The 62,232-nt window shown below is 33.5% G+C and overlaps 1 protein-coding gene across 1 annotated transcript; it reads left to right on the top strand.

The window, feature by feature from the left end:
• Positions 1-12,894: 12,894 nt before the first annotated feature.
• POLK (DNA polymerase kappa) lies at positions 12,895-58,451 on the top strand. The gene is made up of 15 exons (XM_069492842.1): positions 12,895-12,933; positions 18,630-18,801; positions 22,629-22,748; positions 34,307-34,459; positions 36,481-36,612; positions 39,243-39,396; positions 42,743-42,982; positions 44,212-44,336; positions 45,444-45,610; positions 47,688-47,720; positions 50,842-50,938; positions 54,503-54,674; positions 56,549-57,508; positions 58,104-58,146; positions 58,367-58,451. Exons 2-15 carry the CDS (start codon positions 18,667-18,669, stop codon positions 58,449-58,451), a joined length of 2,616 nt encoding a protein of 871 aa, XP_069348943.1. The 5' UTR covers positions 12,895-12,933; positions 18,630-18,666.
• Positions 58,452-62,232: the final 3,781 nt, after the last annotated feature.

Raw genomic sequence — 62,232 nt, forward strand, 5'->3', positions numbered from 1 at the left:
TTTTTATGGCTGAATCATATTCTATGTGTATGTGTACATTTTCTTTATCCATCCATTGATGGGCACTTGGGTTGATTATTACATATTTTGGCTATTGTGAATAAACATGGGAGTGCAGATATCTCTTCAACATATTGATTTCCTTTCTTTTGGATATATGACCAGTAGTGGAATTGCTGGATCATATGGTAGTTCTATTTTTAGTATTTTGAGGAACTGCCATATAGTTTTCCATAGTGCCTGTACTAATTTACATTCTCATGAATGGTGGACAAAGTTCCCCCTTTCTCCACGTCCTCACCAGCATCTGTTATTTTTCGTCTTTTTGATAAAAGCCATTTTAACTGGAATGAGATGGTATCACATTGTGGTTTCGATTTGCATTTCTCAGATGATTAGTGATGTTGAGCATTTTTTCCATATACCTGCTGGCCATATGTATGTCTTCTTTTGAGAAATGTTTGTTGAGATATTTTGTCCCTTTGGTAATCAGATTATTTATTATTTGTTATTGAGTTGTTTGAGCTTCTTATGTATTCTGGTTATTAATCCCTCATCAGCTGGATAATTTGCAAATATTTTCTCCCATTCTGTGGATTATCTTTTCACTTTGTTAATTGTTTCCTTTGCTGTGCAGAAGCTTTTTTGCTTGATGTAATCTCAGTTATCTATTTTTGCTTTGGTTGCCTGTGCTTTTGAGGTCTTACACAAGATACCTTTGCCCAGACCAATGTCCTGAAGCATTTCTCCAGTGTTTTCTTCTAGTAGGTTTCATAGTTTCAGGGCTTAGATTCAAGACTTTAATTCATTTTTATTTGATTTTTGTATATGGTAAGAAATATGGGTCTACTGTAAATGGGACTGCTTTCTTAATTTCTTTTTCAGATAGTTTGCTATTATTGGTGTATATAAATGCTACCAATTTTTGTATGTTGATTTTGTATCCTGCAACTTTACTGAATCCAATTATCACTAACAGAATTTTGGTGGAGTTTTTAAGGTTTTCTAAACATAAGATCATGTCATCTGTGAACAAGGATAATCTGACTTCTTCCTTGCTAAATCAGATCTTCTTTATTTCTTTCTCTTTTCTAATTGCTGTGGCCAGGACTTCCAGAATTATGTTGAATACAAGTGGTGAAGTGGGCATTCTTGTCTTCGTCCAGATTTTAGAGGAGAGGCTTTCAGTTATTCCCCATTCAGTGTGATGTTGGATGTGGGTTTGTCATATATGGCCTGTGTTATTTTGAGGTATGTTCCTTCTATACCCAGTTTGTTGAAAGTTTTTACCGTAAACAGATATTGGATTTTATCTAATGGACTTTTTTGGCATCTATTGAAATGATAAGACTTTTTTATTCTTGGTTCTGTTAATGTGATTTATCATGTTTATTGATTTGTGTATGTTGAACCATCCTTGCATCACTGGGATGAATCCCACTTGATTATGGCAAATGATCTTATTAATGTGTTGTTGAATTTGATTTGCAAGTATTTTGTTGGAAGATTTTTGCATCTATGTTCATCAATGATATTGACTTGTAGTTTTCTTTTTTTGTTTTGTTTTTGTATTAGGGTAACGCTGACCTCATAGAATGAATTTAGAAGTATTCTCTCTGCTTCAAATTTTTTTGAAGAATTTGAGTAGAATTGACAATCGTTCTTTAAATGTTTGATGGAATTCAGCAGTGAAGCTATTAGGCCCTGAGCTTTTTTCTTTGATGGGAGACTTTATTATAGCTTCGAACTTGTTACTCATTATTGGTTTGTTAGGTTTTCTATTTCTTCTTGATTCAAACTTGGTAGGTTGTATGTGTCCAGGAATTTATCCATTTCTTCTAGGTTTTCCAGTTTGTTGGCATATAGTTGTTCGTAATAGTCTCTAATGATTCTTTGTATTTTTTTGCTTTTAGTTGTTATGTCTCCTTTTTTGTTTCTTATTTTATTTATTTGGGTCTTCTCTGTTTTGTTCTTAGTCTAGCAAAGGATTTGTCAATTTTGTTTATCTTTTTAAAAAACCAACTTTTCGTTTCATCGATTGTCTATGCTCTTTTTTTAGTTTCACTCTGATTTTTTTCTGCTCTGATATTTATTATTTCTGTCCTTCTACTCATTCTGGGTTTGGTTTGTTGTTGCTTTTCTAGTTCCTTAAGGTGCATTGGTAGGTTTTTTATTTGAAGTCCCTTTACTTTTTTATGTAAGCATTTATTGCTATAAACTTCCCTCTTCGTACTGCTTTTTCGATATCTTGTAGATTTTGATGTGTTGTATTTTCATTTGTTTCAAGAAATTTAAGATTTCTCTTTTAATTTCTTCATGACCTATTCAAGAGCATATTAATTTCCATGTGTTTGTGTAGTTTCTGAGGTTCTTCTTATTTATTTCTAGTTTTATTCCATTGCACTCAGAAAACATACTTGATATGATTTGTACTTTTTTGAATTTGTTGAGACTTGTTTTGTGGCCTAAGATATAGTCTATTCTAGAGAATGTTCCACGTGCTGATGAAAAGATTCTGTATTCTGCAGCAGTTGGGTGAAATGTTCTGTAAATGTCAGTTAGGCCTATCTGATCTAGTGTGTAGTTTAACTCCATTGTTTCTTTGTTGACTTTGTGTCTGGATGATCTGTCCATTACTGAAAGTGACGGGGTGAAATCCCCTACTATTATTGTATTTCAGTGTATCTCTCCCTTTAGATCTATTAATGTTTGCTTGATATTCTTGAGTGGTCCAATGTTGGGTATATAGATATTTATAATTGTTACTTCCTTTTCCTGAATTAACTCCTTTATCATTATATAGTGACCTTGTTTGTCATTTTTTACAGTCTCATAGTTTATTTTATCTGACATAAATATTGCTAGCCCTTTTCTGTTTTGGTTTCCACTTACATGTCATATCTTTTTCCATCCCTTCACTTTCAATGTATGTGTGTATTTGTAGGTGAAATGGATTTCTTGAAGGCAGCGTATAGTTGGGTCTTGTTTCTTTATTCATTCAGCCACTCTATATCTATTAATTGGAGAATTTAGGCCATTTCATACAGCATTAATTTTGATAAGAATTTACTACTGCCATTTTGTTACTTGTTTTCTGGTTGTTTTGTAATTCCTCTCCTCCCTTGTTCCTTTCTTACTGTCTTACTTTGTAGATAAATTATTTTCTCTGGTAGTGTGTTTTAATTTGTTTTTTAGTGTGTCTGTTATAGCTTTTTGCATTATGGTTACCATGAGGATTACAAAAATCATCTTATAGATATGACAAATTATTTTAAAGAGATGACAACTTATTTTAGATCACAAAAATAGAAACAAACAAAAAACCTTTACATTTTGACTCCATCCCCCTCACATTTTGACTTTTTGTTTTCTCAATATACATATTTTTATATTGCTTATCTCTTAACTGGTTGTTGTAGTTCTTATTGTGTTTGAGAAGTTTGTCTCTTAAACTCCTTACTAGAGTTATGACTGTATTGCACACCACAATCACAGTATTAGAATATTCTGGGTTTGTCTGTGTACTTACTTTTACCAGTGGGTTTTATACCTTAAACTGTTTTCTTTTTGCACGTTAGTGATTTTTTCTTTCGGATTGAAAAAACCTTCTTTCATATTTCTTGTAAGATAGGTCTGGTGGTGGTGAATTTTCTCACCTTTTGCTTGTCTGGTAACAACTTTATCTCTCTTTCATATTTGAAGGATGGCTTTACTGTATACAATATTTTTGCATGGCACTTTTTTCTTTCAGCACCTTGAAAATGTCTTCCCCTTCCCTCTTGGCCTGTGTGGTTCCCATTGAGAAGTCTATTGCCAGACAAATTGGAGCTCCTTTATGTGTTATTTGCTTCTTTTTTCATGTTGCTCTTAGGATCCTTTCTTTGTCCTTGACCTTTGAGAGTTTGACTATTACATGCCTTGGAATAATCTTACTTGGGTTGAACCTGTTTGGTGTTCTCTGACCTTTCTGTGCCTGGATATTTAAATCTTTCTTAAGTTTTGGGAAGTTCCATTATTGCTTCTTTCAGCAAGCTTTCTACTCCTTACTCCTGCTCAACTCCCTTTTGAACACCAGTAATTCTGTGGTAATTTTCTATATCTTGTAGGTGACTTTCCTTCTGTTTGATTCTTTTTTCTCCTGTGACAATATATTTTCAAATAACCTGTCTTCAGGCTCACTGATTCTTTCCCTTTCTTAATCCACCCTGCTGTGAGAGCCTCTAATGAATTTTTCAGTTTATTAAATGTATTTCTCAGTTCCACAATTTGTTTAATTTTTTTATTATTATTTCAATCTCTTTGTTAAATTCTCTGATAAATTTCTAAATTTATTTTCTGTGTTATCTTGGAGATTGCTGAGTTTACCTAAAACTTCTATTTTGAATTCTGGGTCAGAGAGCTCACATATCACCATCTCGTTAGGGTCAGTCACTGGTTCCTTGCCTTGTCCATTTGGGGAGGTCATTATTTCCCTGTTTGATAATTGTTGTAGATGCATGTTTGTCTCTTTGCATTGAAGGATTAGTTATTTATTCCAGTCTTTTCTGTTTGGCTTGTTTTAGTTTTTGTTGGATATATTTACTTAGAGATTCTTCGTAATTCTTGGCACTCATTTATGCCTTAAGCCCAGGTTTGCCTCTGCTCTAGTGAATGATCAGAGTGCTGCTATCCCTAATGAGCAAGGTCCCCATAGGGGATATCCCAGCAGTGTGGGAAGGTTAGCTAGGGGTTTCTGCCCAGGGGACCTGTGTAATATACCTCATATAGTATGGTGCTATTCAGTGGCCACTCTGATATGGCATCTCCTTTGGCTGAGTTTAAGAGCATAGTTTCCAAGGCTGAGGATGGTAGTCCTGCCTCCTCCCTTTGTCTCTGGATATCCTCTGGATATTTCTCCCTTCAGGTACTCATGATACTTCTTGTAGATTGATGTAGGGACAGGTCTCCTGCTGAGGACTACAAGATGATGGGGAAGCTAGTTGTCCACCTGAATGTCACTTTTTTCAATGTAGAAGCTGTGAGTTGGTGGGAAATTTTCTGTACGCTTGGTGCTGGTCAGATTGGGGGGATTGGTATCATGTATGTAGAAGTCCAGTTACTGTCCACTCAGTTTTTTCACTTTTATGTGGCCCTGGGAACTGTCTCATCCTCATATTTGAGTTTTGGGATATTGCTGGTAATAATCTCAGCACTGTATATTTGGTTTTGATTTTTTGTGGAGGGGATTGAAGCCTTCTTGCTTCTGCATTGCCATTTTAAAACCTAAATGGATCTCAGAACTCTTAACTGTATTCAGTGAAAGCTAAAAAAAAAAAAAAAAAAAAAGGACTATAAAAATGGTGTTTCTATACTTTTTAACTTTCAAGGATGTAATACTGTTGTTAACACAATACAAAATCTGAAGGGTGATATAAAAATGATTTATTTGCCTACTGCATCATGTTTCTAGGTGGTTCCATTTCGTTTTTTAATTATTGTATTTTTAGATAGCTGCTAAAAAATAATTGATGAGTAATGGGTAAATAATTGCTAGGATGATAAAATAGCAAAATACCAAGGTATAGGAAAAATAAGATCACTAAGACTTCATTATGTACCTTAAATTTATGAAGGGGTCAAATAACTTCTTATAGTAATTACAGGATAGAATAAATTTTATTCTGTTAAAAAAATAAATTTTTTGTTAGTTGGGAAACTTCTAACAAAAAGTAAGATATAATATCAATGCTTACAAATAATTTGCTCAAAAAGAAACTCAGAAACAAAAATTGGGTCTTATAGATCATGGTGTTATAATGAGGGCTAATATAACTATATTCTTTAATTTGATTTTACAACCAAACCTGAACTAGTTTCTATTTCCTTCTCCTGTCTCATGTGAAAGGGTTAGCCATTATAATTCATTACAAAATGATAATAATTTGCCCAAATAAGGCGCTCTTTATCTTGAAGATCAAAGCACATCTTAATATGCTATCAGTTGATTTATCTTTGCCCAATAGAGTGAAATTTTTGCATTTTTAAAAAATAGAAAATAGTTTCATATGTAATGTATGTAACAAGTGCTTGCCCATTGGGACATCTGAGTAGATCATTTTTGTTTATTAATAATACCTAAAATATTAAAAGAATTTTTCAAGTTTCTGCATAAGAACAGCATGACTTATCATGTAGATACTGCTGTCCCAATCAATTCATAGTAGAACCATAACAGTATAAATCACAATCTGAGAGAATTATCAAAGACCAAAGTGAAGTCCAGGGGATCAATGACTGATGCGTTGTAATATTTACTTTCATCTTCAGGTAGACATCTGAAAAGATATGTGAAGTAAAGAAATACCTGTAACCTCCAGAGACAAAGGCTTTTTACAAAAAAAGGCCTTTATGTCTTTCTCGGGAATATTGCTAGTTTTTAATGGAATCAGAGCCCACACTATTTTGAGACTAAGTTAAACAGGTATGTAATTCAAATAATAGGCTTTGTAGGTCATTTTACTGAAAGAAGGCTGGGAATTTTTTTGAAGGCTTAGTAAGCATTTTTTCTCTTCTTCAGTAGAAGGTATTTTGGAAAAAATAGGAAAAAAATTTAAATACATGCAATATGAGAGGGAGGGAGAGCTGGGGAAGACAGCCCTGCTGCATGTCAGAGACAGACAAAACCTTCAAATCTTAAAAAGGGCAAATGAAGAGGAAGCAGGAGTAAAGGGAAGTGTTCATGGAGAATATAGAAACCTGGTTATCTCTGTCCTTTCAAGGAAGAGGTGGGAGGCTCAACGAACAGGTTTAAACCTGAGAACTGAGTGAATCCCAAGTACCTCTCTTAGATGCTTCAGGGTTGGGTGAGTGTGTTAACTCATCTGAAACCAATCTAGAATTAAATTTTTAGAAGAGACTAGAGTTTACTTGGCTGCTATCTTCTTTTTGGATCTTGGAAAAGAGTCAGTGCTGTCAGCAAACATGTTTAAACATGTAGAATAGCTGCACATTGGAGAGCAAAACAGTTACTTTAGGACTTTAGGAATATGAAGTAAATTATGTATAAATTTTTTTGCCTTTAAGTTTTTGAGGAGTTTCTACCCCCAATATGGAGGAGTAAACTCCTGTACATAACTATAAACTTAAGAAAAGATACAAAAATTAATTACTTGAGGGCTTTGGAGAGTGAACAAAAAGCAGGTAGATTTTGGAGGGTATCAAAACCTGGAAGAAGTAACCCATACAGAGTGAGCTTCTTAGCCTTTGCAGCTTTGCTTTGAGGGCAGGCATAGTACAGCATAGCTAAAGTTCCAGTTGAAAACCCACCATCTTTCTGTCCAGAAGAACCAAAGGAATAGGGCCAGGGCTACCAAGGCCACTGGAGGGTGGGAAGGAACCCAAGAAAAGGGAGAACCAGAGAATGGAAATTGTAAATGCCATATATAAACTTCAGATGAGTCTCTGATTGGCATAGTCTTACATACATCCCAGGTTCAAACTGAAAGCAGTCTGAACCAAAATCTGAACCTCTCTCTGCTCACCAGACATTGGCAAGTTTTCAGTTTGAGTTCAGTTGCCTGCTAAAACAAAAACATTAACACTCTTCAGAAGGATATAACAGAATCCAGTTATCACAATATAACATTCACAATGTCTAGGATACAATCTAAAATTATTTGATTTATGAGCCAGGAAAATGTGAACTGTTCTCAGAAGAAAAGACAAATCAACAGATGCCAACCCCAAGATAATCTAGATGTTAGAACTGTCTGACAAAGAGTATAAAGCATGTATTAAAACTATGCTTAATGAAGTAAAGAAGTATGTGCATATCTTTAAAAAGGAAGTCTCAGCAAAAAGAGAAAATGTAAAAATTAATCAAATGGAAATTTTAGAACTAAAAAATAAAATATCTGAAATTAACAATGACATTATTGGATGGGCTTACTAGCAGAATGGAGATGACAAAGGAATTTGTCAACTTTAAGATGAGTAATACATCACCATCAAATTGGTTTCACAGATCATCGCTTAAGAGTACATTTAGGAATAACATTAATCAGGTGTTGGGCAGATGTGAGGTGGGGGAGGGGATGGGTGTACACATACATAATGAGTGCAATGCGTACCGTCTAGGGGATGGACACGCTTGAAGGTCTGATTCGGGGTAGGGGAGGGAGGGGCAAGGGCAATATACGCAACCTAAACTTTTGTACCCCCATAATATGCTGAAATAAAAAAAAAGATGAGTAATACAATATATCAAATCTGAAGAAGGGAGAAGGGAAAGACTTAAACAAACAAACAAAAAGTGGAAACTCCCATACCCATGGAACAATTTTAAAAGAGTAATATCAGGAGTAACAGATAATTGAAGCTACAGAAGCAGAGTGGAGAGAGATTACAAGAAGAGGAAAAAGAGGAAGAAGAAAAAATAATAATGATGGCCAGAACCTTTTCAAATTAGGAAAATATACATATTTAAGAAGCACAGACAACCTCAAACAGGATAAGTGTAAAGCGCACCATGTCTAGGTACATCATGGTTAAGCTGAGAAAATCTTCAAAGCAGAGAAAAATGACATACTATATACAGGGAAAAACCATTTGAATGATCATGGCCTTAACAGAAATAATGGAGGCTAGAAAACAGTGGAGCAACATCTTTAAAGTACTGAAAGAAAGAGAACTGTCAATTCAATTCTATATCTAATGAAAATATCTTTTGAAAATGAAGATAAAATAAAACTGGCATCTTAGGCAGTAGTTATATGTTTAGCATACTGTGAATATGGACTCTGGAGACAGAGTCTAGATTTGAATTTCAGCTTTGATACCTTTTATGATCATGAGCAAATTATATAAATTCTTTAGCCTCGATTTCCTTATATATTTTATTAATACTTTGTCATGATATCTAAGTAGCAATGACAGGATGCTTCTTAGGCACTTAGTACCTGCTTGCATATGGTAAATTGTTGGAAAATATTAGTTACCATTTGCTTATACATATTTTTAGTTTTATGTAGTAAATGCAACCAACCTTTATGGAACTTCATATTTTCTGTTGTCATCTGTTTCATTTTTTTCCCAACATTAGAGAGGTTAGCTGTATCTTGGAAAGGGAAGAAACCGTTAACAGTAATTCAGATTTTGTTTCTTAGTGTACTTTGTAATATAGAAATAAATACTTCATATGCTGGAAGTTACTGCAACATTTGATGAATTTTTATAGTGCTATACTATGTGCACATTTAATAATGGTGTCAAAATTAGCCTTAAACAATTTATTGGCATTGGGCAAGTAGTTTTTGTCAAAAATATTAACTTAGTAGGTTTTTCAAATATGCTACTGCCATTATGATTTAAAATTCTAATCTGTTAAATTTAAGCTTTTACCTTTTACAAAATAGATGAATATTTTGACCTTTAATGTAACATAGCTGGAACCAACAAGAGAAGAGAATGTTCTCATGGTTTTTAAGGCTTTAATATCAGCATTATCCTAAAATTCAAATCAAGGTATTCTAGTTTACCTTAAATTAATGAATACAATATTAAAATAACCAAGTCTAGGCATATATAAATTTCAAAATTAATACCTAAAGTTGAATTTGGTCTCATGATGCTTAACTGTATGAATGCATTATAATGTGTCTGGCATGGCTGAGTTAAAAATCACATATATGACTGTCTAGAATATGTACAGAAGTATTTTTTATTAATGAACCCTGATAAGTAAATGCAGTTTTATGGGGTGGGGTGCCATTTATTCTTTTGTTCTTTCTTATTTCCCTAAAGTTAGGTGGCATTTGGTATGTGTGCTTGAGGGGGATGATATTTTTTCACTTGACAGTTATTTAGTAATGAAGATTTTTGTTGGTGTTCTATGATTTCTCAATTTAAATGCTAGTATTTGCAACCAGGCCCTTAGGCTTGGTTACATCCTAGAGAAATAAGTAAGAATGAAAGTGAGAAGAGAGAATCCACATTTGTTGCATGCTTACTCTGTTTACTGTGTAAGGGACTGTACTTACGTTATCACACATTTAAGCCTCAACAACCCTGGAAAGTAAGTTTTACAAACCAGAATACCAAACTTTGTAGACCTTGAAATCACCAAAATTGCCTAAGAAGACACAGCTAACAGCTAAATTTCAGAGTTTAAAGTTAAATCCAGGTCTATCTGGCTTCAAAGTACTCCTTGCACTGTATCATAATGCCTCTTGGAGCTGAACTTTTTTTATTCAGTCTTCTTAAAATAAACAGTTAGCATATTTAGAGCTCATTAATAACAAAATAGATATCAGTAATTCTGGGCTGCTTTTCCTTTTGTGAATTAAGAGCTTTCATTAAGCCAATATAAACCATTTATTGTATAACAGGTGGTAGTTTAATAAATTAATCTATTAGTAACTCAGTGTTTTACAATGTTTTTTGACTCATGCTTCCTTTCATAAACCTTCCTTTAATGTTAATTGACACTTCCCAAACAAATTAAATATCACTAAAAGTAAATTATTAGCTTTCCTACCCCCAAGTTATAGTCTCCCTAAGGAGAGGGATCATTTCATCAATTGGGAATAATTATTTTCACTAATGTAATATAAGTCCCAGATGCTGTTGTTTATTAGGTACTTTTATATATCATATTTGTTTAAATGTATTTCCATAACACAGTATTATAATAGTTTCCAAATGGATTGTTAATATTTTAAAACCAGAGCCCTTTTTAACAAAATGATTATCTTTTTTTTAAAGGTCATATTATTATGGGTTTGGGGCTTTTTCATCAATTTATTGGGACAGGGGAAGGTATGTGGGCATGTTTTAAAGTCAGTTTAATCACTCCAAGATCGCAACTTCTTCCTGATGTTTTTTTCCCCATATTTGGCAAGTCCTGAAGTAGTGCTTTTTGGATATATAATTTTTTTGTTTCTAGTTTTCAGGCATGTATGATATGGTTAGGAAGGAAACACAATAATGATTTTCAGAGCCTTATTTTTTGTGAAAACCATCTTTTAAAATCCATCAATAGTGAACAGCTATTATCTGAAAACTGTAGTATCTGAGTTGGTAACAATTTCAATATATATCAATGTTCACACAGCTATTTCTAAGGAATTTGAAGAATCAAAGAGATGAAGGTTTCTGTGAACTTTCTCTTTTTTGTAGGTTACCCATTTATTCTTTTAGATTAGTGATAGAATATACATGAAGAAATTTTAGAAGAGCTTCATAGTAGCATTAGTAGAACAGAGATTTAAGGAAAAGTTTGAGATTTTCTCTTTTTCTGTTTGAGACAGAGTCTCACTCCATTGCCATGACATCATCATAGTTCACAGCAACTTCAAATTTCTGGGCTCAAGTGATCCTCCTGCCCCAGCCTCCAGTAGCTGGGACTACAGGCACACACCACAACACCTGGCTAATTTTTCTATTTTTAGTAGAGATGGGGTCTTCTCTTGCTTAGGCTGTTCTCCAGCTCCTGAGCTCAAGCAATACTCCCGCCTCAGCCTCCCAGGGTGCTAGGATTACAGGCATGAGCTACCTCACCCAGCCAAAAGTTTGAGATTTTATCTAAGATTTTATTTGAAAAGGATTATGTTGCTAAAGTGTTTTACACCCCTGTCGTAGACTATTAAAGTTGTAAGAAAACTAAGAAAGCGGCAATGAATGAAGAAACTAATATCAAATTAAAAAAAAATTTTTTTTAAACATTAAAAAAAAGGCCAGGCGCAGTGGCTCATGCCTGTAATCACAGTACTTTGGGAGGCCAAGGTGGGAGGATTGCCTGAGGCCAGAAGTTGGAGACCACCCCCTAGCAACATAGGGAGGCCTTGTCTCTAAATAGATAAGATAGACAGATAATACATACAAAACAAACAAAGAAACAAACATCAAGGTTAGGACACAGAAGAAGCTTAGAAGCAGTTTGGAAAAGGGAGTAATTGAAAAGATAATTTTTCAAGGACAAGAAAATAGTAATAGCTTATACAGCTCTTTCTGATTTTATTAGATATTTTCCTTCTAATGTAGGATATATTATAGTGATACTATCATATCTCAATTTCTCATTTGTGGTGTAACCCTATTCTATTATCCTGGCTTCTGTTGTAATTTTATATTAAAATGGTAAATTTCTGGCCTGGTGTGGTGGCTAATTCCTGTAATCCTGGCACTTTGGGAGGCCAGGGAGGGAAGATTGCTTGAGGCCAGAAATTCAAAACCAGCCTGAGCAACAGTGAGATCCCCATCTCTACAAAAAATTTGTTAAAAAAAAAAAAGAAGATAAATTCGTATTAATAGATTGCAAAACTTAAAAAATACAGTACCAAAAAGATACTACAGGAGAAGCTTTTTCACCTTTTTTAAGGACACAGTATCAACTATCCCATAAGACTTATGTGCTTTACTGAAACAAAATTAGCCTGTTCAGAATCACTTTTATATAGATTTTTTTTCACAAACATGATCTAGTACCCAGAGAAAGAACCTCTCAGCCTACCTCATTCATTTTAATAAGTCAACATCCCCAGAAACAATCAACTTCAATAAGATACAAACTTAAGTTTTCATAATTGTTGAATGTCCTGAGTGTGTTTATTTCTGAGATAAAACAAAGTTTTTATTATTAAAGAACCTGAAAGACTTTTACAAAATATGCAACTCATTATAAACTTGGCTTGGGGAATTTGCCTTTGAAGTGACCCTTTAGTTAATGTGTTTATATTAGAATATTTTTCATTCTGTACTAAAGAAGATAATTTCAGGTTATTATTCTATTAGAGTGAATTTAATATGTCTGTAGGATGAGGTAAAGTGTAGGTGTTTTGACTACTTTCTGTCCTGTTCTTCGTCAGAATCACTTAAATGAATAGAAAAATGAAGAAGAAAAAAGGCAATAGAAGAGGATATATGCATGATTCTCACAGACGAGGCCTTGTATCTCTGGTAATAACTCAAGTTTTTTTTAGCATACATACTCTTGGTTTAGGATCTGTGGAGTTTCATTATTTCTGTTATTTCTCCCAGTGATACCTATAAATAAGTCTTCCAAATAATCCAGTTTTAAAATAGCTTTGAAATCTTTTCATCTTATTTTGCAAAGATATTAAAAGTTAAAGCCAAAAATACAAAGTTGTACCTATGCTTTCATTCCTATCATATAAAAATTGTGGACATGTGGTTTCAGTATATGTGTTCTTGCATGTATGTGTAAAATAGTTGGAGAAGAATATGGAAAAATAATCTGTTGAAGTTTTGGGATTGTTATTTATTTTCTTAAATTTTAAAACATATGTACAATAAATGAAAATGAAAAAGGAAAATTTTAAGCCAGTCATGTAAGATGTATTAATTTTAAAATTGCCATTTTAAATTTAGAGTAATATTCTTAATTCAATTCATTATATTTAAATTTAGATAGATAGTAAAAAACTTAATCACAGTCTGCAGTTTTGTGCTGGGTACTTACTCTGTTCAAAGTATTCAATATTTGAATACTCAGGAGATTTTAAAATAATATTCATTCTTAAGATATATAAAGGTTTTCTGAGGAAATTATTAAATTTGTCTATTTACGGTATATTAGAAATAGAAACTTTCTGTAGTTTAGTTTTCTATATTCATACTTCTCTCTCTCTTTCTCTCCTCCCTCCCTCCCCCTCTCCTATTACCTTTGGTATATTTTGCATATTTTCTGGTAGATTAATTCCAGGTGACCTTGGTCACTGTGTTATTGTTTACATGGTTTTGTGTGCCTTTCATAAGTGGGAGGAACCCTATTACACTAAAAATTCTTCCTTAGAATTCCTTCTGAAAAATTCTAAGTTTCCATCCTTACTTACTACCACCAAAAACAGAGGTTTGCCTTGTATTTTTGAGTGGTAACTTGAATAGTCAGTGGTAGAAAAAGATTGGGAAGAATTTGAATATTTTCAGCAAAAAAGTCCTTTTAAGTCAATATGCTAAACCACAAGAACCCAGAGTTCTTTCCTTCGAGTTGTGCATTACTGTTTGTGCTTATGAGTTGAAGTAAAACAAACTGTATTCTGTAATATCAGGCTATAAAAATGACCATTTTCTTTCTTTCTTTCTTTTTTTTTGCCTATCAAAACTCTCATGTAAAAAAACGACCTTTTAAAAAAAAAAAAAAAACTTTTGTTTATAAAGTCACAGTTATATTTATTCATAGGATTTTGGACTTTACATATGGTACTGCCTAATAATCACAGGTCAAATACTAATTTAAAAGCTAGAGAAACAGAAATGAAATTTATCTGTATGATCTATGGACTTTGGCTTTTTCTTGGGGATACTTACAGTGTATCCTGTTCCCTTTTATAGTCTCTTTATCTAAAAGGGAGAGAAGTAAGAAAAGTAAGACTAGTGATTTTTATAGCTCTGGAAATTTGTATTACTTTGATAATAATAATATTTATTGAGAACTTATCATGTGCCAAATACTATTCTAGGCACTAACTACATTATTTGCTGCCCTCACAAAGCCATTTAAAGTAGAATTAAATTTCATTTCCTAAGAAAATACGGAACATCATCATACTTTGTGATATTATGTGATCATCTCTATTAGGAGCTCCCTTTCAGTTTATGGATTTCTAGGTAAAGAAACTCATTGAAGAATTAGTAGGAAAAACAGAGATAACCAGGACTAATGAGAGGTTTTGGAGAATCTGAAAAGATAACAAACATACTAACCCATAAAAAATTAGAAAAATTACTGGACAATGAAGAAGGTAATAAACAACATACTAAGGTTCAGTATATCTGGATCACTCTGAGTTCCTCTTGGCGCTATGATTTATGTCACTGAACTGAGCATGCTTATCTTCCTATCTAGCTGAAATTTTACCCTTTGGTCGGTATCTCCTCATTCTCCTCCTCTCCCCAGCCTCTGATAACTACGATTCTACCCTTTACTTCTATAAGTTTGACATTTTTAGATTCCCTATATAAAAGATCATGTGGTATTTGTCTTTCTGTGCCTGGCTTATTTCACTTAGCATAATATCCTCCAGGTTCATCTGTGTTGTTACAAATGACAGAATTTCCTTCTTTTTTATATATATACCAGAGTTTCATACCAAAGAAATTTCCTTTCTTATGGCTGAATAGTATTCCATTGTGTATATATACATTTTCTTTAGCCATTCATCCATTAATGGACACTTAGGTTGATTCCCTGTCTTGGCTATTATGAATAATGCTTCAGTGAACATGGGAGTACACACATCTCTTTGACATGCTGATTTCAATTTTTTTTTTTTTTTTAGAGACAGAATAAGGAGATACTGACCAAAGGGTACAATTTCAGCTAGATAAGAAGATAACTGCCACTAATAGTTGCCCAGGCTGGAGTGCATTGACATGATCATAGTTCACTGCAGCCTCAAACTCCTGGGGACAACCTCCTGGCTCAGCCTCCTGTGTAGCTACAGGTGCACACTACCACACCCAACTACGTTTGAAGCATTTTGGATTTATCAGTGTGAAAAAACGAAAAACAAGTTCCTTGTCCTCACAGAGCTTACATTTTTACCGGGGAGATAGACAGTAAACATAATAAGTAACGTGTATTATGTTAGAATATGATAAGAGATATGAAAAAACAACAGGGCATTGAAAAGAGAGGGTAGGAGGGGTAATCAGCCTGTAATTTTAAATAGAGAGGTCAAGGTAGGCCCTCATTGAGAAGGTGACATTTAAGCAAAGACTTGAAGGAGATGTGGAAGTTTAGTTAAGAGGATATCTGGCATAACAGCCCTCCAGGAAGAGGGAATAATCAATACAAAAAGGCCTCAAGGTTAGCGTGTGCCTGCTAGAGTTGAGGAACAGCCAAGAGACCAGGGTGACTGGAGAGTAGTGAGCAAGGGTGAGAGTATTAGACAGATCAGAGGATAGATAGGTAACAGGGATCCAGACTCATTATATGGCCTTGAAGGTCATTTTAATGACTTTGGGTTTTATTCTGGAATGTGATGGGATGGTGGCATACGGTTTTCCACAGAAGAGCAACAAGTGATCTAACTTGTGATTTAAAAGACTCCATTGGGCTACTGTGTTGATAACTGGCTATCAGAGAGCAAGGGCAGAAGTAGAGAGACTATTTAAGAGGATACGCAATAATCCGGGCAAGAGATAATGGTGGTTCAGACTAGAGTGAAAGCAGTGAAGATAGTGAGTAGTGGTTAAATTCAGGGTGTATTTTGAAAGCAGGGCCGACAGGATTTCCTGACAGTTTGGATGTGGGTGTATGAGAAAGAGAGGGGTCAAGAATGAGTTCAAGGTTATTTGCATGAGTAATTGAAGTGGATTAGAGTTGCCCTCAACTGAGACTAGGAAGGCTGTAATGTAAGTGGAGCTGATTTAGGGGATAGAGCAGATGAGAAGATCAATTTTGGACAAGTTAAACTTGAGATGTCAGACAAGTATTTGGACTGATGCTTCAAACCTGTATAAACGTGGTCCTGGTATTGCTGATAGCCCTGTTCTTCTGACCCAGTTAAGAACCAAAACCAATTATTCTCAGAGTTTTTTGGCTAACTAATTAATATACTATATGTGAAGTAGTCGTGATTCAATAAATGTTTCTTTTCCTTTTATACATTTCATCATTAAAGGGCAAGGCCACTTAAAATGTAGGATGCCTGCATTTAGCCTCTTCACTTTTTAGTAGTGGTGGTATGGTGAATTATGACTGAATTATGTTTACCTACTTTATTAGAAAATGAGAAGTAATTGGATTAATGAAGCATAAGGCAAAATATAGGGTAATATTACGCTAAATGTTGAAGGAAAAAAAATTCAAATGATGAAAACAGAATACCAGCCTATATTCCTTTGGACACTGAGAAACGACATCTATATCAGTGTTCCTATACTTTGGGGTACATTGGAATTACTGGGTATCTTTTAAGAATACTCTTGTCTGGCTCCTACTCCCAGATCTTCTGATTTATTTGGTATGGTATGATAAGATTTGGGCATCAAGGTTTTTAAAAGCTCTCTAGGTGGGCCTGATGTGTAGCAAAGTTTGAGAACTACTGTGATGCACACCTTTCCTAATGGAACTGCCACTAATAGTCACAGTATTCAAAGTCCCTTCAAAAAAATTATTTTGATTATTCTTTGCTGGTGCAAAAACAGAAGCAGCATTGTTAAGGAAAGGTCTTCAAGGCAAGCAGAGTAAATGAGCCCTCTCTAAATAATGCAGATAAGAAGTAACTATCATAATTTGTTGTAGATTCATGGCAGCTGTTCACCTGGCCATTTATTTAAAGCATAAGTGAACCCCAAATTGGAGGCAACTGTGATGTCATGGAGGATGCTTTAGAGTTGGAATAAAAACACTTGGATTCAAACCCCAATTATTCCACTTACTCGGGTAGAGTTATGATGGGCAATTCATTTAATGTTGCTGAAGTTTCAGATTTTTTATTCCTATATGAGAATAACCAAATCTGTTTTGCATAGTTGTTGTAAAGATTTTTAAAAGCTAATGTATGTGAAGGTAAACTGTAAACTATATGAAGATATTAAAGAATTATTATCTGAAAGAATTTTTCTTAACCTTAGAAATGACATAACATTGTGCAATGTAATAATTTGCTAGATGTGAATAGATTATTATTTTTTCTGTATTTTTTCACTGCCTTACAAATAGCGTTCTAAATACTATGGATAATAAATGCTATTGAACTTAAAGTGTAGTAGAGGAAGTGTTATTTTGTATTTATTTTCTGCACAGTGTATTAATCTGAGCTTCATACTCAGACCTGGGTTTTAACACACATGTTGCCACTTGTTAGCAAATTTGTGTCAGGAGACAAGTTCTAAGACTTGGGTTTTTTATTTTGAGTATAATAATACCTTTCAGGTCTGTTACCAGGTTCATATGTAAAGCCCTAAGCATAGCAGCTGGCATGGTGCATGCAGGAAATGTTAATTCCTTTTATTCCTCCAAGAGGATAGTAATCTTGGAATAGTACGCATGACCCTTGAACAACACAGAGGTTTGGAACACTGGCCCCCAGCACAGTAGAAAATCAATGTATAACTTTTGACTTCCAAAAACTTAACTAATAGCCTACTGTTGACCAAAAGCCTCACTGATAACATAAACAGTCAATTAACACATATTTTTTATGTTATGTGTATTATATACTGTATTCTTACAACAAAGTAAGAGAAAAGAAAATGTTATTAAGAAAAATCATAAGGAAAAGAAAATATATTTACTAAGTGGAAGTGGATCATCATAAAGATCTTTATCCTCGTGTCTTCACGTTGAGCAGGTTGAGGAGGAGGATGAGGATGGGTTGGTGCTGCTGTCTCAGAGATGGCAGAGGTGGGAGAAAACTCCCGTATAAATGGACCCCCGCAGTTCAAACCCATGTTGTTCAAGAGTCATCTGTAATTTTTAAAATCTGAGTAATAATTTTTAAGTAGCTAAAACCTCTTAGCTATCATTTTTAAATTTGTTTTGCTGATTTGTATATCATTTTAACTTTTTTAAAAATAATTTTTTATTGATGCATAGTAGATGTACATAGTTTCATTTTAACTTTTGTGTTCCCTCTATACACAGATGCTATTAAAAGCAGTGTTTATTTTGTATGCTTTTTCAGATAATAAAAAAGGTCATTTTACCTTAAAGTTTACACCATGGATAATACAAAGGAGAAGTACAACAATCACAAAGATGATCTTCTGCTTAGGATGGGACTTAATGATAATAAAGCAGGAATGGAAGGATTAGATAAAGAGAAAATTAACAAAATTATAATGGAAGCCACAAAGGTATGTTTCTTGTTTCTTTTAATATCTATAATTTAGTAACTTTACCTTTCTGTTCTAAAAAAATCAGTTTTGAGTATCACTTTATTTAAAATTTTAATATTTTAATATATTAATACAAGATTAAGCTACAAAGGGGTATGAAATAATCTCCCTTCTATTCTTTTGCTCTTGCCATCCAGCTTTCTACTTCACATGCATATAATATACATGTAAAAGCAAAATAATGTACATATTCTTGTTTACCCTTTTTTTTTAACCCTAATAGAATACTATAATTGTTTTGTTCTTTGGGGTTTTTTACTTTTAAATTAATATGATTTGGAGGTCTTTCAGTGTAAGTAATTAAAGATCTTCATTCTTTTTATGCCTCTGTGTGTACATATAATTTATTGAACCAGTCAAAGTCTTTATTGATGGACATATGAGTCATTTCTAGTCTTTTATTTTTATAAACAATACTACAGTGAATAACTTTGTACTTAATAACTTTATATATATGCAAGTATAACTATAGGAGAGATTCGTAGAAGTGGAATTGCTCCACCAAATGCATATAGCATGAAAGAATATATGCACATGTGAGGTTTATGAATCGCCAAATTACCCTCCATAATGGTTATATCAATTTACACTTCTACCACTAATATATGAGAGTATGTATTACCATACTGAAACCATGCCAATACAATGTATTACTAACTTTTTTGGATTTGTCAATCCAAGATAACATTGTGTAGCATTAATTTACATTCCTCTTACAAAAATGAGATTGTGCATTTTTTCATATTTTAAAAACCATTGTATTTTTTTATGAACTCTATTCCTACTCTATGTGCATTTATCCATTGCATAATTATTTATCTTTTGACTTTGCTTATTGTAGTCTACTGTGCAGAAATTTTTTGTTTGCTTCTTTTTATTTACTTGAATTAGTCCATTACATATGGCTTCTCCAAGGTCATAAAAGAATTCTTTAGTGGTTTTTTTTCCTACCACTTTTTTGGTTTCATTTATATATTATGACATATATGTGTAGGAGGGTGTATAATTTAAGAGAATATCGTTTTTCTTAGGAAATGCATGCTGATGTCCACAGCAACTTACTTTCAAATGGTTTAGCCAAAAAGGAGTGGGGAAAGAGAAAGAGAGACAGAGAGACAGAGAGAGAACACATATACATATACATAGAAGTTGGGGGTGAAATCAAATGTAGCAGGATACTAACAATTGGTTAATCTAGGTAAGGGCATATAGATGTTCATTGTACTATTGTTTCAATTTTTGAAGATTTGAAAATTCCAAAATAAAAAGCTGAGGGAAAAATAATTTTTTAAGTATGTAAAACATAAGATAGAATTTTGAAAGCAAGAATAAAGGTAAAAGAATTAAGAGATGAAATAAGCAAATATAACATATGACGGTGATGACTGGATATTCGTTTGAACAAATCACCAATAAAATACATTTGGAACATTTAGGGGAATTTGAATATTAAGAGAATACTATGTAATATTAAGGAATGATTGTTAATTTTGTTAACTATGACAATGTTTATATGATAAAGTAGAAAATTGGCCTTATTTTTAAAGATGCATACTGAAATACTCTGGAAAAGCTAAATGTCATGATATTTGTAATTTACGTTAAAACATTTTACTTAAAAACTTAATGAAGCAAATATAGTAAAATGTTAACAGTTGTTAAGTCCCAGTGGTAGTTTTATATGTGTGTTTATTGTATTAATCTCTATTTTTTCTATGTTTGAGACTTTTGAAATTTTCATCATAAAAATATTGAAAAAGAAGAAGCAAAAGTTTATAACCTATGAACCTAGTTTGTAGGTTAAGAAATAAGTTATCCTATAATAGATGTTCCTATCTGATCCTCCCTCTCTATTCTCTGTGTCCCAGTGCCATTTATTATATAGTGCATCCTTTTACTGCTGGTAGTGCTTTCTCTTCTGTTCCACTGAATTATTTGCCTATTCTTGTACCTATACAACATGGTCTTCCTTATAATACTTTATAATAAGTCTTAACATCTGCTAGAACAATATCTTTTTTAGTACTTTGTTCTTTTTCACAAGTGTCTTGAGTATTCTTGAACCTTTGCTCTTCAATATAAATTTTATATGATATTTATATCATAAAAATATATATACACATATGTAATTGATATAAATCATATGATTAATATATAAAACAAATGTAAGAATATGTATTCCTCTAGTATATGGGATGAGTTTATCATAAATGGTATCTTTTTTAAAATGAAAATTTCTAATTGTTGCTATTCAATAGCAATACAATTTAATTTTTAAAACTCTTACCAGAAAATTTCAAATACACAAAGGCAAAGAGAATAATAAATTTCCATGTAATCATCATCCATCATCAATATCAGCATCAACAGTTACTAACATTTTTATAAATATTGTTTCCTCTATTCCACCCCTCCCCTACTAATTTTTGGAGGAGTATTTTAAAATAAATCTCAATAAATTGGACAAATTTTTAGAAATTCACAATTTTTCAAAACTGACTCAAGAAGATATAGAAAATCTAAATAGAACTATAACAAGGAGAGAAAATAAGTTAGTAATTAAAAATCTTAACACTAAAAAAAAAAAAAAAAAAGGACAAGATAGTGTCTCTGGTGAATTTTATCAGACATTTGAAGAAATAATACCAATACTCCATGAGCACTTTCAGAAAATAGAGAAGGATAGAACACTGCCCAACACATTCTGTGAGGCCAAGTATCGCCTGATACCAAAGCCAGACAAACACAAGGTTATACATCATTATAAATGCAAAAGTCCTCAACAAAATATTAGAGAAATGAATCCAACAACATATAAAAAAGATTATGTACCATAAACAAGTGAGATTTATCTTAGGAAAGCAAGGTTGGTTTAGGATCCAAATATCAATTAATGTAATACACAATATTAGTAGAATAAAGGGCAAAATCCACGTGATCATCTCAGTAAACCCAGAAAAATCATATTTAACAAAATCTAACCTCCGTTCATGTTAAAAACTCTTAACAAACTTTGAAATAAAAGGGGACTTCCTCAGCCTAGTAAAGAGCATCTATAAAAAACCTACAGTGAACATGATACTTTATGATGGAAGACTGAACACTTTTTCTGTAAAATTAAGAACAAAGCAAGGATGTCCACTCTCATCCCTTCTGTTCAACATAGTCCTGACAGTTCTAGCCGGTGGAGTCAGGCAATAAAAATAAATAAAAGGCATCAAGATTAGAAATGAAGAGCTAAAACTATCTCTGTTCACAGATATCATGATCCTTATATACAGAAAATCCTAAGGAATTTCAAAAGAAGTTCAAGACTTGTACTCTGAAAACTTTTTAAATTTGCTGAGAGAAATTAAAGATCTAAATAAATGAGACAATCTATGTTCAAGTATGAGAATATTCAATATTGTTAAAATGGCGGTTCTTCTCAAATTGATCTACAGAATTAACATAATCACCCATCAAATTTCCCGTACTTTTTTTTTTTTTTGCACCAACTAAGGTCTTCAAGATCTTCACTCAGAGAGTTTGTACTCTGCGTAGTACTGGCTTACACCAATCCTATGATTTAGGTAACTATTAATAAATTCAATTTTATAGATAAGGAAACTGAGGCATTGAGATGATTAAATAATTTTAGGGTTGCCCAGCTATAAAGTAGTAGAGCTAAGTTTTAAATTCAGTCATTCTCATTCCAGAGTCTATATTGTTAACTACCAGGTCATACTACAGTGATGCTTTCCTTTAGACATTTTTCTTATGCTTTGTTTTATTTTCTTCCACAGGGGTCTAGATTTTATGAAAATGAGCTCAAGAAGGAAAAGCAAGTCAACCAACGAATTGAAAATATGATGCAACAAAAAGCTCAAATTACCAGCCAGCAGCTAAGGAAAGCACAAGTACAGGTATTAATTCAATTGTTAAATAAAGCGGAAGCTGGTAGAATAGTAATTGACAGTTAAAATGCATTATAGGTCAGGTGTGGTGGATTACACCTGTAATCCCAGCACTTTGGGAGGCCAAAGTGGGAGGGTCACTTGAGGCCAGGAGTTTGAGACCAGCCTGAGCAACACAGCAAGACCCTATTTGTACAAAAATATGTAAAAATTAGCCAGGCACAGTAGTGCACACCTGTAGTCCCAGCTATTTGGGAGGCTGAGCCAGAAGAATCACTCGACCCCAGGAGTTTGAGATTACAGTCAGCTTTGATCATGCCACTGTATTCTAGCCTGAGTACCCTGTCTTTTAAAAAAATGCATTATCAAATCTTAACTGCAAGGGTGAAACATACGTGTTCATTATATTATAAAGTATATACATTCAGCAAATGTGCATACTTTGCTGAGTGTTGCTCTACTCATTAAGATAAAAGACTGCACACCTAGACAGTGTCACCTCCATTATACAAGAGTAGATGAAGTCTTAATTAGATTAAGTAACTTGCCCACCTTCATAGGACAGATAGTTGGCAGAGCTAAGATTTAACCCAAAGCTTGTGTTCTTTTCATTATGTACATACTTTGCAGCTAGAAAAGTCCACAGGATAAATGTGGCATGATTTCTGTAATGCTGATTTTGAAAAGAAAAAAGGACTGGGGGAGCATGTTAACTAATTAAATTAGAAAGTAGCTTAAAACATAATTGTGTTATAGTAAAACAAAAGTCACACTATAGGTTAGAATGCCAAATGTACATGAATTTTTAAGATAACACACAAGACTTCTAAAAACTTGGAAGCTTTTGGCTTTTCCTCCAGGATCTTTGGGGAATAAAAAAGTTTCCTCTGCTGTTAAAATTTATTACAGTAGACAAATTTGGGAAGAACCAAGCTGCAGGGTACCATGTTGTAGATTGATGACTCAAAGCAGTCAGATTTCTGGTAGTAAAACTAAAGTCATGGCCAGACAAGTATACTCTCTATCAAAATCTGATCCAATGTTAACAAAGCACTAGGCTGTAAGATAACAATAAAATTATGATATTGATCTAATATGCTACAAAAATAAGTTTTGTTTCCTTTACCAAACTATAATGTGTCATTTTTTCATATATGCCTACCTTCCTAGAGCACAATATAATTTTTTTTTAATTTCAAAATATTAGGGGGGTACAAATGTTTTGTTACATGGGTAAACTGTGTGATGCTGAAGTCACGACTTTTAGTGTGCCTGTCACCAGAATGGTGTTCATTGTACCCGATAAGTAAGTTTTTATCTCTCATCCCCCTACCACCCTCCCCCTCTTCTTGGTTTCCAATGTCTTTATCACCTCTTTGTGCCTGTCTATACCCATCATTTAGCTCCTACCTATTAGTGAGAACATGTGTTTGTTTTTCCATTCTTGAGATGCTTCATTTAGGATAATGTTCTCTAGTTCCATCCAGGTTGCTGTAGACATTATGTCATTCCTTTCTATGGCTGAGTAGTACTCCATGGTATGTATATATATTTTTTCTTTAACCACGCAGGTTGTTTCCATATCTTTGCAGTTATGAATTGTGCTATGATAAACATTCAAGTGCAGGTGTCTTTTTTATAAAATGACTTCTTTTCCTTTGGGTAGTTAACCAGTAGTGAGATTGCAAGATCAAATGGTTAGGTCTACTTTTACTTCTTTGAGAAACCTCCATACTGTTTTCCATAGAGGTTGTACTAATTTGCAGTCCTACCAACACTGTATAGTGCTCCTTTTCACTGCATCCACACCAGCATCTATTGTTTTTTAACTTTATAATAACGGCCATTCTGACAGGGTAAGGTAGTATTTCATTGTTGTTTTAATTTGCATTTCCCTGATCATTAGTGTGATGTTCAGCGTTTTTTCATGTGTTTGTTGGCCATTTGTCTATCTTATTTTGAAAAAACTCAGTTCATGTCTTTTGCCCACTTTTTGGTAGGATTGTTTGTTTTTTTCTTGCTTATTTGTTTGAGTTCATTACCAATTCTAGATTCTAGACATTATAGATATTAGTCCTTTGTCACATGTATACTTTGCAAATATTTTCTCCCATTCTGTGTCTGTTTACTCTGTTAATTATTTCCTTCGCTGTGTAGAAGCTTTTTAATTTAATTAAGTCCCATTTATTTTTACTATAGTGTCATTTGCCTTTGGGGTCTTAGTTATAAATTCTTTGCCTAGGCCAATGTCTAGAAGAGTTTTTCCTGTTCTCTTCAAGAATTTTTGTGATTTCATGCCTTAGATTTAAGTCTTTAATCCATCTTGAATTAACTTTTGTATATGGAGAGAGATAAGAAGCGGTTTCATTCTTCTGCATGTGGCTATCCAGTTTTCTGCACCATTTATTGAATATGGTGTCCTTTTCCCAGTGTATGTTTTCGTCTGCTTTGTCAAAAATCAGTTGGTTGTAGCTATATGGTTTTATTCCTGGGTTCTCTATTCTATTCCATTGGTCTGTGTCTCTACTTTTAAACCAGTATCATATTGTTTTGGTTACTACAGCCTTGTAGTATAATTTAAAGTCAGGTATTATGTCTCCTGATTTGTTCTTTTTGCTTAAGATTGCTTTGGCTTTTCTGGCTCTTTATTGGTTCCAGATGAAGTTTAGGATTATTTTTTCTAGATCTGTGAAATATGATGTTTTATTCTGATGGAAATTGCATTGAATCTGTAAATCACTTGGGGCAATATGGACATTTTAACGATGTTGATTCTTCTAGTCCATTAGCATAGGATATTTTTCATTTGTTTGTGTCATCTATGATTTCTTTCATCAGTGTTTTATAGTCCTCCTTGTAGAGATCTTTCACCTCCTTGATTAAGTATATTCCTAGGTATTTCATTTTCTTTGCAGCTTATAAATGGTATTGAGCTCTTGATTTGATTCTCAGCTTAACTCTTATTAGTATATAGATATGCTACGGATTTGTGTACATTGATTTTGTAACCTAAGACTTTGCTAAATTTGTCAGTTGAGGAGTCTTTTGGTGGAGTGCCCTTTATTTCTCTTTTGCCTGATATCTCTGGCTAAAACTAGCAGTACTATGTTGAATAGAAGTGGTGACAATGGGCATCCTTGTCTTGTTCCGGTTCATAGGGACAATGCTTTCATCTTATCCCCATTCAGTATGATGTTGGCTGTGGGTTTGTCATGTATAGCTCTCATAATGTTAAGGTATGATCCTTCCATGCCTAGTTTGTTGAAGGTTTTATCGTGAAAGGGTGCTATATTTTATTGAGTGCTTTTTTTGCATCTATTGAGATAATCATATGGTCTTTGTTTTTACTTCTGTTTATGTGGTGAATCACCTTTATGGATTTGCATATATTGAACCATCCTTAAATCCCTGGGATGAAACCCACTTGATCACAGTGAATTATCTTTTTGATGTACTATTGAAGGGTTTGCTAATATTTTGTTGAGGATTTTTGCATCTGTGTTCATAAGGGATATCAGTCTATAGTTTTCTTTTTTTGTTGTGTCTTTTCCTGACTTTTGTATCAAGGTGATACTGGCTTGATAGAAAGAGTTAGGGAGGACTCCCTCCTAAATGTTAAACTTAACCGTTTACCACCCATACGAGCATGAACAACTGGAAAATCTACATAAAACAGATAAAATATCTCTTTGAACTCATCAGAGAACTTCCCAGGTAATGAAGACTTCAGGAAGCAAGATCACCTGTAAGAAGAAAAATGAAAGAAATCCTGAGTTGAGCTAAATATGGATGGGAAGCAGGTGAAGATGGGTCACTTTGACCCCAATGCCCAAAAGAGTATGGGAACTAATTCCTTATTCATAGTTTTTATGTCCTTGCTGAAGAGTGATATAATATAATTTGTCTTTATTTTATAATATATATATGAATAAGAATGACAATCAAAGGGTTGTGTATAAAACAAAAAACTAGAATCAAGGTGGTATCATAAATAAATTATGATACCTCCACATAGTGAAATGCTATGAAGCATTAAACATGATGATAGGACAGATAAATCATCTTTTGTCATGATGGAAGACCACTTAAAATTTACCTTGTGGTGGCTAACGCCTATAAATCCTACCACTCTGGGGGGCTAAGGCAGGAAGGTTACTTTAGGTCTAGAGTTCGAGCTACATTTTTGTACTCTAGTGCTGCTATTTCCACCAAAGATGGTATCATTTTACATTTTCAACCTTAGAGTATTAGTTTCATGGCTATAGCTGGGTGGCTATGTACCCAGCTTAAAAATCTATTACTATGGAAGAAAGGGAGAATGGATTAGTGGGTTCAACTAGTAATCCAAAGCAATATCCTTTGCCCACATTTCTAGAGGAGCTTATGTGTATTTCTCTTGATTTATCAGATTTTGTCATATATTTGAGATTTTTTTCTTGCCATTTGTTCTAAATATTTTTCCAATATATTGTCTTTTAATTTTGTAGGAGTGTTTTTCCTACATAATTTTAAATGTTTATATAATCAAATATGACAGTTTTTTTTTTTAAAAAAAGACTTTTATTTTATAGAGGAATTGTTGGTTCACATCAAAATTAAACAGAAGGTACAAAGATTTCCCATACACCCCCTGCCTCCACACAGGCATAGCCTCCCTTACTATCATCCACCTCCAGAGTGGTACATTTGTTACAGTTGGTGAACCTATAATACATTTACACAACATTATCACCCAAAGTTCATAGGTTACATTAGGGTTCACTATTGGTATTGTACATTCTGTATGTTTCGACAAATTTATAATGACATGTATCCACCATTATAGTATCACACATAGTAGTTTCCTTGCCCTAAAAAATACTTTTTGCTCTTCCTGTTCACCCCTCCTTCCCCACTAACCACTGGCAACCACTGATCTTTTTCCTGTCTCCACAATCTTGCCTTTTTCAGAATGTCATATAGTTGGAATTGTACAGTATGTAGCCTTTTCAGACTGACTTATTTTTACATAGTAGTATGCATTTATGTATCCTCCATGTCTTTTCATGGCTTAGTAGCTCATTTCTGTTATGTGTTGAATATTAATTCAATTGTCTAGAGGTGCCACCGCTTATTTATCCATTTACCTATTGAAGAACACTTTGGTTGCTTCCAAGTTTTAGCAATTATGAATAAAGCTGCTATAAACATCTGTGGGGAGATTTAAGTGTGGACATAAATTTTCAACTCCTTTGGGTAAATACTAAGGAGCACAATTGCTGGATCATATGGTAAGAATATGTTTAGTTTTATAAGAAACTGCCAAACTGTCTTCCAAAGTAGCTTTACCATTTTTCATTCCCACCAGCAATGAATGAGAGTTCCTGCTGCTAAACACCCTCACCATCATTTGGTGGTGTCATTCTAGATTTTGGCCATTCTATTAGGTGTATAGTGATTCCTCATTGTTGTTTTAATTTGCATTTCCCTGGTGACATGAGATGTGGAGTATCTTTTCATATGCTTGTTTGCCATCTGTATATCTTCTTTGGTGAGGTGTCTGTTAAGGTCCTTGGCTATTGTTTAATCAGATTGTTTGTTTTATTATTGTTGAGCTTTAAGAGTTCTTTTTATATTTTGCGCAACAGGCCTGTATCAGATATGTCTTTTGCAAATATTGTTTCCCAATCTGTGGCTTGTCTTTTTATTCTCTTGACTGTGTCTTTCACAGAGCAGAAATTTTAAATTTTAGTGAAGTCCAGTTTATCAATTCTTCTTTTCAGGGATTGTGCCTTTGGTATTGTATCTAAATAGTCTTCATCAAATCCAGGGTCATCTAGGAATTTTATAGTTTTGCATTTTATTTTTAGGTCTGTAATTCATTTTGAGTTAATTTTTGTGAAAAGTATAAGGTCTTTGTCTAGATTCATTTTTTTGCATGTAGATATTAAATTGTTCCAGCTCCATTTGTTAAAAGACTCTTTTCTCCATTGTATTTCCTTTGCTCCTTTGTCAAAGACCAGTTGACTTTTTTTGGGGGGGGTCTATTTCTGGGCTCTCTATTTTGTTCCATTGATTTATTTGTGTGTTCTTTTACCAATACCATGATTACTGTAATTTTATAGTAAGACTTGAAGTTGGGTAATGTCATTCATTTAGGTTTGTTCTTCCCCTTCAGTATTGTATTGGCTATTCTGGGTCCTTTGCCTCTCCATATAAATTTTAGAATCAGTTTGTTGATATCTACCAAATAACTTGCTGGGATTTTGACTGGGATTGCTTTGAATCTATAGATCAAATTGGGAAGAATTGGCACCGTGATAATATTGAGTCTTCCTATCCATGAACATGGAATATCTCTCCATTTAAAGATGCTTTTTGACTTACAGTGGGGTTACATCTTAATAAACATATCATAAAGTCAAAAAATCATAAGTCAAACCATGGTAAGTCCAGATATGCCTCCACTTACAATGGGGTTATGTCCAGCTAAACCCATTGTAAAGTCAAAAATCTTGAGTCGAAGCATCATAAATTGGGGACCATCTGTATTTAGTTCTTCTTTGCTTCCTTTCTTCAGAGTTCTGTAGTTTTCCTTTATCAATCTTGTACATATTTTGTTAGATTTATACCTATTTCATTTTTCATAGTGTTAATGTAAATTTTATTGTGTTTTTAATCTCAAATTCCTCTTTTTCATTGATGGTATGTGGGAAAATGATAGACATATATTAACCTTATATCTTGTGACCTTGCTATCATCAGTTATTAGTTCCAGCAACAGTATTTTTTTTTAAGTTTTTTTCTTGCCTTTGATATTATGCTTGGAAAATTATTCCCCCAAACCAAGCCTATATATTCTTTTAGTATTTTTATAGATTTTGGCATACTCAGATCTTGGAATTTATTTTGATGTATGGTATTTTTTTCTTAAATGGTATTATTTCTCTACATGTTATTTTCCCTAAATGGTGATTCACTTGTCCCACACCATTTATTAAGTCATGAATCTTTTCTCCACTGAATTGAAATGAGGCACTTTCAAATACTAAATTCTCATTGTAATTTATTTCTGGACTCCCTTCTAATTAATTCTTTTCCTGTATCAGTACCATACAGTTTTGGTTATTGAACAATAGGAATGTAGTTTAACATTCTCCCTAATAACACTTTAAAAATTTTCTCTCTTTTTTTAATGCATTATTGTTTCTTTCATATAAACTTAAGTATCATTTTATCAAGTTTTTAAAAAAATTCAGTCCAAACCACAGTAACATTATTTTTAAGTTGATATTAATCCTTAGCAATTTACTTTCTGGATGTTTTTGTTTCATTAATCTGTAGTCTATAAATATCTTTGATAGTTTTAAAGATATAGTACATGAGTGGTGCTTACTTTTGCTTTTTATGCTATTTTTTAAAGCTCATATCCTTAAATATGCAAGTAATCTGAAGGAATAGAAAATATATTCCATTGGGTAGCAGAATTTAAGATTTTATTCCAGTTTTAGTTGACTATTTCATGGTCAAGATATTTCAGATGCCACTCTCTGGCTTCTTTTGCAACAGGAATGGCAGGAAGTGTGTTCTATGTTGATTGTTAAATTGTTTCATTTGTTGAGCTTCCTCTAAAAGAAGTTATACAAATGGGAGGGGATTGAGGAAGTCCTAAGGAGTCAAGAAGTTCTGAGAGAACAGAGATGTTTTCATCATGGGAAATATGTTTCTATTTTGGAGTTGTAAAATTTCTCAGTACTGGATTTTTATTATGTGTGATATGATAGTATGAACTATTGCTAGTCAAACTGAGGTAAGTAACCTCTGCAGACCTGAACTCCCAAGGTATTTATTCAGAACCTCTCTAAGTATTCTCCACCATATCCCACCCTCATTAGATTTCTTAAAGGCACAATCATTTTTTTATCTACCAGAGTATCTTTGAATAACATGGGTTCATAAATTGACTAGACAAATATCCATGTTATATTGAATGACAACTACACAGAAAATCAGTACATTTTGACCATTTTAACAATTGATTTTATCAACTCGGATTTACTCGGTAGTCTTTAGAGAAATGCTAAGTCAAGAAAACACAGAACATTATTTCTGAAATAGTCTTCTCAGTGTAATAGAAATGAGATTTTTGAAAAAGAAAATAAGACACAATATGGGTAGAAAATATACCATTAGAGTTTGGTTTGAGTGTATTTCAATGTGAAAGACTTAAAAAAAAAAATCTATCTTAGGTAAGCATCATAAAGTAGTAGAAAACAGGTTTTGGAGTAACCTGGTTTTCAGGTCTAGCTATTACATTTAGCTGTGAACATATAGCTCTATGACTTAGGGCAAGTTATTTAATCTTATTGAACATTAGTTGCTTTATAAAATGGGAATAGTAATTATGATCTCAGAGTTATTTTAACCAGTAAATGAATTAACATAGAAAATACTTACTATATGACACATATAGTATATTCATTTCTACTTTCTAATGTCATTTCTACTTTTAGAATTATATGTAATATCATTAAGCCCTTACTGTATCCCTAGATAAGCACATTATATGGTATCTCTTTTAGTTCTTTCAGCAACCTTTTGAGGTTGGTCTAGTCCCACTTTATAAATAAGTGAAGTAAGGATGAGAGGGGTTAACTTGACCTCAGTCATGTAACTAATGAGTGGCAATGCTAGGACCCAAACCAAATCCCTTATCCTTCACCAATGTGACGCATACCAATTTGGAGGGATAGCGAAAGTAACAGCATATATATTAGAGACTCAGATCAGAACTTCAAAATCACTGGGAGGGAAAATGGAAGAAAGGAAAATATAAATGAGGATTTCATAGAAGAAACTTTAAAAATCAGTAGTGGTGTGTATCTGGTAGATGTAGAAAAAGACGAGTTTAGACAAGGGTAACTAATGAGAGTTGGTAAAGGAAAGTAGAATGTATGAGTCATACAATGAGAAGGGTTCCTTTTAGCAACTTAACTACACTAGCTTTAGGCACAAGAAAGAGAATATATTGCTGAAGAGACTATCATAGCATTAATATATGAGTCTGAGGAGAATTTTTTCTCATTTGATTTGCTTTTTATTTATTATCTTTTTCTTTTCTAGATGATTTTAGGTCAAGATATTTCAGATGCAACTCTCTATTCTCACTCGACTCTTATAACTTGTATATTTTCTGGATTAATATAGAGTAGTTTTTAGTTTACCTCTGTTTTTGTTAGTTTCTACAATTTATTTATATCTAGGCATGATGCTATTCTCTGGTTCATAATTGCAGTTCTGGAAAAAATAATTTAAATCAGCATGGTAAATTAGAGTAATATGGAAAAGTTCCATTTATTAGGTATGGTGTCTAACTGTGTGAAGTTAGCCCTGTCCAAAATTTTTCTACTAACATTGCTTTCTCTTGTTTAACCAACTTTAATATATTGCTATAAATTTCATTTCTTTTGTCCTACTAGCCTTCCCTCCCCATCTCTTGTGGGGAAAGAATTTAAAAGCAGATAAGACCTTTCTCCTGAAGGAGCTCACAATTTCGTGTCTAACACAGTAAATGCCATAGTAAGAGCAGGAAAACAAATAAGGAACATTAAATTCTGTGGCACAAAGAACAGAGATCCAACTGAGTGACAGAGAGATATTTGAGCTGATCCTTGAAGGCCTGTGACAGAACTAGGAAAGGCATTCTAGACAGAGGAACAGCCTGTAGACTGAGGAAGCCACAGAGCACACCAGGTCATTCAGTGAGTTGCAGCCTAAACAGGAGCAGGCCCTCTGGAGAGTCTCGCTGTGGCTACTGACAAATATGATTCAGGGGATTGTTTCTAAAAAAGAAATCACAGTTTTAACCTGCAATGGTGAACTAGTGTCCCAATAGTGCTAAGAAGGAGGGCCATGGGGAAAAAAAATTCCATAGAGTATAGAGGCAGAGTTGGAGCCCAACATGGAGAAAAAAGTCACATTATACCCCTGTAGCTCTCCACCTTTAAGAAAACTTGCTATAGGAATCTCCACATGATGTAAGTTGCTTTCATTCCAGAAATCACCCCACTTGCTTATTTGTGCCTGTTCTCCCATCAGTTTTTGATTGCTTTGTTATTCAGCCATCCACTGATCCTTATAATAATAGATGGCGTTTATTGAACTTGTACCATGTGCCAGGCACTGTTCCATGTCCTTTATGTTTTCCAGCTCATTCAGTAGCTTCCTTCTCTTATGATTTTACTTTAATGGTAATGACAACTTCCTTATTTGTTGCATAGATCAAAACTATCACACAGCTACCCTCAGGTGCAGAGTGAGCTGACAAAGTCAGTATTTATTTAGCTATTTTAGCCTGTATCGTAGAGGCAAGCCATGAAAAAGGAACAGTTAGAAATGAGGGCCGGGCGCGGTGGCTCACGCCTGTAATCCTAGCACTCTGGGAGGCCGAGGTGGGCGGATCGTTTGAGCTCAGGAGTTCGAGACCAGCCTGAGCAAGAGCGAGACCCCATCTCTACTAAAAATAGAAAGAAATTATATGGACAGCTAAAAATATATATATAGAAAAAATTAGCCGGGCATGGTGGTGCATGCCTGTAGTCCCAGCTACTCGGGAGGCTGAGACAGGAGGATCGCTTGAGCTCAGGAGTTTGAGGTTGCTGTGAGCTAGGCTAACGCCACGGCACTCACTCTAGCCTGGGCAACAGAGTGAGACTCTGTCTCAAAAAAAAAAAAAAAAAAAGAAATGAGTATGTCTGCTACATAATCCCTTTTCTTACTCGCCTGCTTTGATTATTTCTACCCCCTTTCATTTCTCTTTATTCTTCCTTATCAATACAACTCTTCTTCTCTGAAGAGACAAAAATTCTTTAAAGGTTAAGACTTTTTTACTACTAGTAGTAGTAACAATACTACTATTGACATATATATTGACGTTCGTGAAGAATAAACTACAACTTAAGTTTTCAATTTTTATTTGTACAGACTAACATTTATCAAATAGTAGCATTATAAAAGCAATTCTACAAAAGGAATGTTTACATTATGCTTTAGTACCTTCAGTTGTATGTTACTGTTCAGCATAAACATCACATGCCAAAGCCGTATTATCTTTTGTTGTATATTTCCTTTGTTGCTATTTTAAGATATTAATATTATGAGCCAAATGGGAGTTGTTTATTTTACCTAAATTGAACCTTTGAGTTCTCCAAATTTATAAAGCAGTGGAATCATCTGATATAAGCAATTGGATTAGTTCATTTATTCAATAAATTTTTATTAAGTTTCTGTTATATACCTGGGGGTATGGAGAGATGAAAGAGTTGATAGGGAATGATATTTGAGAACAGGCTTTCTGTGTTTGTGAAAATAAAAGCAATTACTACCCTTAATAAATAATAAAATATACATAAACACCCATGAACGACCATAAAATATGCACCCATAGGTGGGTCGGTGAATGAATGGGTGGATGGATAAATGGATGGACAGAGACAGAGACATACCTACTAAATTAAGATTAATGTTGTGATTAATGGTGTTTCAATATTATGTTGTCTAAATGTATGTTAACTTTTTTAAAAATTAAGGTTGACAGATTTGTAATGGAATTAGAACAGAGCCGGAATTTGAACAATACCATAATACACATTGACATGGATGCTTTCTATGCAGCTGTAGAAATGAGGGATAATCCAGAATTGAAGGACAAACCCATTGCTGTAGGATCAATGAGTATGCTGGTAAGTAGGTAAAGATTAAAAACAAAAAGGAAATTTCATAACATATTTAAGTAAGCCTTACTGGTTCATGAAGGAGTAATTCTTTATTGAGATTTTCCAGTTTGCTGCATATTTCTCTGGGTTCCATAATATATGCTTAGTTACTTAATGCTTGCAACATACCTTAAGCTACTAGTTTTTATTTTCATTTGACAAAAATAAACTCAGAGAGATACTTAATAACTTGCCCAAAGTTACAATCCTGGTAAACAATAGAGTGACATTGTATCTTTCCATTGCAAATTAAATTTTTTTAGGTAACTGTTCTATTAATAGCTAAAGAGAAGAAGAAGAAGAAGCAAAAAAAGGAAATGTTCTAAAGCAGAAGTTTCCAAACTGTGGTCTGCAGGCCAAATCCAGCCTCCTACCCATTTCTATAAATAAATTTTATTGGAACAAAGTCATACTAATTCATTTACTACTCTTTTGAGAGTTGAAACTTAGACCCTATAGCAGTTATCTGTTGCTTTGTAACAAACCCCTTTAGCACTTAGTGAACAACCATTTATTTGCCCATGATTCTATAATTTGAGCAGAGTTCATTGACGATGGATCAACTCTACCTCTACCTGGAATTGGCTAGGGCTATTTAACTGAGGCTAAGGGATCCAAGCTGGCTTCACTCATGTCTTGTGCTTTGACTGAGGTGATTGGGATGCCTTCTAGTCTTCTAACTTTCTCTGTGACGCATCGTCATTTAGTAATTTACCCCAAGATCTTGACAATGGTTGCTGGTTCACAAAAAGCAAAAGAAAAAGCCACAGGCTTCTTAAGACCTAGGTTTCAGGAGTCACACAGTATCACTTCCCTCACACTCTTTTCATCAAAGCAAGTCACAAGGCAAGTCACTTGGCAGGAGGAACTAGAACCTACCTTTCGATAAAAGTTACTGTAAAATATTGTGGCTGGATATACAATATACCACAAACCCAAAAGTTAGAGAACTTTCTAAAATTTTGTTTCTACTCTACTATAGATCTAGCTTTCATATTGATTCCATTAGACTTATTTATATTTAAAGTATTGGTTTGTCTTTTGAGTGCTATCTATTATTTTCTGTTCCAGAATGCTGACCATGGATTAGCATAGTTTTGAGTACTCTCATGATTTTTTAATGTCATTTGAAAATCATTAATGGAAAATTGATATTATTCTGAAGTAATTCCTTCATTTGATATATTCTATTTTGCATTTCTTTGAATTTTCACTTGAGATTCCAAACAAGGATTCCGTTTGTGATAAAATTTCTCTTATAAGTGGTACTGTGTTCTACCACATTGACATAGACTATTATCAGGTATCATCATCAACAAGATTTAATAAGTAATATTCTCCTTTTTACTCCCATACTTTTTTAGTTCAATCTCCTAGTCAAAATGTTTCCAACAAAAAAGATATTCAAGCCTTAAGAAATAAAACTTATTTTTATTGTTATTTTAAGCTTTAATCACTTCATTTTGGAGGTTTAATTTGGTTGACTATATATTAGACCTTTCATTTTTGTTGTAGGTGAAAAATTTCCAAAATCCCAAATAGAGCAAATTCCAAATGTGTACTATTATACTATACAGTTACTTGTATGTGACATCTATATTATTGGTACCATACTATTACTTTATAACTATTTTATACTACCTACTAAACTATGACTTTCATACAACATCACCCACTATCATCCAAGCTTATAGGTATGCCTTAAAACCAATGAAATTTAGTTATTGGAAATATAAGAGAACCTTTTTATTAGCACAGTCTTACTTATTATCTGGTATCACATTATAAATAAGGACACCAGTGGGAGAGGATCATGGTGTCATAATACCATGATAGGATAAAGTCAAAGCTTGGTTCAAGACAGTTGCCTATGAAAGAAATGTCCTCAGATTGAAAATGTATATTCTAATGTGTTTCTTATGAAAACATGGATCAATATGTCCATTGAAGTTTGTATATTTTTTTCTATGTGGTCAATTCTCTTTCAGTCTACTTCAAATTACCATGCAAGGAGGTTTGGTGTTCGTGCAGCCATGCCAGGATTTATTGCTAAGAGACTCTGCCCACAGCTTATTATAGTGCCACCAAACTTTGACAAATACCGAGCTGTGAGTAAAGAGGTAAGTTAAATATCTCACTGCTACTTACAGCCTTTCTCTGGTTTTGTGTCGCCTACAGAGTCAAGTCCAAATGCCTTAACACATCAGGATTTGGTCTTAGCTTACTCTCCGCTTCTACCATTTCTTCAGCTTATATAATACGTTGAATACTCAGCTGCCCCTAGTACCCAGAATGTATCATTCCATTTTCCAATTCTTTGCCTTTCCATATATTTTTCCTCTGCTTAGAAAACTCTTCTTATCTCCCTAAACTTTTAATATAACATAAAATTAACTTTGGCTATTTTTTATTAATGTGCAAACACATTTTTTCTAGAACCACTTTATAATTTGCAGAATCTACTCGTCATTAATGTCAGCCTCTTCTCTGAATAAATTTATCAGTGTTGTTAAACAATGACAAAATTCACTTATTTTGATTAGCCACTTTCTTTGTCTCACAATCTAGTGAAGATGCTATGAGCATTTAATATCTAAGAGACTGATAATTAAAAAGAAAGGGGGGATATCCATTGCTTTGGAAAGGATCTCTGAAGTAGGTTTGATTATTTACTAAAATTGCCAAACTGTCATATATGAAAAACTACCATTTTCTCTATTTTTGATGACAACTGGCCTATCATGCAGTGCTGGAATTTAATTTTTTTTTTACAGCTGCTAGAATGTGAAGGAATTTAATTTTTGAATTAAAATTTGAGTGCTACGTCAAATACTTTTGTACTGCAGTAGTAAAATGCAGTGTGTTAAAGACTGTCTGAATGGAAACACTAAAAAAAAACTATGGCCTAACACTATTACCATTTAATTATGCAAGTAGTCTTTAAATTCACTCCTTTTAGTGTATTCCACCTCATTTCCCCTAGAAATGACATTCCAGCCCAAGTTTAAAGACAATTTTTTTTTTTATTCTTTCAAAAACAGTCTGAAAGCAAATGCTTTGTACCTACCTCTGAAAAGATGGTGGAGGAGGGGGAAGCACATTCACATTTGGCTACTGTTTATCTCTTTTACTTTATGTCTAATTAAAAAGAGATAAAATGTTAACCATAAATATTACAGACTTGTAATAAGTTTGAGGACAATCCTACAAAGAGTTTGTAAGAAAGAATTTTTTTAAGTTGTACTTTAACTCAGTAAAACTTCTGACAGTATAACAATGAGAACTAAAACAATTACTTGTGTAATCTGTTTATTTACATAAATTAGAGAATACAAATTTGAGCAGGATCTAACTAGTTTATACAGATAAAAAGAGAGTTTCTATGTGTACATGAACTACGGCACAAATTCATCACTGACTACAGACACATTATTATTTATGACTTGGTTAGAAAGCTTAAGGAAAAATCATTTTTGTTTTATCCAAAATATTGGATTAACTTTTTCTTGTTCTTGGAACTGTAAGTGCTTGATTTTTACTGGAACACGTCTATTTTAATTCTTACAGCAGTATGCTATGTAAAGGAAGTTAATAAGTACTCAACAATGTCTCTAGGGAGTACTTCTCATTCAGAATCTTAGTTGGCTGCCAGCTACAGGCTTCCCAGAGTTTTATTTCACTAGAAAGATTCTATTTGAGCACGTTATAAAAATGGTTTCTTCTATAAGAACAAAGCTAATTAAGGCACTCTGAGTAAAACTTGGCCAAGTTTTATATCACCATTTTCTAAAATTCCCCTTGACTCAGCTGTTCATAATTAAACTAAAAAGCTTTCCTTTTATAAAACAAGACAAAGTTTTTTTCCATGATACAGTAGACAGCTTTTAAGTGCTAGATGGAAGCATAACATAATTCAGCAAATATGTTTTCTAATATACATATTATTTGGCAACCATTCCCTCTACAGCTAATACTTTAATGGTGAAAAAAAAACTTTATAGTTTCATGTAATAACACTGTCTTATATAAAAGGCATTTCTGGATTGTAGCAACTATAATTCTAATCTTTATATATATTCCTTTCAACCCAACATGCAACTCCAGATTTTCTCTTATCATTTAATGTAATCATGGAATTAGACTACAGATTTTTGTCATCTTTTCTATTGTGGATCCCAATAAGTAATAGAGCTTCATTTTCTTGTATGGATACATGTATTAAGTGGAGATTTTTGTGCATGTTATGATTAATTAAAATATAACTACTTTCTAAAGCAACATGTATCTTTATGTAAAATTATTCCTTCTTAAAATGAACAAAACCATCATAAAAGGTGAGAGAGAATAGAATCCTATTGTTCTCACTTCATCTTTTGACCAGCTACCTAAAACCTTAACCATTTTTTTCTGAGCCTGCCAGAATGTCTGAGATTTATTTGAATTGCTTATGATAATATAACTAGATATAGGTGGCTAAACAGATTGCATCAAATGAAGCTATTTCATGGTCATCTGCCTCATGGTCATCTGCCTCATCTGCCTCATGGTCATCTGCCTATTTTAACACAAAAGAGAATTTTGACAAATATGTCCTGGTAGTAAATTATTTATTCCTTAAATCCATAAGCTATTGATTACAGGATCGTTACTGTAGTTGCAAAGTAAGAATATTAATGTTTCTTATTAGCTATATATGACAGAAGGTTTTCCTATGGAAGTAAAATTTAAACCTTTTTTGTTCCTTTTGAAGGTTAAGGAAATACTTGCTGATTATGATCCCAATTTTATGGCCATGAGTCTTGATGAAGCCTATTTGAATATAACGAAGCACTTACAGGAAAGACAAAATTGGCCTGAGGACAAAAGAAGGTATTTCATCAAAACAAGAAACTTTGTAGAAAATGGTAAGCAATTTATTATGACTATCAAACTAAAAAACAAAAAAACCCTAACTCTTTGAATTAACTTATTAGCAGGCATAGGTGGTAGGATTAAAGTACCGTTATAAAAATGAAAAATCAGAAACTGAAAATATACCAGTGGTTTTCTGAGTTAATTATATACAATATAATTTATAAACCAAATGAGATTGTTAAATCTAGACTTTGAGTCTGCAGAGTCCCTGAACAAAGTAATTTTATAGCAGTTATTTTTCTAAGTCTAACAAAGTGTTTGGATTGCACTGAAGCTGGGGAAGTTATCTATTTAAGGTGGCTTTTTTTTTTTTGCTAAAAAATGATTAGGCTCAAACATACCAAAACATTGGGTGATTTTATTTTTCTTCATGTCCCAAATTTTCTATAATCTCGTTATACAGCAATTATGACTATTTTTAACCTTGCCAAAATTCATGACTTCCCACTCCCTTCTTTGCCTTAGACCTTATTATGGTTCTTTTATTTACAATGAAACAGAAGTTTCAGGACTCCAAGGGTTTGTTTCAAACAATCCCTTTAGTACATATCCAAAGCAATGCCATGAAACATGCAGATATTATACATACTGCTTCCAGCCCTTTGTCAAAGGTATGATTACTTCAAATGTCTGAGCTATCCTGGACCCCTGAGCAAATTCACCTGGATACAAAGGTGACAGAGGGGTTTGCTCACAACCCACAGCAACATTTCATATGGACAAGTCATTGACTGCTTCAGAGGGGATAGGCAATCCTGGGAAAATCTGTTTATAACTTTCCCTGAAGCAAAAATAGCAAAAATTCTAATTATCTCACATTGTTTGAGGCTCACATCATTTGGAGTAAGTTTAATGTAGACATGAAATCACAACTGCTTTACCTTATTTAAAGCCCTAAGAGATAGGTCTCTCCTTTTCTTTAATAGAAACATTGTACAGTAATCATAATTTCTGGACACAGAGGCTTAGAGCAAAAGGTTGCCATCTAGATGCAATGCTTTAATCCTAGCGTTTTATTTTCATCGCTCCGGTTATGGGGAGTGTAAAGATACTACTTCAGCTGTTAGTTACACAGCCAGGCAGCACAGAGAAGCAGAATGTAGCTCAGATGAAAAGGTGACTGCGCCATTCTGCAGCAGCTCTGATAATGTACCAGGAGGCAGCATTCTTTGCTTCCTACTGTAGTGTTCTGCTAGCATATTAACTCACCTGAGGGCAGGGTGGTAGAGGCATCAGGTACAAAACATGGCCATAAGAAACTCTGCAGAAGGGGCTTATGAATGTGACGGGTACCTCATTTGGTCTGCAGTTTTTCTGTGGCTTTCTTTGCTTTGACTTCTACCCATCCAGATGGGGAGAAGGGCTCCAAGTAGAAATAATTTGACCTGTTCCACACTTTTAATCCCCCCTTAATTGCTCTGTATTTTAAAACCAGAATATGGAAAATGAGAGGGACTGAAGCACATAAATAACAGCTTATGTAAATTTGAAAATAAGCCTTATTGTGTATTGGCCTGGGAATTCAGATCTGGAAAACACCTGACTTAATTAATAACATCTATAACTTAATTGATGTTGCATATATATACTTTAATTTTTTTTTTTTTTTTTTTTTTTTTTGAGACAGGATCTCACTCTGTTACCCATGCTAGAGTGCAGTGGCATCATCATAACTCACTGCAACCTCATACTCCCAGGTTTAAGTGATCTTGCTGTCTCAGCCTTCTGAGTAGGACTACAGGCATGTACCACCATACCTAGGTAATTTTTGTAGATGTAGTGGGGTCTTGCTGTATTTCTCAGGCTGGTCTTGAACTCCTGGCCTCAAGCAATCCTTCCACCTTGGCCTCCCAAAGTGCTATGATTACAGGCATGAGCCACCACGCCAGTCCCCTACTTTAAATTTTGAAAATAGTCAGATGTTTGCCATATTATTTACATTATCTTTAGAAAATTTTCCTAAACATCCAAGTTCACTTTTCAAGTAAAATGCATTCATATGTGTCTTGAAACTAGAAATTTAATTTTTGCCTTAATTTAGAAAACATTTATATGTAATAAAATTATGAAATGTGATCAGAAAGCTCTGTTGTTAATCTTAGTTATTATAAATTTAAACTGTATTTTTCCTACATTAAGCCCAGAAGATAATCTTTAATGGATTTGTTTATTAGGACATTTTTAGTATCAATATAGATTTAGTTGTATTTTATAGTTCATTTATGAAAAATGCAAATAAAATGAGGCAATAACTAGATTGATACATTTACTTCACTTTTTAATAACAATAGTTCACAGCCTATTGATGATAATAAAGGTTCTTTTCTTTAAACTTGGGCCCTGGGTAATCCAATCAGAGCTTAAGAATTTGTATACTTAAAGAAGCATAACTTTCAGCAGTAATTTCTATTTATTGCAGATGTGCCCTTAGTAAAAGTGATACTTTATAAACAAGGAAGTCAAAATCAAAATCTACATTTGAAAGAAGAAAATTCAGATTATTTTAACACCTAAAATTTCTTCCATGAATGAAGAAGAATTAAGGTTTTTCCCCCCTAAAAATAAAACTTATTTTTCAGGTATAATTATTTTATATTATTTAATGCCTTTTTCCTCAGATAATGTTCCTACTGTAGGAAAATTCTAATTTAAGAAGGTTCTTTTACTTCCTAGAGAAGAATAAAAGAAAAAATATTCCTTTTTTTAAGGGAAAAAAGTATGAATTGAAACCCAGTTCTGAGTTTCAATTAATTTAGGTACAAAACTTAGTGAGTTTTACACAGGATATTTCCTTTTAAAATGTATACTGAGGAATAGATATCCTTTTTAAGAAAAACTTATAATCAGCCAGGCATGTTGGTTCATGCCTAATCCTAGCACTCTGGGAGGCTGAGGCGGGAGGATAGCTTGAGTTCAGGAGTTTGAGACTAGCCTGAGCAAGAGCAAGACCCTACCTCTACTAAAAGTAGAAAAATTGGTAGGGTGGCATGCGCCAGTAGTCCCAACTACTCAGAAGGCTGAGGCAGGAGGATCACTTGAGCCCAGGAGTTTGAGATTGCAGTGAGCTATGATGATGCCACTTGCACTCGGCCCTTGTGACAGAGCAAGACTCTGTCTCAAAAAAAAAAAAATAAACAACCCAAAAACTTGTAGTCAGTGTTCTCTTTGTTAAACAATTACAAAATATAAATGCTAAATGATAGCATTTCTGATCTTGGTTCCTAGAAACAAAACTAAACTAGATTTTTTTGTCTTCAGAAATAAGGAAAGGAAACCTAACTTATGAAGTATGTACTTCTTAAAATGAAAATGAGTTACTGTTTCTTTGTAATTTAGATAAACCAGGAGAGGAAGTTAATCAAGTAAATGAGCATGAACGATCCGTCTCTCCACTACTTTTTGAAGAGAGTCCTCCTGATTTGCAGCTACCAGGAAATCCTTTCCAAGTGAACTTTGAAGAACAAAACAATCCTCAAATACTCCAAAACTGGGTTGTTTTTGGAACATCAGCCGAGGAAGTGGTAAAGGAAATTCGTTTCAGAATTGAGCAAAAAACAACACTGACAGCCAGTGCAGGTATATAAAAGGATGTCAATGGCCACTATAGTTATAATTTTCAGACTGGCTAATACAAGTGTAATATTACTAGTTTCTCATTATAAATTATATAGTAACATTTTACTTATCCATTCTTTGATTCTGCTTCTAACAACTTTACCTATTTAGAATAGTTGTGAACTTACAGGTAAGTTGGAATTAAGCAGACAAGCCTATGAGCCAGAAGGAAAAAGCTATCATATATCTTATGTAGCTATCCTTTTTTTAAGCTCGAAACATATTTTAACATACTATACTTGATTATTAGTTTTTCCTTGGGAAACTTCAGTCCTGTTCAAGATTATATTGCAGGAGAAAACCCAGGTGGCCACAAGGTGGGAGACAAAAGAAACACCAATTAGCAATGTTCCAGTCTAGAACCATCTGGTAAAAGGAAAAACATGTTTATGTATGTTGATAACCCATGAGAGCATCACTGTGTCTTAGCATAATAGCTGGTGTTCATCCTGAGGACCTTGAATTATCTTGTAAAAGCCATATTATTTAATATGATTAGGTTAATCTTTTCTTTCTATACCAAAGCATAATAATGAATAATAAATTTTAGGAAGATGTAGATAAAAGTTGAAATGAACTGTTTAATGAATATATTTTAATATACCTATTTCAAATTTTCTTAATCATTAAGACTCCTACAGATTGTAAAACACCTTTCTGAAAAGTGATAATGTGCTTTATGAGTAACATAAAAAGGATGAACAAATCTAATTATCATGATTTTAAATACATTGTAACCCAGAATCTGATTTTTTTCTTTATGTGGATAATCTATGCAGAAGACCTTTTCAAAGAGTAAACATCCATCCTAGATTATATTCTAGATCTTTTCTGAAAAGTAGATGTAAACCATCCTGTATTCCTAGTAAAGGTAGTAAGTAAACCAATAACACTTATTACTACTCAGCTCAGAAACTACTCAGCTCAGAAACTACTCTTAGATTTTAAAATATTGTAGAGAATTAAATATTGCACATTTTTGCTTCCATTGTATCTAATACAATTCCTTTTCCTAAAACTATAGCAAGTCCTGGGTATTATAAATGGTAATCAAATATTATTTTTAAAGTAGCATTACATATCATTTTAGATTTTTTGCACTTAACATTATTTTTTTCTGTTTTGTCATCACACATTTAAAAATAACGCATATCAATATCTTTGAGTCATCAGAATGTTTTTCTTTTAAGGCATTGCCCCTAATACAATGTTAGCAAAAATATGCAGTGATAAGCATAAGCCAAATGGACAATACCAAATTCTCCCAAACAGACAAGCTGTGATGGACTTCATCAAGGACTTACCCATTAGAAAGGTGAGATTTTATATAAAACTTATCTATATGTGTACTCTGAATTCTGAAGAGATACTATGTAGGCTGATAGTAATTTTTCTTTGCTGAAAAGGTTTAAAACAGTAGGTAACAACCAAGAACTATAATGGGAGATTGAATTTGGACTTGAAGAACTCTTTCTGTGAAACTCTAGAAGTGAAGTTTAGGAGCTTATTTACTGGAAATTTTTAAGAAAGTAATAGATGACAGACTTTTAAGTGAACTCCTGCCAAGGAGAAGGGAAATAAAAAAGAATGTTTGTGAGAGTCCCTTCAACTGTTACTTAATACTGTCTCCATTCTAAAGTTCACATTGCTACCAGATTAATAGGCACGATACTTCAAAGAGATCTAGAATTTTAATTGTTTTGACAAAAAGTAAACCAAAATACTTTACTATTTTTAAAATGGTAAAACTATCCTTTGGGGGTTCCAGAAAAGGGTATATTTTATAATTCTTCCTTATTAGAGCTTTTAGATTTCTCTGCATATTTATACTTCTTTTCAATAATTGCACTATATACTGCTGTATGTGATGTTCTAGGACTTGCTCTTCTCACTCAACATAACATATATGAATGAATTTAAGTAAAGTATTTTTCAATACTCAGAAGAAAGGCTGTATCAATGTATATAATGTTTAATGATTACTGAATAGTGTATGTAAGGTATAGCTATAGAGCAGTGTTTTCCAACATGTTTTTCAAGTTATGAATAGATATTCTGTTAAAAAAGATTCTGGAGTCAAATAACATTGGAGTATACCACTCTTGATGGGTCCGTATGTATAGTAATATATTAAAGATTCATAAATCTTATAGTAAAAAATTTCATTTAAATTTGTTTATCTCATCATCTCCCAAATTTATATGACTACAGGTCTCCTTTCTTACTGCCTTTTAAAATTCTATGAAACTCTAGTTTAAGAAATGTGGTCAAAAAGTAATTAAAGCAGTTTTCTTACATGACTTTTGAAGAAATTCACATTATTCATACCTTCTATTGATTATAAAAGGTACAATGAGATTTTAATCTCAATTCTTACCTTAATTTAAAAATCTATTAATGATAAATATTAATTTTTTTCTAGGTTTCCGGAATAGGAAAAGTTACAGAGAAAATGTTAAAGGCTCTTGGAATTATTACTTGTACAGATCTCTACCAACGGAGGGCATTACTTTCTCTCCTTTTCTCTGAAACATCTTGGCATTATTTCCTTCATATCTCCCTAGGACTGGGTTCAACACACCTGGCAAGGTATCTATATGTATAGTCATTCTGCTTTTTCTTTATCATTTGCTGAAATACCAGTTTTAACCATTGAAATGAGGCTACATGGATAACATGTTTTAAACTTCTTGTAGGCTAGGTTAACTCAGAATATAATGTTTGAATTAAAGTAACAGATTAGATGTAGCAGAAAATGAAAAGAGGAATCAAGAATCATTCCTAGGTTGTTGGCTTCAGCTGTTGGGTAGAAGGACAAAAGGAATGATGGCTACTTTCTTTTCTGTCCCTGCTTTGTGCTTTGTTCGGAATATTAAGAGACATGCTGGTGGTCAGGTTGTTGAGGAAAGGAAGATGGCTCATGTTCCATAATTCACCCTTTAAGCAAGGAGATTTAATGATTCTTTGAAAGCCTTAATGAACTAACTACATTTGTTTTCTTTTCCAGATTTATAAGTGATTGATTCATTCAATACTAAGGACTTTACTTTGTGTTAGGCACTGTTCTAGGCACTGGGAATAACATTGAATATGACCAAGTCCTGCCTTTATGGAGTTTATAGACCATTGTAAGAGATAAAAAGTAAACAAATAAATAAAAGAAGAAAGTAAACCACAGTGAGAGTATATAAAATGACTTGGCATTCAGAGGCAGGGACCTGAAGGAGCCATTCATACAAAGGCTAGGAGAAGAGAGAACAGCTAGAGGAAACGCGCTGAGTTTTATTCCCTGCCATTCTTTCATCCAGGTCTTAAAAAGAGGAGCCCTAGAAGATAGAAGGGTTAACTGTTGGGGGGTGGGTGAAAAGAAAGGAATTTAAAAAGAATGGGAATCATGGAAGTCAACACAGGGCAATATTTTTACAATTTTGTCATCATCTTGTCAGCCTGCCCTCAAATGACTCCTTTATATTCTTGTACTTAACCTAAAAGACAACAATAAAATCACTGGGGATGCATATAAAATTGATTAACCAATTAAGCCTGCTAAATGTTATAGAGATTGCAAGGCTTATATTGCTTTTCTCATTTCTTCCTGCTCTTCATTCCTTTGAGTCCATACTTAGATCTTAAGTGGACATACTGAAAGATAAAGATATCACAGCACTATAAATAATCTAGTATTTGAAGATAACAGGAAATAAAACTTTAATCCAAAAATTATCCTCTTTTTATTTCCATAGCACTTAAAACAGTATAGTTCTGATATAAAATAAGATATATTAACCTGTGACATTTAAAGATGCAGGTAAAGCTTTTAGGTGAAATTCATAGGTATATAATATAATATAATACAAAAGAGCAAGCTGCCTTCCCCATATATAGTCTCTGTTCCCCTACTCTGCTTTGTTTTTTAATCTGAGTACTTCTCCCCTTCTACCATATTCTGTATTTACTTCTATTTTTATTTATCTGTCTCCCTCCACTGGGATGTAAGTTTCTTAAGGGCAGACAGTTGGTCTGTTTTGTTCACTACTGTATCCCCAAGTTCTGGAAACACTGCTTGAGTCATAAGAAGTTCACTAAATATTTGGAAAATGAATAATCTGTCTTTTCAAGTTTTGGGTTTCAACTATTCCTATCAGAGCAGCTAAAATCCAGCCAAACTAGTTGGTTCCGATTTCCAAGCTTCATTCTATTGCTATGTACCAAATTCTGACTGAGATTCTATAAAGTGGCATAAATGAATAAAGAATAAGGTATAAGAGAGAAAAGTTAATGTACTAGGCCACAAACTAAATAACTGATATTAAATTATTAATCTATCCTATAACTATAAACTATTATACTACTAACTCCTATTGGTTTTTATAAGTTGTGGGTTTTGATAGTCAGGCTTCGAATAGAAGGAATTTATAATATCTACCTATTTTCAAATTTGATCCATGACATGTAATCATTTTAGTATCTAATTATCTATGTTCTTTGGTGATAGTTTTATTTTTAGATAAAAAACCCCTCACTGTTTTTCATGATGTACAAATTTTAATTAAAAAAAAATGAGATTTCTAAGGGGTAATTGACATGTTTAATCCTTGGGGTTAACTAAAAGGAACTCAGTCTTCTTTGAGAAAGACAAATAAAGACTTTTTTTTTTCATTTCAAGGGATGGAGAGAGGAAAAGTATGAGCGTTGAGAGGTAATGTTTTGTTAGTTACTTAATTGTTAATTGTTCATGATTCATGTTATTTTTAATAATTTTTAAATTAACTTTTAGTAAAATATCACTGAAATAAACAAATGTGTTTGCAAATCACTGTAACAGTTTTCAGCTGTTCACACACCTGAAGTAAATACCACAATACAATGCTTTATCATTTTCAGTTGCTATATTCTCAATGGGAAAAAATTAACTGCAGCTATTTTTTTTTAATGTTGGTTTTAATCCTTTTCAGTGAAAACCAAGCATTTTAGGGTTCTAAATCTTAATTTTTAGCTTGTTTATAAGAAAAATTATAATGAGTATTTACTTGGGAAATTTAAGAAGTGACAGGAATTCTTTCAATATTTGAAACTCTTCAAATATTGGTGAATGAACAGAGGCATCAAATAGTAAAATATTACTGATGAAAGAGAGCCTAGAGATGATCTAGTTTAGTGGTTTACAGTTTTGTTTGAAAGTCACATGAAATCTTTTTTTTTTTTTTTTTTTTTTTTGAGACAGAGTCTCACTGTGTTGCCCGGGCTAGAATGCCGTGGCGTCAGTCCAGCTCACAGCAACCTCAAACTCCTGGGCTTAAGCGATCCTACTGCCTCAGCCTCCCGAGTAGCTGGGACTACAGGCATGCACCATCATGCCCGGCTAATTTTTTGTATATATATATTTTAGTTGTCCATATAATTTCTTTCTATTTTTAGTAGAGACGGGGTCTCACTCTTGCTCAGGCTGGTCTCGAACTCCTGACCTTGAGCGATCCACCCGCCTCGGCCTCCCAGAGTGCTAGGATTACAGGCGTGAGCCACCGCGCCCGGCCCACATGAAATCTTAATGGAACCTTATTGTTTGGGGAAATATGACATTGTTTGGAAAGTTCCTCAACTATCTCCTCAAAGCAGCAAAGTTCCATTGAGACACTTAAGAAACACTGACCTAGTACAAGGTTATATTCATATTTCACATATATTATTTCTGGTCAGAAAGATGAATGACTTTTACAAGGCAACATAATAAATGGCTTTGATAAAAATTGCTGTTTTAGGCTTTGACTTAAATAAAAGCAATCAAAAGGAGAGAGAAAAAAAGAAACATCCAAAAATGAGATAGTATTGTCCTATTTAATAAATCCATTTTGTCTTTTGTTATTGAGACTATTACTTGATATACGGGCATATATTCTCTACTTTCTGGAAACTCTCTCCTTTGCTTTTTAAAAATTGCATTAGAACATCAAATTTGGTATGGAATTGAGGGGAGGGAGATTGCAATTCCTATCACATGCAAAGAGCTAACTTCTCTAATACATATGTAAAGAATTCTTATAACCAATAAGAAAGGGCTGGTAAACCAAAAGAAAATACGAACAAAGATCTAATCAGTTAACAGAAAAGAAAATACAAATGGTTCTCAAAACAAGTGAAAATATTCCCATTCTCATTTAAAAACTATGGATTGAAAGTTCTCAGAGATACCTTTGCTCATTAATCAGGTTGGCAAAGATTCTAACATACTCTATTGGCAATACTGTGGGATTGAAAAAGCTATAAATTCTGGAGGAGAGGTATATTAGTTTCTTATTTCTGTTATAACAAATTATTGCAAATTTAGTGACTTGAAACAACACAAATTTATTCTCTTATCATTCTGAAGGTCAGAAGTCCTAAAATTAAGTTGTTGGTAGGGCTATAGAGGCTCTAGGAGAAAATCCATTTTTTACCAAAAACTTCTAGAGGCTGCCTGCATTCCTTGACTGGTGGCCTCAGCATCTTCTGTTTCTCTGACTCTGACCCTCTTGCCTCTTTCTTATAAGGACCCTAGGGATTACGATGGGCACACTTGGATACTTCATCATAATTTTTTCATCTCTGCAAAGTCCTTTTTGCCATGCAAGTTACCAGGTGCACAAATTCCAAGGATGTGGACATCTTTGGGGACCAGTATTTGGCCTATCACAGGGGCAAGAAATTTGGCACTATCTATGAAAAGCACAGATACAACATGTACTTTGATCCCATAATTCTTTTTCTAGGAATTCATTCCAAAATGTAATCACATATTGTTTCACATGTATACAAGGTTATTCGTTGCATATTTTTGTGATAGCAAAAGACTGAAAATAACTTTAATATCCATGAATAGAGAACTGGTTAAATGACCTTACATTTTTAAGTTAGAATATTATGGGGCCATATAAAAATGAGGAAATTACTTGCTCATAGGGAACTCTCACCAAGATAATTGAGAAAAAATCAAGATGCTTAACAATGTACCTAATACTCTACCGTTCATATAAAAAATGAAAGGGAAATGTTTGCTTATATTTGTATGAAATATCTCTGGAGGAATTCATAAGAATAAGAAGCTATTGCTGCTAGGAAAGAGAAATGAGTAGCCAGGGACGATGTTAGAAAGGGAACTCTTTACTGAACAGTTACTTGCTGAGGGTTTTGTACTCATCACTCTGGTCTCTTCTTAGTGTCTTCTTTTATGTTAATATTGCCTATAAACTTCTTTCAACACTCTTGCAGATTAATTCAAAATATCTTTAATCTTACCAGCTCTCCATTTTCAGTTGCCTATTAGACAGCTCTGCCTAGGTACTGTGAACCAAATCCTTAATTTACTTAAAGATATTTCCCATCCAGAAAATCTATGTGCAGTAATTGGAATGATGTTGTCATCTGTACTTTCTTAAGACAGTCTTCTGTAACAGGCTCTCTCTCTGTCTCTGTCTCTCTCTCTACACACACACACACACACACACACACACAGACATATGTACATATACACACACTAATATGTTTTAAGTTCTGGGGCATTATCATTATCTGTTGGTGACTTTAATCATTTTTTTAATATTGTAGAGAGAGCAAGAGCATAAAATTGCTCCTTTGTTAATCAGCTTACCTATCTAAATGGTTTTCTGTTATTTATGTAAATCTTAGATGTTTTTACTTAACTATATCGTAATTCATCTGAAAACTTTATTTTGTACTTCAGAAAATATAACTTAATGCTAGGCCGTAAAAACATACTATATCATTCCCAAATTATCCTGAATTATAGTTTACTTTGTGCACCAAAATCATTCTTGATTTTCTAGGACATTCAGTGAGATAAGTAAAGCAGAAGAACAGTACAGCTTGTGCCAAGAACTTTGCAGTGAACTTGCTCAAGATCTACAGAAAGAAGGACTTAAGGTACTTTATTTTGATGTGGTGTTCTTAGTTTTTAAATTTTTTAATAGTAAAATGCTACCTTAAAGCAAGAGTTAGAGTACATTTTTTAATTTTTTTATTTTTAATTATTATAGGTACATAATAGTTGCATATTTTTATAGGATACATGTGATGTTTTGATACAGGCATACAATGTGAATTAATCAAATCAGGGTAATTGGGGTGGGTATCCATCACCTCAGGCATTTAACTTTTCTTTCTGTTAGGAACATTCCAATTCCACTCTTTTAGTTATTTTAAAGTATACTCTAACTTCTTGTTGATTATAGTCACTTTGTTGTGCTATCAAATATTGTTCATTCTATCTACCTCATTATTAAAATATTTTTGTATTCATTAACCATCCCCACTTTATCCCCTCTTCCTTGCTACCCTTCCCAGCCTCTGGTAACCATCATTCTACTTTCTGTCTCCATGAGATCAATTGTTTTCAATATTTAGCTCCCACATATCAATGAGAACATGAGATTTGTCTTTCTGTGCTTGGCTTATTTCGTTTAATGTTCTCCAGTTCTATCCATGTTATTTCAAGTGGCAGGATTTCATTACTTTTTTGTGGCTATATAATATTCCATTGTGTATATATACCACAATTTCTTTATTCATTCATCTGTTGATAGACACTGAGGTTGATTCCATATCTTGGATATTGTGAATAGTGCTATAATAAACATGGGAGTACAGCTATCTTTTTGATATGCTGAATCACCATCCTTTGGATATATACCCAGAAGTGGGATTGCTGGGTCATATGGTAGTTCCATTTTCAGCTTTTGAGGAGCCTCCATACTGTTTTCCATAGTGGTTGCACTAATTTACATTTCCACGAACAGTGTATGAGGGTTCCACTTTCTCCATATCCTCACCAGCATTTGTTATTACCTGTCTTTTTGAGAAAAGCCATTTTAACTGGGGTGGGGTGATATCTCATTGTAATTTTGATTTGCATTTCTCTGATAACTAATGATGCTGAACATTTTTTCACATACCTGTTGGCCATTTGTATGTCTTCTTTTGAGAAATGTCTATTCACATCCTTTGTGCATTTTTTAAATTGGATTATTTGACTTTTTCCTGTTGAGTTGTTGGAACTCCTTATATATTTTAGTTATCAATCCCTTGTCAGATGGGTAGTTTGCAAATATTTTCTCCCATTCCATGGATTGCCTCTTCACTTTGTTCTTTGTTTCCTTTGCTATGTAGAAGCTTTTTGACTTGATGTAATCCCTAGATTACATATAATGATGAATACAAATTAGTAAATGTTGGTATAGGGTATTCCTGTCCCTAACAATCAGAGTCAAATTCAATTCTGAACTATACCCGAGGTCTATGATGATGTCATTCTTTGAAGAAGCAAGTTATGAGGCTGGAATGGTTCCAGTATAATTCCAGAGGACTTTACACTGCTTCAGGAATACATTTGAATAAGTTTGAAACCAGAGTTATAGGCACGATGGTCACGTGCCTGTAGTCCCAGCTATTCAGGAGGCTGACGCAAGAGAATCACTTGAGTCCAGGAGTTCTGAGTTGTAGTGCGCTATGCCAATCTGATGTCTGCACTAAGTTTGGCATCAGTGGTGACCTCCCCGGAGCAGGGGACTACCAGGTTGCATAAGGAGGGGTGAACCAGCCCAGGTCAGAAATGGAGCAAATCAAAACTTCCAAGGTGGTCAGTAGTGGGATCGCACCTGTGAATAGCCACTGCATCCCACCTGGGCAACATAGTGAGACTCCATCTCTTAAAACAAACAAACAAACAAACAAAAAACCGTAGTAGTTATACTGGCATTAGAGAATAAGGCAAAGGGAAGGATTTCCAATCATCCCTTGATGTTTTTCTTTTTCTTTTTTTTTTTTTTGTTTTATTCCTCTCCTGAGGACGGCAGGTGTTTTTCTTATGTAGACATTGACTTTTTAGAATAGGCATTTCATTTCAAGGCTTGAATCCAGGTTACTTAACACATTGAGAGGAAAAGCCTGTAAGACTTTGAACTTTCTATTTTATAACTTTATTCATAACAATTCATATTTAGCATTTTCCTGAGGTAGAGTTGTTACAAACTATAATAAAAAAATATTTAAAAATTACAACATGGATACAAATACACAGTTTGATAGAAAAAATAAGACCTAGTGTTCAATAGATCAGTAAGGTGACTATAGTTTACAATAATCTATTGTAGATTTCAGAATAGCTAGAAGAGAAAATTTAAGATGATGGATATCCTAGGTATACTGATTTGATCTTTACAAATTATATGAATGTATTATCACATGTACCCTAAAGCTATGTATCTGTTACACATCAATTTAAAAAATTGTTTTAAAAAATTACTAACTACAAAAAATGGGATATCTGATGAGTATTTTTGTCATAATTCTTCCCTATCATAACTTGAGTATAAAGTTAGTTCTTTTTAAAAAAATATTTTAGGGCCGGGTGCGGTGGCTCACGCCTGTAATCCTAGCACTCTGGGAGGCCGAGGCAGAAGGATCGCTTGAGGTCAGGTGTTCAAGACCAGCCTGAGCAAGAGCGAGACCCCGTCTCTACTAAAAAAAAAAAAAAAAAAAGATAGAAAGAAATTATATGGACAGCTAAAAATATATATATAGAAAAAATTAGCTGGGCATGGTGACGCATGCCTGTAGTCCCAGCTACTCGGGAGGCTGAGGCAGGAAGATTGCTCGAGCCCAGGAGTTTGAGGTTGCTGTGAGCTAGGCTGATGCCACGGCACTCTAGCTTGGGTGACAGCAAGACTCTGTCCCAAAAAAAAAACCCATCATGGATGATGTTAACTTGGGTAAGATAGTATTTGCTAGGCTTCTCCACTGTAAAGTTATTATTTTTTCCTTTGGCATTGAGTCAGTAAGTCTAACTCTCCTTCAAGTGAGGGAGGGCAGGAATTAAGTTCCACCTCCAGGAAATACTAAAATATGCATAAAATAAAATTTGCCGTTTTAACCCTTTTTAAGTGTACAGTTCAATGGTATTAATATATTCACATTATTCGTCCGCCATCACCACCATCTATCTCTAGAACTTTTTCATCATCCCCAACTAAAACTTTGTACCCATAAAACACTAGCTGTAAAGGGAGTTATTACATGTAAATTGTTTAGCATATTATCTAGCATGTAGTAGGCGTGTAATAAATGTGAGCTATCCAAAAGACCTTTTCAATGAGGCACCTTTAGATTTTTTTTTTTCCTTCCTTTTTAGGTCCTGAATTAACCTCTAAAAAAGATTCAATAAAAAGAAAGATGATCAGATAACTTTGCCTTTATATGAAGGTCTTTTATAAAAATTCAGTTGGGAAGGGGAGTAATAATTATTGCTAAAATAGGATTTTAGCTTATGGATTTTAATTATAACAGTTTTTATTGCCATGTTTTATAAATCATTGATTATACTTCCATATTCTTACATGTACATAAGAGACCTTTCTGAATGGTTCTAACTATAAATAACTTTTTTCTAGAAGTTAGAAAACCATATATAATAATGTATTCTATATGTTATAGGGTAGAACTGTTACCATTAAGCTGAAGAATGTGAATTTTGAAGTAAAAACTCGTGCATCTACAGTTTCATCTGTTGTTTCTACTGCAGAAGAAATATTTGCTATTGCTAAGGAGTTACTAAGAACAGAAATTGATGCTGATTTTCCACATCCCTTGAGATTAAGACTTATGGGTATGACTTTTCTTTTCTTCTTTTTCCTTAAATCTGCTAAATTTTCCCAAATAATCAACTTTGGAAATACGGATAGTCCTTGACTTAATGATGGTTCAACTCACAATTTTTTGACTTTGCGATGGTGCAGAAACAATATGCATTCAGTACACTCTCAACTTACAATCAGGTTGTGCCCCAATAAACCCATCATAAATTGGAAATATTATAAGTTGACAACAATATTTTCAATTTATGATGGATTTATCAGGCACAACCCCTTTGTAAGTCAAGGACCACCTATATTCTTACCTTCATTTTATTTCTTAAAACTGTTTAGGAAGTTCTTACTGTCCTGCTGCATTTATCTTAATTCTTAGAACCTGATGTATGTGAAGACATGGTCATTAGTTTAATTCCAGTAAGAACCAATTAAAGTTGTTCTGTATTACTTAATGAAATTATTGAGGCTAGATACATTTCAAAATTCAAAACTTTTCATATTTTAGGAAGCAAATTGAGTGCATATAGGATATCTTTTGTATTATGACTTTGGGGATCTGGGGCAACACCTTATGATCAAACACGTTAAAATTCTGTAGCAAAACAAAAAAAATTTGTAAGCTGTAAAGACTAAACAACCTTGCATTAATTCAGTCATCAGCTATCACCTGTTGCTTAAAATTTTCAGAACTTTCTGGATTTCAGAATTACAGATAAGAAATTGCGATGCTATGAAACCACATTTCCACTTACTACCTGGTAAAAACTAACAAGCCATGTTTCCAGAGTAAACTGAATGAGAGTATGTGTGTGGATCAGCACTCCAAATGCCCACTTTACTAGTAATAGTGGTTCATTAGTCAAATTTTCATATATGAAAGGTACAGCACACACTGACAGTGATTGAATAAAGTGTTAATTATAAGAGCCAAAGAGCAGATGTCTATAGAAGCATTATTCATAATTACCAAAACTTAGAAGCAACCAAGATGTCCTTCAGTAAGTGAACGGATAAACCGTGGTACACCCAGACAGTGGAATAATATTCAACACATAACAGAAATGAGCTATTAAGCCATGAAAATACATGGAGGAAACTTAAATGCATATGGTTAAGTGAAATCTGAAAAGGCTCTATACTATATGATTCCAACTATATGTCATTCTGGAAAAGGCAAATTAGGGGAGACAATAAAAAGATCAGTGGTTGTCAGGGTAGAGGGGAAGGAGGGATGAATAGGCAAAGCACAGAAGAATTTTGGGGCAATTAAACTATTCTGTATGATTATATAATGGTAGATACATGTCATTATAAATTTGTCTAAGCCCATAGAACATACAATACCAAGAGTGAACCCTAAAGTAAACTATGGATTTTGGGTGATAATGTGTCAGTAGAGGTTCATCATTGTAACAAATGTACCAATCTGGTACAGGATGTTGATAGGGGGTTGGGGGAGGCTGTGCATGTGTATAGGCAAGGGATATATGGGAATTCTGTCCCTTCTGCTCAATTTTGCCGTGAATCTAAAACTCCTCTAAAAAATTAAGTCTATTAAAAAAAGAGCTAAAGAGTCTATATAGTGGATTCCAATTAGTTATTATTTAGTATTTAATGTTCTGTGTCAGATATTAATTGAAAGTCCTATATATTCAATTCTCATGGATAGTTAATATTTAATGGTATCCTTTTTTAAAGGAAAGTGAATTTCCACTCATAATACCAGCTATAAAAAAAGCATCCTTTAATTTAGAAAATATATCCAGTGTTGTTTATTATTACTCGCTAGTGTTTTGTATATATCACAATAGTACTATGCAAAATGTTTTTATGCATTGTGAGTGAATTGACTTTGTTGGATTTGAAATTAATTGTGGTTGGTTTAATTTAGGTGTTCGGATATCTAGTTTTCCCAATGAAGAAGACAAGAAACACCAACAAAGGAGCATTATTGGCTTCTTACAGGCTGGAAACCAATCCCTGTCAGCCACTGACTGTATACTAGAGAAAACTGACAAAGATCAGCTTGTAAAACCTCTAGAAATGTCTCAAAAGAAGAGTTTCTTTGATAACAAACTATCAGAAAGGAAGTGGAACCACAAAGACACATTTAAATGTGAAACTGTGAATAAACAAAGTTTACAGACATCACAACCATTCCAAGTTTTAAAGACGAAGATGAGTGAGAATTTAGAAGCATCAGAGAATTCAGATAATTGTCAGATATTTACCTGTCCTGTTTGCTTTAGGGAGCAAGGACACATTAGTCTGGAAGCCTTTAATAAACATGTAGATGCATGTCTTGATGGACCTTCAATCAGTGAAAACTCTAACATGTCCTCATGTTCACATGCTTCCTCTACTGAAGTTAACAAGGAAGAAAATGTACATTATTCTTTTTCACTTTGTGAGAAGCAAAATTATGAAGCTCATCTGAAAAACATACAAATCACTTCAGTAGACTGTGTAGATTTTGTGGGCACGATAGATAGTTCATCTAAAGCAGAAAGTGTAGATAATTTAAGTAATAAGCACAGCAAGGAGGAATGTCCTGGTCTCCCAAGCAAGTCTTTTAATATTGAAAATTGTCATCGGAATTCTTGTACTGTTTCATTGGAAAATGAAGATGTTGGGTTATTAAGCAGGCAAGAATCCCACCAGCCTTATTTATATGAAGCAATAACAGGCCAAACTCTAGTTTGTCCTATTTGTAACCTAGAACAAAAGACTTCAGATCTTACCCTGTTCAATGCACATGTGGATATTTGCTTAAATAAAGGTATCATCCAAGAACTGAGAAAGGATAAAGTTAATCCAGTTAATCAACACAAAGAAAGCTCCAGAAGTACTGGTGAGTTTGTAGTCATTTTAAAGAACTTGATTTTCTAGGAATATATTTTATTAAAATTAGTAAGATTATTGTTAAATCTGAAATACATACTAATACAGGGGTAGTTTGTATATGCTACTATTTAGGAAAATGTTGGCTACCTTTCCATAGGTTAGAATAACTCAAGCCAATAGATTGTGAATTTGGGGGAAACTTTGGTTTGGGCTTGATTTAGCACAGAATGAGCTCAATGGTTTAAGGAGTTGAATGATCTAATCAAAAAAGAAATTCCTTCAGAGAATGTTTGCTAATGTTAAAAGGCCCAGTGGTTAATTAACAATAATTGCATAACCAGAAAGCCTCTTTAACTTGTTTTTCATTAGTGCTGGCTCTACCCAAATTTCAAAAATAAAGTTAAGTGTACTGCTAATAAAACTAGTAAATTACAAAGAACTTATACTATAAAGTTAGTTTTTGGTATACATAGATATGAACTATATAGTACCAAGGAAGTTTTTATTATCTTTAATCATTTAGTTTTAACCTTTTAAATTTTTATATAGCTTCTCAATGATTTCATGTTATTCATATTTCCTAACTTTTCTTTCCTCTAAAGGTAGCTCAAGCAGAGTACAGACGACAGTAACAAGAACAAAAAGGTATGGCTAATTTGAGCTTTAATAAAGCTGGCTACAAAACTGTCATATTCTGAGATCTAATTTTTAGGAGATGTTAAATTTTGCTTTTATAAATCATTAAGTAACCAATATAAAAAATCAATTATTTTCTTTTCTAAAACATCAAGTATTCAATATAAAATATAAATTATTTTCTAAAATCTCTCCGTGCATTTTAACTGTATGTTCTTTTTCATTCTAGGCCAGGACTGATGACAAAGCACTCAGCATCAAAGAAAATAAAACCAGTCAATTCAAAACATACCATTGACATATTTTTTAAATGAACATTGAACATTTTATCATTAATTTTTAATTGAAACTTGTTATTTTTTAATAATCAATGAATTTATTCTTCCTCTTTTTAAGTTTACAGATTTATTTAGTGAAGGCAAGTGCAATAATCCTTTTCCAAATTACATTGCTTTTCTAAGAATTTGGAATATATACTAATTTACTTCAGTTTATCTTTTTTATAACCGTGAGTATTTTACTTCTATGGTACATCAATTGGAAATCAGTTCCGTTAGAGATAATTTTAAAAAGAGGAATTAGGAATGGGATCAGAAAATGATTTCTTTATTATTTTATAGTGAATGTAAAAACATATTTATTTCTCCACTTCCACTGCTTCACTTGAGTAGCCTAAAAAAATAAATAAATAAAAATAAACATATTTATAAGGGCTCTCAGAGATTCACAGAAACCTATTTTAGTATAAGAATTTTTTAGCACTTAACCACTTTGTTAGCATTGGACTGCTATATTTGATCTTAGTATCTTTAGATACCTCATGAGCATTCAAAATTAAAATTTATCGTAAATTCTATGAAAAGTATTAGCTTAACTAGTATGAGTGATTTTGTTACCTTCAGGAAAATAGTATCACAGTATTATCTGTGTAAAAAGGGTTTTTGCTTAAAATATGATTATTCTTTTGGTTTTTCTTATTTAAGATTCCTTTATGTAATGAATAAGCACTTGATTCACTTTAAAAAATATTTAGTCTAAGATTCAAAGCAGCTTTTTTTATATAGGACTTTCAATTGGCAGTATTTCATTTCTTGGCAATTATGTTGGTACTTTCCACAAATCTATGAAGAATAAATTGTATAGTGTATTTTTATTATAATCTTTAAGAGAAAACTGTGCAGTTACAAAGCTTAATGTGTATTAAAACATCTCACTTATCTTAGTTACATTTCTATCAACATTTTTAATAACATTTGTGAAAGAAGACTACTTAATAGTTAGCTTAACTAGTTGCTTCAAACACCTTTGTGCTATCAGTGAGTTCTTATCAAAAAACAATTATTTAATTGTAACATGAAGATGGAAGCCTTTTTCTGTTACTATATTAGAGGAAAAAAAGGTGGGTAAGTTCTGGGATCAAACCTAGTTCTGTTTTACAAGGGCTCAAAAGTTTTTTCATTCCTAGAATATGCTAAACTTCCAATTTGATCTCTGAAACCATCCACAAGTGTGAGATATGCCAAGTGTTTTTTTGTGTGTTTTTTTTGTTTGGTTTTTTGCTAGTGATTCAGGGCAGAGACCCTGGTTGTCCTTCAACATTCTACTTTTCTATCATATTATTAGAACTTTAGTTAGGTACATGATCACCCAGAATATGGGTCACCCACTATTGTATTTCATCAATTCTTTATTTTATAAACCACTAAGAAAGAAACAATAAAATGAGGAGTCCAATAGGTTACCACTGCATAAATATGGAATACTATATTCCAAGGATAAATGAGAAATAGACCGGGTGTGGTAGCTCACACCTGTAATCCTAGCACTCTGGAGTCCGAGACAGGAGGATCACTTGAGGTCAAGAGTTCAAGAGCAGCCTGAGCTAGAGCAAGACCCCATTTCTACTAAAAATAGAAAAAATTAGCCAGGTGTGGTGGTGTGTGCCTGTAGTCCCAGCTACTCGGGAGTCTGAAGCAGGAGGATCACTTGAGCCCCAGAGCTTGAGGTTGCAGTGAGCTATGCTCAGGCCACTGCACTCTAGCCCAGGCAATAGGGCAAGACTCTGTCTCAAAAAAAAAAAAAAAAAAAAAAAATGCAGCAAAGCAACTTGCATGCTCAACCTTGGCACTGGTTGGAAGGAGGAACTGTCACTGAAAATTTAAACCACAAACTAATACATGTGTAGGTTTGTAGTCTGAATTCACATGAATGGTACGGTACCAAAAAGCTCAAGCAGAAAATTAAAGTGATCTTAGGTTAGTATTGTCCCTAGTGACTGGTAGAAGCAAATGCAAATCCTCTCTGGAAGAACTCATCTTCAATTCAGGCAGATGATTTAATATCTCAATTAAAGAGATATTAAAATATGAAAAATAAGTATTGCAGAATTGATGCCCTACAATATATCTCTCACCTTTGCAGCTCACACCTTCCCAGCTAGGTATAGCCATGTGGCAGAGTTTTAACCAATGGGATAAAAAAGGAAGGATTGTGCGTGGTAGTTTCTGGGAAACTTTATTTCTCTTTGCCTCTTCTTCCAATTTCTTTCCTCCATCTGCTGCCTGGAAGAAGATGCTGCTGTTTACACCTGAACATAAGGGTTGCACCTGGACATGGTGGAGTAATGGGCTGGAGGGTCTGGCTCCTGAGGACTTTGTAAAACAGAGGCATATCAGCACTGGCCTGCACACTTCCAGACTTTCACAAGAAATAGAAATCAAAACCTTTTTTAAGCCATAGTCACTAAGGTTTTTCTGTTAATTATAGCTGAATCCTAATTGATATAGGACATAAAGGTTATTAAGACATCTTTGTCCTCCAGGAATGAAGAGCCATCCCAAGTGACAGTTGCCATTCAGTGTGGGAAGGGCTGTGGTAGGTGAATATATACAGTGGGAGTGTAGGGAGAAATCACCTAATAGAGGATGGCAAAGAGAAATTAAGGAAGGTGTTTTTAAGGAGAAATCCTTGAACAGGTCCTGAATTTAAAGGTTTACTTCAGAATTGGACATATTCCCTTATTCAAGACCTTCCTTTCGGGAGAAACTACAGCTTTCAGGACCTGTGGACAGATTACTATTCACCTGGCTGAATTGTATTCCATATTTATTTCATAAATACTTATTGCAGGCCTGGTACTATTTTAGCCACTGGAGATGCACCAAGGAATGAACTTGTAAAAATCTCTGTGAAATTTACATTCTAGTTGGGGAGATAGACACTAAACAAACAAATACAGGCTATTATTTTAGTGACAAGCTCTACAAAGGGAAGAGACAACAGCATAAGGGAATGGAATATGAAGTCAGGGCATACTGCTTTAGAATAGGAGGGTGGGGAAGGCTCCTGTAAGAAAATGACATTTAACCTGTGACTTTAATGCTAGGAAGGATCAAACCATTAAAAAAATTTGGAAAGGAGGGTTGGGGAGAAAGGGTTCTGGGCCTAGGGAAATGGAAGGTCAATGCCTCTGGAGCAGGAAACACTGAATGAGTGGAGAAGGGTAATAGGGCCCAAGGTTCGAGAGATGAGTAGAGCCAAATCATGCAGGGCAATATCTTTTTATGTACTAGCATACTTAGAATTAATCTTCAGGTTGAAAACTAATCTGTTATTTGAAACAGGGTGAAAAAGAAAAATATCATCCACAGTATACCTTATAGTTTCTTATCTAGCCCAAGCTCTCAGGGAAGTTAAGGAAATGAAATATAGCTAAGGCTAAGATTTACCGAGTACACTGCTTTGCGGTTTTTGTCTCATCTGTCAGAGTACAGATACACTTTTATAAGGATATATAGCATAAAATGATGATGCATTTGCTCCTGTCATTGATAAGAGGATTTTAACAAAGTTAAATTTCTTGGTTTAGAATTTGAAAGCAATTTGTATGCCATGAATTACTTGGATCAACAATTCAGATCTTTCTGTACTTGGCTGTATGATTTCCATTGGTCTGGTGCTGTTTCCACTGTTATTCTTTGTTTTTCAATTTTTACAATTTTAGTTGTAAACATACTATATATCGATATAATTTTGTCCTGTTTTTCTGTTTGCATGTTATACTTTTCATATTAGTACATAGTCTGATTTCTGCAT

The sequence above is a fragment of the Eulemur rufifrons genome, chromosome 17, assembly GCF_041146395.1.
Source record: "Eulemur rufifrons isolate Redbay chromosome 17, OSU_ERuf_1, whole genome shotgun sequence".
In the NCBI taxonomy this organism is placed as follows: domain Eukaryota; kingdom Metazoa; phylum Chordata; class Mammalia; order Primates; family Lemuridae; genus Eulemur; species Eulemur rufifrons.

Bases quoted from the DNA above. Each gene is read 5' to 3' on its own strand.
- POLK (XM_069492842.1), top strand. From the start codon at position 18,667: ATGGATAATACAAAGGAGAAGTACAACAATCACAAAGATGATCTTCTG. The intron at 57,509-58,103 runs GTGAGTTTGTAG...TTTCCTCTAAAG, and splicing joins AGAAAGCTCCAGAAGTACTG to GTAGCTCAAGCAGAGTACAG. The intron at 58,147-58,366 runs GTATGGCTAATT...TTTTCATTCTAG, and splicing joins ACAGTAACAAGAACAAAAAG to GCCAGGACTGATGACAAAGC.